The 71,045-nt window shown below is 44.5% G+C and overlaps 1 protein-coding gene across 4 annotated transcripts; it reads left to right on the top strand.

Annotated features, from left to right (window-relative positions):
• Positions 1-18,787: 18,787 nt before the first annotated feature.
• Adamts15 (ADAM metallopeptidase with thrombospondin type 1 motif 15) lies at positions 18,788-41,487 on the top strand. 4 transcript variants are annotated; one of them, XM_004665493.2, is made up of 8 exons: positions 18,788-20,152; positions 29,879-30,011; positions 30,446-30,613; positions 30,838-31,121; positions 34,626-34,803; positions 35,832-36,013; positions 36,114-36,289; positions 38,160-41,487. In XM_004665493.2, exons 1-8 carry the CDS (start codon positions 19,196-19,198, stop codon positions 38,917-38,919), a joined length of 2,838 nt encoding a protein of 945 aa, XP_004665550.2. In that variant the 5' UTR covers positions 18,788-19,195; the 3' UTR covers positions 38,920-41,487. The 4 variants fall into 4 exon arrangements, with proteins under 4 accessions (XP_004665550.2, XP_045001457.1, XP_045001458.1 ...); XM_045145522.1 differs by lacking the exon at positions 18,788-20,152 and adding an exon at positions 20,454-20,582; XM_045145523.1 differs by lacking the exon at positions 18,788-20,152 and adding an exon at positions 22,043-22,152.
• Positions 41,488-71,045: the final 29,558 nt, after the last annotated feature.

The raw sequence follows: 71,045 nt of genomic DNA, 5'->3' as shown, positions 1-71,045 counted from the left end.
TCTCTCTCTTTTGTTTTTTTGGTTTTCGAGGTGGCCTCCAACTTACAGTGATCCTCCTAACTCTCTCCAGTGCTGGCATTAAAGGTGTGTGCCACCAGACCTCGCTTAATTTTGGAGTTTTTATATTACCTCTCTCTTTCCCAAAGACTAATCATAGAAAGGGTTGGTATATGGAATGTCCTATAAATTGTCTGTTTTTGTACAGTCAACAAGCTACATTTAAGTGGCAAATTAAAAAATTAGAGTATTAGTATCTCATGGCACTTGAAAATGATATGAAGTTCAAACTTCCGTGTCCATAAAGAATATTAACTGGAAAGTGTGCTGGAGTTGTAAAGGGTAGGGTTGGGGAGCTCAAATATTTACTATCTGGCACTTGCCAAAAAAAAAAAAAAAAAGTTTGGTGACTGAATGTAAACAGTGTAAAGTTAGATTCCTCAAATTTGGCATGTGAAATTATTGAGACCTAGATGTGATTCTTTTTTAAAATATTTATTTATTTATTTTAGATGTGATGCTCATGAGATAACAAACTCAAAACAATTTCTTGTTCTGATTATAAATGGGAAATTATATGAAAGCATCTCATTGTTATGTCTTTCATTTGGTATTTAGTAGCTACTCATTATTTGATTAGTCTCTGAATAATTCATTTTATATTTATGGAGATTATACTGTCAGCCTATTATGACTTTAAAATTTTTATTAAGTTTATACCATTACTATTTCTTAGTTTCTCACTAGAGTTTTTATATAGGGTATATCACAACTTTTTAGAGTGTATTAAATTCTGGTAGTCTCTAGAATTCCCGATTTCTTAAAAACTGGAAGAAGCAGTCAGGGTCATCTAATCCACTTCCACTTTCATTTTTTAAAGAAGGAGAAGCAGGGCTTAGCGACTTTCCCAAAGTCACAGAACTAGTGGTGGCCTTTCACCCACAGATGCCATGGCACGTTGCACAGGAAGATGAAGACTGCTTTCTTCACTATGTCCTTTGCAGCTTTTCATTAACCCCGAGTGCTAGTTGTGGACCAGGCCCGGTCCTACTTACTCATCGAAAGGAATCTAATTTTCAGTTACTCCTCAGCAATAAGAGTTTCTATCCTTTGAGTGCTTGTTGTGGGTTGTAGGTAGCCTCGAGATACACATTTCCCCACCTGCCTGTATAGTCGTCTGAGAGGGCTGTCCCGAAGATGAAGAAGCAGGCTTGCCGTGGTTAGCGCAGCGTGCATAGGGTCTCCCAGGCAACAGGAGGGAGAGGTAGGACTCTTAACCCAAGCCAAATGCTCAAACTGCTAATTAACTAGAATCTTTTCTGTGGAAGAATATCTTACATAGAGTTAGTGCTTCTTTGCAGAGTACCAAGGATTAAACTGTGATATTACAGGGCTGGAGGGATGGTGGGTAAAATGCTTGCTTGCAAGACCTAATGGCCCAGGTTTGATTCCCCAGTACCCACATAAGCCAGACTCACAAAGTGGCACATGCATCATGTGTCTGGAGTTTGTTTGCAGTATCTGGAGGCCCTCATGCACCAGTTCTCTTGTCTCAATCTCTCTCTCTCTGCTTGCAAATAAATAAATAAAAAAATAAAATATTAAAAAAACTAGCCAGGTGTGGTGGCTCATGCCTTTAATCCCAGCACTCAGGAGGCAGAGGTAGGAGGATCGCCATGAGTTTGAGGCCACCCTGAGATTACATTGTGAATTCCAGGTTAGCCTGAGCTAGAGTGAGACCCTACCTCAGGATATATTTAAAAAATCCTGAACTTCCCAAAACAAAAACCAAAAACAACTCCCTACCCCAAAACAACAAGACAAAACAGAATGAAACCAAAAACTACTGTGGTATTTCAGGGCTAGAAAGGACCACTGGGGTGCAATGGGTTAGCATTCTTCTTTGGAAAGAAGTTAAGAAGACTCTTTTTATGGAGTCTAGCTCTTTTTATTGAAACAGCTTCTCCCAAAGTCATGTAATGGCATTTAAACAAAACAAAATTCTTTCCTTTTAAAGAAAGTAATACCTTTTGTGTCACAAGTCATATCCACTTTCTGTAATTTGGGTTGGCATGCAAAAATGGCCATGATTCTGTCTTAAATACAGTAGAGAAAGAATTTCCCATCTCTGTTCATCCCATTACTGAACACATAGCCCAGGCAGGCCACACTCAACTGCCAGCAACATACTTGTGTTGGCCTTCCTCTCTCCTTGGCACACAAGCTCTTGTGATAGCCATCTGTGTGGATGTAAGGTTTCTCGGGCATCTTTATTTGCTGAATTCTCTTTTACTGCTACATAGTCTATCTTTTGGAACCTCTGAAACATCACTCAGTAGTTGGAAAATTGTTCATTCATATTCTTGAGGCCACTCTAAGTTCAACTTCTGCAAAGGAGTAGCTGCTTTGATTCAAGTTTCTGCCTTCATCTGGCAACTGTGATGCTTCCAATCTTGTAATCTCTATCACTGAGCAGATTAAGGCGACTTTATTGTGATATCGACATTGATTTGCTTGTTAATAAGGTTTTCATTGATTTGAACACACTAAGTATCAAGTACCAGCAGTGACTGCCAGTATTGGGCACTCTAAGTTGCTTAATGAGTTTTTCCTGTTCCCCAGGTTAGTCTAATGGAGGAATGTATGAGCGAAACACACGCACACACACGCACACACACACATCAGCACAGGATTCTAGGTGGAATACACTCATGATTACAATCTGTGATTACAATGTAACTGACTTGTAAGAATTGAGGTTTTTAGGGGTGTGCTTGCATCACCACACATGACCAGAAGGTGGCATTGTTGGAACCTGGCATTTCTCTCTAGAAATACCTGTTATGTCTGGAGAGATGGTTTAGCAGTTAAGGTGCTTGCCTTTGAAGCCTAAAGACCCAGGTTCAATTCTCTAGGAACCATGTAAGCCAGATACACAAGGTGGCACATGTGTCTGGAGTTCGTTTACAGTAGCTGAAGGCCCTGGTGCGCCCATTCTCTCTATCTGCTTTCCCTCCCTCTCTTTCTCTCTCAAATAAATAAATGTTCTTTTTAAAAAAGAAGGATCAGCCAGGCATGGTGGCACATGCCTTTAATCCCAGCACTCAGGAGGCAGAGGTAGGGGGATCACCATGATTTCAAGCCCACCCTGAGACTACAGAGTTAATTCCAGGTCAACCTGGACCAGAGTGAGACCCTACCTTGAAAAACAAAACAAACAAACAAACAAAAAAAAAAAACAACAACAAAAAAGAAGGATCAATCCTTCCAAATCTATGGATCTAAAAGCTGAGTGTTCATCAGATTCCTTACAGCCAAACTTCGAAGGAGGACAGCTGTCATCTTGGTTAATGTCACTTGTCCTGTTTCCTTCACACATTTACACTTTGGTTTCTGGTCTTCCTTAAGACTAGTGCCTCTCAAACTGTCAGGGACTCTAGGAGGGCTGGCTAACATGAGTTGTTTTCAGCACCTGGGACCATATTAGTCACAAGAGGATGGTGGCTTGGCTTTAGTATACCGAATTAATAATTAATTTAAGCAGTACATTTTTCCGAATCCTCACTTTTGATTACAACCACCAGATGGCAGTCTTGTCACATTTACCTTTGGTAGCTGGTAGATGTTGAGAGCCTGAAACCACTTAACAATGACCTCATTACCACCTAACCATTTTGTAAGTACGCAGGTACCAGCACACACACGCCTTGCAAAATTTCACTCATTTAGGTTTGTTTCAGTAGGAAAGGAGAGAAATGAAAGAAAAGAGATAGGCCCTTCTTCAGAGTGATTCTCAGAATATGTAAGGTGCTTGGTCCAGATCATCGAGAGAATGGATGTCTTTATGAATGTACTCACAGTGGGTTAGAATGGCAAGTGCCAAGCAGTGCCTCGAACATAATATGTTCAAGGATACATAAATGTTTCTTCTTGTCTCTCACTACCTCCAATTCATCACCATTGTCATCAGCTATTCTCCTACCTGCCTTGGAAGACTAGTTGTAAAACATCCAGAGTTAACATTGTCACCTTTTCTTTATCTTCATTGTCTCTTTACAGCAGCCTGGAGCTCTTGTCTGACCATCTGCTCTGAGGACCAGCAGAGAATTGAATAAGTTACAAATACTTTGCTTGGTAACAAGTACTAATAGGAATATTCAAATTTTAAATATTTTATTTATATTTATATTTATTTATTTGAGAGACAGAAAGTGGGAGAGAGAGAATGATAATGGGCACACCAGGGCCTCCAGGCACTGCAAATGAACTCTAGATGCACGCACCACATTGTGCATCTGGCTTATGTGGGTCTTGGGGAATCGAACCTGGGTCCTTTGGCTTTTCAGGCAAGCACCTTAACCACTGAACAATCTCTCCAGCCAGGAACGTTCAAATTTTAAGAGACCCAAGAGAAATAAACAACTAATAGGACTTCAAGCACTGTGACCCTGGCATAAGAAAGGCCAGCAGCCAGGGCTGGAGAGATGGCTTAGCGGTTAACCGCTTGCCTGTGAAGCCTAAGGACCCCGCTTGAGGCTCGGTTCCCCAGGTCCCACGTTAGCCAGATGCACAAGGGGGGCGCACGCGTCTGGAGTTCGTTTGCAGAGGCTGGAAGCCCTGGCGCGCCCATTCTCTCTCTCTCTCTCCCTCTATCTGTCTTTCTCTCTGTGTCTGTTGCTCTCAAATAAATAAATAAATAATTAATTAATTAAAAAAAAGAAAGGCCAGCAGCCACATACCAGGTCCTATGTCTGTGCCACCTGTTGCTGCTTGCACCTCTGTAGAACTCTGTAGGTTGAGCAGGTCAATGGAAGTGTCCAAACAATGGCAAAGGACACCTATAGCTTGTTACAAAAGAGGATTCTTGCAATTGGTGGGAGATGCTATTCTAAGATTGTTGAGGCCTCATCTCTTCTAATTTTTCAATGTTCTTGAGTGGTGGATTATTTTGCTTCTGGATAAGAAAGTAGTTTTCTTTTTCATTTATTTATATGTTTATTTATTTATTTTTTTGAGGTAAGGTCTCACTCTAGTTCAGGCTGACTTGAAACTCATTCTGTAGTTGCAGGCTGGCCTGGAAATCACAGTGGTTCTCCTACCTTTGCCTCTCAAGTGCTGAGATTAAAGGTGTGTGCCACCATGCCTGGTTTTCCTTTTTTGTATGTGTATATCTATGTGTATGTGAGTGTTGGCATCTGCCACAGCACACATGTGGAGGTCAGAGGACAACTTTCTGGTCAGCTTTTTCTTTTCCACCTCATCATCTGAGGTGGGGCTTGTCTCCACATCTTGCTCTGCTGCTGCTGCTGTTTTTGCTGAACTCTCCTCAAGCTTTCAGCATGGAATTCTCCTGTCTACTTCCATCTCACTGCCAGAGTGCTGGGCTTTGGTGATCAAACTCAGAGACTATGGCTGAGCAGCAAATGCTTTATCCACTGAGCGGTCTCCCCGGCCTCTGAAAGCAGTTTTCTGCACTTAGTGAAAATTGTTTAACTGTCCACCAGTCTCGCTTCCTTACATTGCAGGGGTTCTTCCCCCACTTGTTCTGAACATGATTGTAAGCTGCCCATTCTGTTTGGCCCTCATCCTGCTTGTTGTCATTAGAGAATCTTAAATAGGGACATAGAAATTAGAAGGAGATAAAATTTAAGATTTTTTTTTTCTCCTCTGACTTCTGACTTGGAATTTGGATTCTCAAGGCAGCATTTTCTCCATTTCACATCTGACTCCACTGTTCCTGCACAGTAGGCTCTGAGCATGACAGAGCAGAGCTGATGTAGAACCCAGCTGTGTGAGTACAGGGGCTGCACTAAAGCTTCCACGTTCTCCCCAGTGCAGCACGTCATGACATCTTCATCCTGACTTCTTCCTGTCATGCTTGTTTTCAATCAACACTGCTTCCAACATGGAAGAACTTGAGGCCTTTAGCTTTTAGTCATATATGATGACTTACAAAGGTGTACCTTGTATGAACTCATCTAAGAATGTGAAGGGACCTTAAAGGTGATGAAGAAAGAATCTGGGCTTGACAGAAGAGAGTGGGGTTTAGAGCCATCCTGAGGCACAAAAGGAAGAAGGAGGTAGAGACAAATGTGGCCTGGTAGAAGAGCAGAAGTATTTATACTGAATCTTTAAATGTTGGAAGCTTTTCCTGCACACACACACACACACACACACACACACATACATATATATATATGTATATATTTTGGAGGCAGGGTCTCAGTCTAGCCCAGGCTGACCTGGAACTCACTCTGTAGCTCATGGTGATTTTCCTACCTCAGCTGGGATTTAAGGCATGAGCCACCATACTGGGCTATTTCTTGCTATCCTGTGTGTTGTGTGTGTATGGACACCCGACTCACACCCAACCTACCCATCCACCTACTTACCTATACACACATGCACGTGTATGTGCAGGAGCACTTGGTGTCCATAGAAGACAAAGTCCATCTGCCTGGTTCTCCTTTTTCTTCTCTTGCTCTCTTTCTCTCTCTTTCTCTTTGGTTTCCACCTCACTCTTCTCTCTTCTTATTGGGTTTTATTGTATTTTCTGTTTCTGAATTTTCTTCCTTCCTACTTTCCTTTCCCAGCTGCACATTTCATATATTTTCACTCCCCCCCTTTTTTTTTGAGGTAGGATCTCACTGTAGCCCAGGTTGACCTGGGATTCACTATGTAGTCTCAAGCTGGCCTCCAACTCACAGTGATCCTCCTACTTCAGCCTCCCAAATGCTGGAATTAAAGGCATGCTCCATCACACTTGGCTCTATTTTCACTTTTAGTCATCTCATAAATCTACTATGTGTCTGAACTGACCCTAGATATCAGGGGCAAAGAAATGCAAAAGACATTTCCTGTATTCTGAGTTTTTCATCACATCAGGTCCTAGTATGATGAGAGAGAAAGCAAAATAGTCAAATAACTACCATGTAATGTTACAAGTGCAAGAATAAAGCTGCATGAAAAAGCCTGGGGGAGTTCAATAAATGCTCTTCAGTGGACTTAATTAATAAGTTAAGCAAGCCCAGGGAAAGTAGTGACATCTGTGTTTTGATGGGCAGAGAGTAGGTTGTGAAAGCTCCATCTGAGTAGTATTTTTGTTGGACTTTAATGAATGAGTAGGAGTTCATCAGGTACTAGTGGGAGAAAAGGTGGAGAGACACACACATGCATGCATGTACATGCTGTCTTTCACACAGAGACATTAAAGGTATGCTTGATCTGAGTGTGGTACAACAGGCTTGCATTCCTAGCACCAGGAAAACTGAGGCAGAGGATAACAAATTTGAGGCTAGCCAGGGCTGAATAGAGAAACCCTGATTCAAAAACTAAGAAGTAACCAGACCGTGGTGGCACATGTTTTTAATCCCAGCACTTAGGAGGCGGAGGTAGGAGGATCACTGTGAATTCGAGGCCAGCGTGGAACTACAATTACTCCACACTAAACAAAAAGCAAAACAATAAAAACCAAGGAGTACAGATGTAGCTCAGTGGTAGAGTACTCACCTAGCGTGCTTGAGGCCCTGAGTGTAAGCCTTACCATCAGACTTTCTCCAAGCAAGCAAGAAAGCAAACAAACAAAAACCCAGGGAAATGACATTATTGTCTTTTCAAAATTTATTTGAGAGAGAGGCAAAGAGGCAGATAGAGAGAGAATGGGTGTGCCGGGCCTTTAGCCATTGCAAATGAACTCCAGATGTATGTGCCACCTTGTGTATCTGACTTACGTGGGTTATGGGGTAGTGAACCTGGGTCCTTAGGCTTCACAAGCAAGCACCTTAACCAGTAAGCCATCTCGTTAGCCCTAATTTTTTTTTAAAAAAACTTATTTTTTATTTGAGTGAGTGAGTGAGAGAGAGAGAGAAAGAGAAAAGAGGCAGATCTATCTATATTGATATATCCATATATATGTCTATATATCCATATATCTATATCTACACCTATATCTATATCTATATGTGGAGAGCTAGAGAAAGAGAGAGAGAGGGAGAGAGAGAGAGGGGGAGAGAGAGAGAGAGAGAGAGAGAGAGAGAGAGAGAGAGAGAGAGAGAGAATGTAGTATTGTCTTTTTTTTTCAAGGTAGGGTGTTGATATAGCCTAGGCTGACCTGGAATTCACTATGGAAAGTAGCTATGCTCATCTATACCATCAATGCCTGGAATTCACTATGTAGTTTTAAGATGGCATCAAACTCACAGAAATCCTCTTACCTCTGCCTCCTGAGTGCTGGGATTAAAGATGTGCACCTTCACATCTGGCTTGATTGCATTTTCTTTATTTTTTGTTTTTTCAAGGTGGGGTCTCACTCTAGTCCAGGCTAACTTGGAACTCATTCTCTAGCCCCAGGCTGTTCTCAGACTCATGGTGATCCTCCTACCTATACCTTCAAAATTTTGGGACTAAAGATGTGCTCTGCTTGATTGTCTTTTAAAAATACAATTTCGCCATTATGTAGAAGATTTGCATGGAGAGGAAGGATTAAGACATAATTTTAGAAGATGGGTTACAGTATTGCAGGAGTTGCCAGACTCTTCGGAGTTAGTAATGTTGGAACCCAGAGAGAGACACAGGGCCCCAGGAAGAGAGATGAGGCTGGCTAGTTGAGGTCTAGAGGTTAAGATGACATATTGGGTCAATGGGAAAAACAGAAAGAAGACGGCACATTTTACCTTTGTGTGTGTGTGTGTGTGTGTGTGTGTGATTCAGATACTTGATTTTGGCTTGTTTGGGGCTCTCTGGGAAATCTAGGTGAATATGGCTACAATCATAAAATTCAGAGAGTGATGAGGGCTAGAAGTAAGAGTTGGGGATGGGGTGTTGGGGAGATGGCTCAGTGTTAAATGCATTTGCTTGTAAAGTCTGCTGGCCTGGGTTCAGATACCCACATAAAGCCAGACGGGCATCCCATTGGGCATTTCTTTGTATCATCAAGAGACCCTAGCACATCCATATGTGTGTGCACACACACAAATACATAAATAAAATAAATAAATTAATTAAAAACCATTTTATAAATGGGAGTTGGGGGGGCAAGTGCAGCATAGGGTAGCCAGGTTAAAGACTAACTAGAGATTCTCTTTGCTTACTTTATTATTTTTGTATTTATTTATTGTTTGGGCTTTCCAAGGTAAGGTCTTGCTCTATTCCAGGCTGACCTGGAACTTACTATGAAGTCTCAGGGTGGCCTCAAACTCACAGCAATCTTCCTACCTCTGCCTATCAAGTGCTGGTATTACTCCCAGCTCTTTGCTTACTTTAAAGGTTCTCATATTTCAGCTTTTGCTTGCTTTTCCTTTTCTTTTTAAAAATATTCATTTATTTATGAGAGAAAGAGAGAGAGAGAGAGAGAGAGAGAGAGAGAGAGAGAGAGAGAGAGAGAGAGAAAGACAGGGAGAGGGAGAGGGAGAATGGGCATGCTAGAGCTTCTAGCCACTGTAAGCAAACTCAAGACACATGTGCCATCTTGTGCATCTGGTTTATGTGGGTCCTGGAGAATTGAACCTGGCTTTGCAAGCAAGCACCTTAAATGCTAAGCCATCTCTCCAGCCTATGCTTTATCATTCCTCTTATTTTCATGTTCCCAAGAGCACAGGTGAGACCAGCTCATTCAGTTACCCTTCTTGCTGTTCCCTCATGCCCTACTCCTGGGAGCTGTCCCTAAGCAGTGAACATACTTGGTTGTCCCTTAAGAACTGTAGTGACTATTTCTCAGCTGCACATATCATCCAGTTGGTCTTTTGGGGTGTTCTGAAGTGAAGATGATTCCTGGCTGGCTCAGGGAGGGAATGAAGACAGAGGAGTCTTTACTTGTACTGACTCAGCTGTTAGAATCTCGTTAGTCACAGCTTGAAAGTATTGAGCAAGTGTTTGAGTTATCTCTGCCAGGTTGACTAAGATGTGACATTACTGGTCCCATCACCTCTTGGCTGTACCCAAGAACAAGGTACCTGCACACAGGGGCAGGCAGGAGGAAGGGAGGGAAAGCACAGCATGTGAAGCCTGCAAAGCAGAAGACATGACTTCTTTGCAGAGCATTGGAGAATGCACTGTGGGAGAACAGTGGCATGGAAAGGCACCTTCAGCTCACTCACAAGCAGGAAGGGAGGTGAACTGGAACCCAGCACTGAGCAGTAGCTCTTCCTGCAGGACTGGTCTGGCCCACATGACAGGGTTGTAATTGTCTTTAGTTGGAGTCCAGAGTTGTCAGCCCTTTTGGCTTTCAATTTCCTTAAAGACGAGAGTACTCATACCCTAGGTCTCATCCATGAAGAGTTGTAGGTGCTCAGTAGTAAATTTTACTTGCTCTTATCTTGGCCATCCATGACTCTTGTTCCATGGCCCACTCACTTTCCCACTTCTCAAGAGCAATGGAGAGGCAATGTGGGACTAGGTTAAGCCTAAAAAGAGAGGGTCTGGAGATGGGGAGATTGCTCAGTAGATAAAGATGCTTGATTGCAAAGCTTGGCAGCTCTGGTTTGATTCCCCAGTACCTATGTAAATCCAGATGCACAAAGTGGCACGTGCATCTGGAGTTCATTTGCAGTGGCAAGAGGCCATGCATACCCATTCTCTATCTGTCTGTTTGTTTCTCTCTCTACTCAAAAATAAATAAATAAAAATATTTAAAAAAGAGGGGGTCTGGGAAATAAACTTCCTACCATATCATTTGAAATGGTTTGCCAGACAAAAACTTAAAGGCAGTAGCTCACCCCATGGGGGATTCTCCATCACAACCCTGTTGAGGTCAGGAAAGAGCCACGAGGATGGTCAGGGAGTAGATGGGCTTGGCTGTTGGTGTGTGGCTTTGTTTCTGGAGATCCTGGTTGAACGAGAACTGTGACTTCCTAGAGCGGTCCACTACCTGTGATACTGCCCTGGTCTTTTTGGCACTCTTCCTTCCCTGTTCTTGTTGGCTGCTGACTGAAATGCTACCATCAGAACTAGGTTTTGTAAAAAAAGATTTTGGGGCTTGAGACATAGCTTAGTAGTTAAGGCGCTTGCCTACCAAGCCCAATAACCTGAGTTCAACTCCCCAGTAAAAGCCAGATGTGCAAACCGTCACAAACATTTGGAATTCATTTGCAACTGGAGGCCCGGGTATGCACATTCTATCTGTCTCTCTTCTATTTCTTTCTGCTTGAAAATAAATAATTCTATTAATTTTTTTTGAGATAGGATCTAGCTCTAACCTGGGCTCACCTGGAATTCACTATGTAATTTCAGGGTGGCCTCAAACTCGGGGCAATCTCCTACTGCTGCCTCCCGAGCACTGGGATTAAAGGTGTGTGCCACCACCCTTGGATTTTTTTCAACTGTTTTATTTTATTTTATTTTGCAAATAAATAAAATTTAAAAGAAGACTTTGATCTCTTTAAGGTGTAAGTACACATGAATGGGAACCATTTTTGCACTGTTACCAATTTTACCTTAGTGTGAATGAAATGCTGGCAGCAAATTTTGAGAAAAGGGAGTGAAGAGGTATGGGAAGAAGAGAGGGCAATGGAAAGCATAGTGGTGATGGGCCCAGCCCCGAATGTGGAGTGTGGAAGGGGGGCATGCTCAAAAGAGACAGGAATGGAGGAAAAAGGTACAACAGGAAGGCTTATTGTTTTTGGATTTGCACTGGCTACATGCCTACTTCTTAAATTTTTATTATTATTTATTTAAGAGAGATAAAGAGAGAGGGACAGAGAAAGAGAGAAGAGAGAGGAAAGAGAGAGAGAGAAGAAGGAGGGAGAGAATGGGTGTGCCAGGGTCTCTAGTCATTGCAAATGAACTCCAGATGCATGTGTTACTGACTTACGTGGGTCCTGGGTCCTTTGGCTTCATAGGCTTTAACCACTAAGACATCTCTCCAGCCCTGATGCCTACTTCTTAATTTTACCTAAATGAAGAAAGGAAGAACCTGAAACTCATTCAGGTTTTCTTTTTCTTTTTTCTTTCTTTCTTTCTTTTTTTTTTTTTTTTTTTGGTTTTTTGAGGTAGGGTCTCACTCTGGCTCAGGCTGACCTGGAATTCACTATATAGTCTCAGGGTGGCCTCGAACTCTCGGTGATCCTCCTATCTCTGCCTCCCGTGGTGCGCCACCACGCCCGGCCCTTCATTCAGGTTTTCTTGACAGAACAAATCAAACCAATTGTAGTTCCTGAAGTGAGACCCACAGCATACTTTCAATCATTAGAGTCCCAAGTAGTGCTATTCATGCTGGGTTCTGGACGACTTTACCAAAAGCAGCTGGGACAACTCACAAGAGAAAGGCATGGGGAGGGTCATCAGGCCCCTCACCTGAAATATTAGGCATTCCCTGTGCCTGCTGTATACAATAAAGTATGAGGTCTTGTGCCTCAGGGAGTTATGAGAGTGTATAGAAGGTAAAAGACTAAGGGACAATGAGTCCATCAAAGTGACTTGTTTGGGGTCTCCATGCTGTGTCAGCCCTCACCCTGAGACTGAGGGCAGAGCATGTGCTAGGTTACCCAAACATAGTGAGCTCTGGTGAAGTGCTGCTCTGGGGTGTCTGTGACTTTTCAGTAAGCCCTCACACTTAGACTGGGGAGGAGCATCCACGGGGTAATCCCCACAGAGTGAGTCCTTTCTAGTGAAGTCCTGCTCTGTGTCCTGGACAAGGAGCTCCTTGAAGTAGCCACAGTGAAGCTGTCAACTTGTGGCATGAGACATCTCAGTGGTGGGGCTGCTCTGGGGTCCCCATGCTCTGTAAGGAAGCCCTCACCCTGTCGCTGAGGAAGGAGTATCTGTTATATAATCTTGACACAGGGAGCCCATCAAAGTGGCTCCTTTAGGGACAACACATTCCTGTAGACAACTCCTCTCTATGATCTGTAAGTAACCCCAATAAACTCATTGGTTTAACCAAACTGGTATTGGTGCAATTGTACTTTGGTCTGCCATTTGAGCCCTCTCTGGGTTGAAGAGGTGTGTTCACATCCCCCCAGGGAAAAGGTTCCTGTGACAAACTGACAGGTCCTGGCTTGCTGATCTGCAATTAGGCTGTGAGTTGGCCTGTCCCCTGCTCTATTCTCTCTCACAGAGGGGCTGGCTCATTGAGTTTGGGTTTGGCACAGCTCTTTTTGATTTTCAAGTATTTTAACAATTCACCCATTTTTTCTTTCTTTTTGAACAGAGACACCATATAGGCTGATAGACACATAGGCAAGCTAGCTAGCTTTCTAGCAGATAAAAAAAAATGATCTTCCCAAAGTAATGTGAAAGCTGTGTGTGTGTGCTTGCATGCACAGACACACAAGTGCACCCTGTGAGTTCCTTTAGGGGGAGACTCCTTAGTTAAGAATCACTGTAGTGAGGTTGGAGAGATGGCTTAGCAGTTAAGGCACTTGCCTGCAAAGCCAAAGGACTCAGGTTCAATTTCCTAGGAGCAATGTAAGCCAGATATATCAGGTGGTGCATGTATCTGGAGTTCATTTACAGCAGCTGGATGCCCTGGTATGCCCATTCTCTCCCTCCTTCTCTTGCTCCCTGCTTCTTTCCCCTCTCTCTCCATAAATAAATAAAAATAAAAATTTATATTTAAAAAATCATTGAAGTGGAGCCCTAGAAATCCATGCAGATCTCTGGCAAGTTGGGTCTCCTCAGTGCCACACTGATTACAGAGTGCAGTAAAAATGAGGACTATAGAAAACATGCTCTTTTAATACACGTTAAACAGTGCTACTCTGTCTTCAGAGCTCTCCGTAGGTTTTTGTAGACACTCCAAAGATGGTAGATACTTTAGGGTCCAGATAAAGCCCCACTTAAAAGCAGCTAACTGGAGTTTTAGAATTCTATTTAAACCAACTCATGAGCATGTGTTCAAGGAGTGTGAGGACTATACCCATGGAAGGACAATTCAGAGCCGTGTGGCTGGGAGTATGTAATAGGATGGATAGTAAAGATGAAAATGCAAATGGGATGGTCTTGCTCATGGGGTGAGTGGAGGAGATAAAAGCTAGTTTGTCAGGAAAAAGGAAATGTTTTGTAAGTCCCGATATAGAGCTGAGGGTTTAACATTTATCTATTTATCTCTATTATAGGCATTCATGCAACTGAAGGCCAAAGGTGTAGCTATATGAGTAATAGCCAAGAGATCCAAAGTAATTTACACTGGGAGGTGTGTACATAAAGCTATAAAATGAATGAATTTGGGATCCTGAGCTAAAAAGGTGGTGGCTCGTATTTAAGACTATGTAAATGGCATTCAGGGCTGAAGGAGATTCCTTGGAATTACTTGTTGAGTTTATCCAAGCCAAATCAAGACTCTGTTCCTATTTCTTAGTGTTCAAGAGCACAAGTACAGGAAACACCAGAGGGACTTCTACTTAAATACTTAACCCCACAGGGGGAAAAAAAAAAAGAGTGGGTGGTTCACAGGGGAAAACAAAGTTAAATATTTCCTTTGAGCAAGGAAGAATGGACCTAGGCCCAGAACTATAATTCACAAGGCCTTGGATGAACCTCCAGCTGCTTCAGAAGTCTCCACATCTGGAAGAACGGTGGTGGAGGGCTTCAACAGAGGTGGAAGCCAGTGGAAGATGATAGGTGTATGGGCTAACATTTCCTGAGTCTCTCAAGGGGCTCCCCAAAGCATGTGTGCATCTATGTCTTGTTTGCTTTGCTTGTTTCTGTGGCACAGATTCCACAAAGAGTAGACAAAACACACCTAAAATGGCTAGGGACTTCTTTGATAAAAAATGACAAGGACATAAAGCCAAAACAGAGGGTAAATTGATTAATTAAATTTATTGTAACTTGCTATGTAAAACATGAGTTAAATCCCAAGGTGGTAAACCAATGATTTATAATATTTGATCAGAGAACTCAGTGGCTTCTTCTAATCACATTTCTTCCTACAAAAATCTTGTCTTGATAAAACAGTCCTTGCCTTCTAACTCCCCAGTGTTTTGGGAAGATCCTCCAGGATGTTGCAAGTTCCAGGCTGGCAGTTATATTTCATCTTGACAGTAGAGAATCACAAGATCTGAAGGAGTAGAATCCTAGCCTCACACCTAACCCTAATGGCTGCCTCCTCTGGCTTTGTACCTTCCCTCTTGGCTTATGTTCTATCTGGAATCCTCCTGAACTAACCTGGCCCTCTTATATAGTTGACACCTGTACAGAGGACTGTCACAGAGAGTGACACTGATTCTGATGAGTTCATAAGGCTATGGTGGTTATAGCCCCAATTCAGGGGAAGAATTCAGTACAATTAGGAAAGGGCAAACAAGTTGAAACAGTTGGAGAAAGAATGCATGTGGACCACCAGGAGCTAAGAAGAAAGGAACAACTAGAGCAGTGTGAGTTCAATTAAGTGAGCAGCTTCTGTCATATATAGATAGCATAGATGAAGTTGAGTGGACATCCTGTGCAGGAGAAATGGCTTTTGTAGAGCTACACATGGGAAAAGAGCTACACAAAGCAGCTAAGCCTCTCTATCTTTCTCTCTCAAGCAAATAAAGAATATTCAAAAGGAAATTTTACGTTAAAAGTATTTATGAACCTAACCATGAAAAAAAAAGTATTTAAGAGAGAGAGATAGAGAGAGAGAGAGAGAGAGAGAGAGAGAGAGAGAGAGAGAGAGAGAGATTGGATGTCCTGCTACAAATGAACTCCTGATGTTTGCACCACTTTGTGCATTTGACTTCATGTGAGTATTGGGGAACCAAACCTGGCTGTTAGTCTTTGCAAACAAGTACCTTTTTATCCCCAAGTCATCAGTCCCCCTCCTCCCTCCCAGGTTTTCAATAGAGATAATGGTAGAAACTCAGCAAAGTAGGCCATCACAGCCATGCTGTGGCATTTCTGAGTCTGGCTTGGATATAGTGCTCTGAAGAGCCTCAGTTGGGCTGAGACCTCAAAGGTATTAAAGGCCAAGTTGAGATATTTAGAAATGACAACACAGACTAGGCCCTCCATTTCTCTTTGAGAGAGGTGTTGCCTTTTTTCTACCCAAGGATATTAATGTTATGGATGTACAAAGAGGCACATGTGTTTGGGGTTTGCAGTGGCAAGAAGCCTGGGCATGCCCATTCTCTTTATCTGTTCACAAATAAATAAATAATTCAAAAAATATGGAGTGCCAGGCATGATGATGCACACCTTTAATCCCAGCACTCAGGAGGCAGAGGTAGGAGGATCACTGTGAGGTTGAGGCCAGCCTGAGACTACATAGTGAATTCCAGGTCAGCTTGGACTAGACCACTATATTTGGCCTTTGGGCTCTCATTTTAAAATTTATGTTTTAAGTTAGCATAAAAAGTAATGGATTTCCTCATGGCATCTTAATACTTATGTGTCATTATACCGAGCAAGCCCTTTTTACTCTCATGCCGTCCTGCCTTCTGCAGACTTCAGTTAAGTAGTCATGTGATGATTGATCTGGAAGTGGCCTTCTTATGAAGGCTAGAGATTTCCAGTGTACATTTCTGATGGAAGACCTCTGACCTAGGCTGATCCCTTTCTTTTGACAGTGTGTGAGAATCAGATCAGTAATGGAAACCGAGGATCCTGAGTTCTTCCAACTTCTACTTAATGGCTTCCTGTGCTCTAAGTCAGTGTATCCCTTTGCCCTTACTTCCTCATTAGAAACCTCTGGCAAAAGTGACTGGATGGAATTGCAGCTTCCCAGGAAGGATGAGCCAAGCATTACCTGAGGCGATGTACATAAAATCCATAGTAGGTGTGCAATACTGTGAGTAAACCCATATGGCCAGTGTTTGTGATCAGGAGGAAGGTCTTTGGGTTGTAACGGGGCAGAGAAGTTGAAGCACTTCAGTAGGGAAGGGGCTTCTTCTCTCTGGGTCTGCCATGCTGATCAACAGGCCGCAGGCACTGTCCAAATCCATCACAGTGAAAGTAATATGTAGTTGGAAACCTTGCAACCCATCATCATAACTGCTGGGTGCAGGAAAACAATTGCTTGCCCCAAATAAGTGACTTTTCATTGCTGAATTGCTCTTTAATTATAGGCCTCTTTGAGCACTCAAACACACAGGGCTTTTGTAAACTATAACTCCCTCTCACACACAATCCTTCTATATATGTACTCTCCCTTTCATGTATAGTATAAACAGCCATCTCGTACTCATTCACATAATGGATTTTAGCTCCTTTGTCTCCATTAAGGAGGAGCTCCAGTAGAGTTATGGGCATCTGTCCATATTCTTATTCTAAGGGCTGTGGGACTGTTCTAAGAGACCCTCTCTGGGAGAAGATCAATCAGTGCTTTTCAGTAACCCACCACTCCCAACTTTCTCTTTCTTTTGACAATGGAACTGTTTACCAGAGCAGCGACTTCTCTAAGATAACTCCTAAACTCCTTGTCATCACTGCCTTTATAACCTAAAGCCATTGCACACTTTTCCTGTATTCTCTTTTTCCAAGTTCAATGCAGACCCCTTTGGTTCCTTGAAGGATTTTCTAGGTATCAGGAGAGACTAGGTGGAAAAGCTTCCTTCCTCTCCTTGGCGTTCTTCCTACAAAGAGAGAAGAACTTGAGGCCCAGAGCTATGCACAGGCTCCCAGGCTTCTCTCCCAGCTGACTGGGAGCTTCATGGCATGTTTGTGTTTTCTCCAGCTCACCTGTACTTGGTCTCTCACTCTGGTGGCCTTCCCCACATTTGCTCAAGGATCAAATGGAAGATGCAAGGGCCAATTTCTCTATGTCAACCAGTCCTTTGGCCTCTAGAAGAAGAAGGTAGTCAGGGGTTGGAGAGATGGCTTAGTGGTTAAGGCACTTGCCTGAGAAGTCTAAGAACCCAGGTTCAATTTCCCCAGGACCCACGTAAACCAGATGCACATGTGGAACATGCACCTGGAGTTTGTTTCCAGTGGCTAGAGGCCTTGGTATGCCCATTCTCTCTCTGTCTGCGCACCCCACCTCTGTCTCTCAAATAAATATAAAATATTAAGAAAGAAAAAAAGTCCTCTACACACCTTCCAGCCACTGGGATACTGATGTTAATCAAGTGCTCACCTCCCTTCCCCAAGCCCGGACAGCCTGCATTTGCTATATTCCACCAAGACCCATTTTAAGTGGGTATTATTGTGACCCTGAATGGGGAGATGCAAAGTGGCAGGCCATTTGGTGCCTCTGTCCTATTTCTGCCTTCCTCTTCCCCTTCTCTGGGAGTGCTGAGCTTTGGGGGAGGCTTGAGAGGCCTCAGTGGCTCAAAATCAGAGACAGTAATCAGATAGCTAGGAAGTTATGGGAGTTTGAGAATTTATCATCTTTGTTTAAAAATATAAGCTATTGAATTATAAGTTTATGTAATTTCATTTTAAATAATGGCTGCATTTAAGAGCTTCCTGGCAGAATTCCTGAAAATTTAACAGTCTGAAAAGACCATGCGGCACAACGCTGACCTCAGGGTAGGTCCTGGTTTCCAGAAGGGGTCACCATGTTTCTCCAATAGGGTATTTAGAAGGGTGAACTCCTGGTTTGGAGTCTTTTAGGGGACTGGTTGATTAAGAAGTCTGAAGGGTGACGAAACTGGAGAGATGTGATAGGCTTGGGAGAAAGCCAGGGCTGTCTTGGTTCCTGACTCCTGACCCCAGCTGCAAAGGCAAAGGCTAAGAATCAGGGAGCGCACAGATGCCCACTATAGCAGAAGTAACTGACGTGTTCTGGCAAAACGTGAACCAGGACTCCAGCACTGGCCGTTCCACGCCTCCCGCCTCAGAGCAACGCCACTCCCTCCCCGCCAAGTGGCTCTCGCTCTGGAGGCGGGACAGAGTTCTCGGGTGGCCCCTGGAGGCTGCGGGCTGCGAGCTCAGGGAGGCTGGGAGGTGATGAGGGGGAGGGGCGCGGGCTGGGCAGTCCAAAGAGGAGGGGGGCTTTAATAGGCTCGCGCAGATCCTGGTTTGCAGCGCAGGAGTGGCTGCAGTTCGGAGAAACCGCCCAGCACCTCCCGCCACTTCTCCCCGGCAATTTTTCGTCCTTGCACTTGACAGCGATCGTTCTTAAGCTCCGAGAGCGCGCTTTTCCTTGGGAAGAAACAGGTAGGAGGTACGGGCTGCAGGGTGCACATTCGTCGCTCTGGGATAAGTCTCCCTTTCTTGGTCGGCTGTCGCTACTGGCTGTCCCCAGCGTTGTTCGGGTGTGTGGGCTGCAAGGCGGACAGTGGCCGCCGCGAGAGCCGAGCAGAGTCCCTTCCCAGAGCGCGGCGGTGCGCTCCCCGGCGCCATGCTTCTGCTGGGCATCTTAACCCTGGTTCTTGCCTGGCGACCGGGTGGCAGCTCCGAGCCAGAGCAGGAGGTGGTCGTTCCCATCCGACTGGATCCGGACATCAACGGCCGCCACTACTACCGGAGGAGTCCCGAGGACTCCGGAGAACAGGGTCTCATTTTTCAGATCACAGCATTTCAGGAGGACTTTTACCTACACCTGACACCGGATGCTCAGTTCCTGGCTCCTGCCTTCGCCACTGAGTATCTGGGTGTCCCGCTCCGAAGGCTTACCGGCGGCTCTCCGGACCTGCGACGCTGCTTCTACTCGGGCGACGTCAACTCGGAGCCAGACTCCTTTGCCGCAGTGAGTGTGTGCGGGGGTCTCCGCGGAGCCTTCGGTTACCGAGGCGCGGAGTTTGTCATCAGCCCGCTGCTCAACGCCAGCGCGCAAGAGGCGCAGCGCAACAGCCAGGGCGCACACCTCCTCCAGCGCCGGGGTGTCCCTGGTGGACCTTCCGGAGACCCCACGTCTCGCTGCGGGGTAGCCTCGGGGTGGAATCCCGCCATCCTCAGGACCCTGGACCCTTACAAGCCGCGCCGAATGGGCTTAGGGGAGAGTCGCAGCTTGCGCAGATCGGGGCGCGCCAAGCGCTTCGTGTCCATCCCAAGATACGTGGAGACGCTAGTGGTGGCAGACGAGTCCATGGTCAAGTTCCACGGCGCAGACTTGGAGCATTATCTGCTAACGCTGCTGGCCACAGCAGCTCGACTCTACCGCCATCCCAGCATCCTCAACCCCATCAACATCGTTGTGGTGAAGGTGTTACTGCTTGGCAACCGTGACACCGGGCCCAAGGTCACAGGCAACGCAGCCCTGACTCTACGCAACTTCTGCGCCTGGCAAAAGAAGCTGAACAAAGTGAGCGACAAACACCCCGAGTACTGGGACACCGCCATCCTCTTCACCAGGCAGGTGAGTTCGGCCCATTGAGCTCCATTCTTCCAGAGTGACTGCCTTTAGCTCGCCAAAGCTTCTTTGTGTCACACAATGCCCCACATTTAAATTCCGTTCCAACTTTGGAAGTTCTAGTTAGAACCCTCTGCTAGGCTTGGTGGAGCTACAGTTCACGTGCATCTGGGCGGTTGGAGGAAAACCTACTCCTTCCGAAGGTGTTGGCCTGCCTCAGCCAATCAGCGTCTTCTGGATGAGCCGCCAAGGGCCGGAACCCAGGAAGTTGCAGCCCCTGAGCCGCAGTTCGTCCTCAATGCCGATAGGAGGCGCTATGAGGATGGTGTTGTCGAGGGCGGGAACCTCCACCACTCCTGTATAGATGGTTAAGTTCTCTGTGACAGCTCCTAGGAGGCTTCCTTTCGCTGGCTGTAGAACTGGAAGGTGATCCAAGGTCAGTGCCTGCTACATTTCTAGCAGGCAACATGTTATTCTTTCTTTGTCCTGGGAGTGGAACACCTGGATTGGGATGGATCACTGGAATCATTGGAATAGTTTGTGGGTTGCAGTGAAAGAGCAGACTCATGTATATACCGGGAACTGGTGTTCTTTCATGGTCCATTCTCGTACATCCTTTTCTGTCATACTTCCCATACCTTGTGGGTGCTTCCAGACCCTTCAGAGGAGGCAGTTTAGTAAAGGCACCTGTTTGGAGTTGGGGTTGTTTCACCTGGAACTGGGAAAAATCCCCACATACTTTTTAGTAGAGGGTGCCCGTTTGCCCAGCTGTATACTCAGCAGCAGAGCAGGCAAAATGGTTCATGTTCCAGACTTCCTAAAATTTGTGTGACCCCGGCTGAGGTGAGGGCTTGGGCTCTGTCCTTGCAGTGGTGAAAGTGCTGTGAGCTGAGACAAGAGCACTTGGAGGTACTAACTAGTTTTGAAACTCCATGATTCGAAAGACACCCGGTGTTGGGATTAGAGAGATGGGCCCAGGCCAGGAAAGCAGCTCCACCTTGTGCACATCTTGAGCTGACATGCTATCTCAAAGAAACCATGACCTGTGAACACTTAGAGCCATGAGTGTTGCTGGACACTGTGAAATTTCTGGATTCTTGAAATTTCTCATATTCAGGAGACTGGAAAGAAAAGAGTCATCCAAGTGACCTGCTTCTTCTGATTTGGGGCTGTGACTTGAATCTATGCCATACTCTTGTTTTGTCATTATCATCACCACGGCCTTCTGGCAATGGCACAGAGTCCTTGGTTACCTCTAAGGCTTTCACTCTTTGCTGTTTCTAAATGGACACTTAGAGCTGGTCCTGTGCCCATGGGCTGGAGCTGGACTGTTCCACAGTAACCCATTTGGCACAGCTAGTCTCTTCCTGCAGCTGAACTTCCTCCTTTCCCAGCCTCTTCTCCTCCCACCACCTGGTTTCTCTAGGGAGGTCTTTGGCCCAAGCTTTGTTTCCTTGTACTCATTCTTCCAGTTGAGGTCTGTTGAGCTGCAGCGGGCCGGCCCTACAAGTCTGCCGGAGTCATAGGGAAACTTCAGCTTCTGCACACAGGCTAGCTGTGCAGGCAGATTGCTGGGGCTGTGGGGAGGGGAGCAAAGGCCAAGAACAGGATATCTTGATGTGCAAAGCAGCTGTTGTCCAATCTACTACCCGGGATGTCCTTGTGGATGGTCATTCCATGGCTCTAGAGTAATAGACCTCAGTATCTTCTACCTCGTGGTGAAGGCTTTTGGAGGGAGCCCAGAGAATCAGAGCCCCACTGGGAATATAGGGCATGTCATCAGAAGGAGCCTGCCTTTTTGAAGAAGAAGCGATCAAACAGCGTGACAGCTTCTATTTCTCATGGGTGTGCTAGATACCCAGGAGGTCATATTGTCCATGCCAAATGGGTACAAGATGCATGACCACTTGGGTCAGAAGCAGTGATGTTAGAAGCTGTTCTTCTCTTAGACATTTAGAGGGCAAAGCCAGAGACCGGGAGGCTGTTCTGGCAGGTCCATCATCAAGGTATGTTTGTCATGCTTGGGTAAACAACTCTCTCTGACCTCCTTACCAGCACAGATTTTGGGGCCTGCTGCATTCTCTAAGTCTTAGAAACTTCTCATTCTTGAGCTCCCCTGGGGAAGGTACAGTATTGGATGAGAACACAGGCCAACAGCTGTTCTTTCTAGACCAAGACAGATGTGGCCTCCAGGAACCATAGCTGTCCGGAAGAGAAAATACATTGATCACAAAACAAGTGTTTTGACAATTGGAAGAGTTTCTGTAAAGATTCAGAATAAGTGCATGGAGAAAGAGAGAACATCTGATTTTGCACAGCAATCAGCCTCCAGGCTCATAACAGCAGGGTGAGGTCAGCACAGGATTGGAAAGAAGATCTGCCGAGAATCCCAGCCAGAGTAGTTCTCATTTATTTCTGTGAGGAGAGCAGTTTTCCTGGCTTCTTGTTGCACCAGGCTTCAAGAGCCAGGTATTTGCTGCTTAGACTCAATAGGTCCTCATTTGCTGAGACCTCCCTGTCTTTAGGTCCAGTGCTTCTGCTGTTTTGGTAACCTTTTGTGTTAGGATGACTTTTGTCCATTTATTCATATATTCTCTTGGTATTTCTTGGGCATTTATTACTTCCCAGTACTGCCCTTGGCCAGGGCTACACATACTAATAAGGAGTGGCCTGGAGTCCCCAGGAATGATCTAGGTGGCAAAGAGCAGCCAATCAATTGCAGCATGGTGTGGTAAGTTCCAGGATACAGCCATGGGGCCTACCTGTGGGAGGAGGGGAGTTGGCTGCAGAAAGGGCTCCTGGCTCAAGGGCACTAGAGGCGAAGTGTGTTATAGATACCTTCTATTCCTCCCACCATCTGCTTTGCTATTTGTGACATGTCCTCACTTGAGATGACTTCATTTTCATTTTTATGACGTGTTTATGTTTTTCTGCCTGCTTATTCTTTCATTGATTTTATTTATTTACTTATTTATTTTTGTTTGTTCAAGGTAGGCTTTCACTCTAGCCCAGGCTGTCTTAGAATTCACTATGCAGTCTCAGGGTGGCCTTGAACTAACAGTGATTCCCCTCCTTCCGCCTCCTGAGTGCTGGGATTAAAGGTGGGTGCCACCATGCCTGGCTGATTTTATTTTTAACTTGTGCTTGATGTCACTTTATGCCGTTTTCTTTAGCCTTTTTCTTTTGGGCTCATCTAAGTGGGCTTTTCTCTTTTTTTTTTTTTTTTTGGTTTTTCTTTTTTTCTCTTATGTTTTTCATTCATACTCTGATCTTTCATGTCTCAAAACCTCACACTTGGCACTGAACTTATGTTGGCCATGAGCAGTACCACATTTTTGTTTATTTTCAAGGAGAGGGAGGAGGAGGGAGGGAGAATGAATATGGGAGCACCAGGACCTCTTGCTCCTGCAAAAGAACTCCAGATTCATGTGCCACTTTGTGCATCTGGCTTTATATGGGTACTGGGGAATGGAACTGGGTCGTTAGGCTTTGTGCAGGCAAGCACCTTAATCACCGAGCCATTTCTCCAGCACCCCCACACTGCTCAACTGTGCCTTAATCTTTTGATTTGAACCTATGCTGCAATGGAAAGAATAGGTGCTGGGTTTGGAATCAGGCAACTCTGAGTTTGAGTGCTGGCAGAGTAACTTCCTACCAATGGACTATGGGCAAGTCAGCTCTTTGAGCTTCCCTTTCCTTGTCTTTAGAATGAGGCTAGTGATGATAACATGATACCCAGCTTATGGGGCTGTTTGAGGATGAACTCTAGAATCATCTAGCATAGGCACTCAGTGGTGCAGCTATTATTTTCATTACCATGGTAGTTGCTTTGACTAAGTTTCTTGTTCTTGAATCATTATGTACAGACCACTTCCTAGAATGGGGAAAACCCTGATTTAAAGCATCCTGTCTCACTGCCTTTGCAAGTATATCCCATACTTGTCTGATTAGTATTTCTGTGTTTGGGGAGGTGGGGGTTATGGGCACCAGCACTTGCCAGTCCCTTGTAAGTCCTTTCAAAGTAGGCAACCCCTTTTGTCTTTGCCCCTCTGCCCAGGCCTGTGAATCATGTGGCATAGCAAGTGTGCGTGGAAGGAGGGCAGAGGGAAAGGCGAGGGCTGCCTGAAGCTGAGGGTGCTCTGGTACTTTGCCTCTCTCCCAGGAACCATTAATCCAACTTTCCAGCTGTCAGGCTGCAGGGTTGGGTTCTTCTGGCATTTCTTCTTGGATCGCTGCCATCAGGCTTTGCCCTGGAGGAAGGCGAGGCCCCAGTGAGGAGCATGTTAATCCACCCTAGAGTCAGCAGACAGGGTGCACTGCAGGGACAGGGTCAGTGTGTCAATGCAGCTATGGGGCGAGAAGCCAGGAGCTTGCTCAACCAGCATGGTGGCAGCAGAGGCTGTTCTCAGGGCTTAAGCTCATCAATTTTCTCTTCTTGGGACTCTTCTTACTCAGGGTCACCAGCACTTCCTTGACCTGGCAATACAGGGTAGGTGATCATTCCCTCATGAGCTTCCTCAGCCCCCGTTATTCTTGGGGTAGATGTGTTCTAGAAGCAGAAAGGGTCCTGGTTAGGGCTAAGCCCTGAGGTTTCACTGTTTACATTTCAGCCCTCTCTCTGTCTCTCCCTCTGTCTGTCTACCCTGGGGCCTCAGTGTGACCTTATAATCATATATAGGGCTCTTCTGTAAAATGTGGGTTAATCATGGCATCTTCCTCAAAGAGAAATTAAATGTGGAAATTAAATCAACTAAGCCAGGTGACACTTTTGCTACAGTACTTGACACATTGTAGCAAAACCATTATCCTTGGTGGGTACCCTCTTTGGAAGTGATGATTTCTAAAGATGGTTCTGCCTTCCTACAAGCCTGGACTTCTGTTCTTCCTCATTGAGGTAATCCTTGTTTTGATTACTCTGGTCTCTTGCAACAATGAAACTGTGTACATCTGGGAGGATTTATGTATAAGTGATAACAAATCTGCTAATAGAGCAAGTAACTGTCCAGGCTACACTGTCTTCTGTTGATCCCATAGCCTAGCCTTTGAATTTCTAGATTTTATTTCTTCTGAAAAAGAAGGTGCTTTATCCTTGGGGAGTTGCAAACAAATGGATTTTGTGATAGATAAGGAAGCATGGTGATCTGTGGCATAGATCTAGGGGGAGACAAGTATGGGGCACTGTTAATGCTTTCCACCAATGACTCTGGTGTCCTTAGTGAGATACAATTGGAGCAAACAATACTGCTGGGTGTCAAAAACTAGGACTTTAGGATCCTGCACTTCACTTAAGAGCTACATGGCCTTGAGTGTGTAATCTTAGCTCATTTTCAAAGTAAGAGATTTTGAGTTCTGTGATGGTTCTGGATGCTGTGATGTGGACATGAAATTAAGCTTAGGCTCCTGTGCCTAGAACTTCCGTGTAAGAAGGATGTTGTTTACTCCATAATGCATATAGTTGTTGTCTCATTAAAAGATTAGTGTGATTTTATGGTTCTCTGTCCTTTTTGCTTAATGCTGCTGGGCATCATAAAGCATCTTAGTACCAAGTATGGGCAGCAGGTGGGAGGAGGTGGGAAGGGGTCTGCAAGGCAGGCAGCTGGTGGGGGTTCTGGCGGTGGTATGTAGGGAGTAGCAGTGAGGTGTTGCCTTATTGGTTTATTTCACTTGCACTCCAGTCTTAACTAGGGACATTAAGGAAAGAAGAGACTGGGAGGATTTTTGGCTGAGATTTGTTGATGAGTCTTTTGGAAAAGCAGCTGGGACTAAGACGAACTGCCAGAAATAATGAGACATATAGGAGCTGGGTTTGGTAATGCTTGAATTCTCCAGGCAGAAAGAACCAGAACAGTTTCAGTCTTGGAGACCAGTGCTTGAGCTGAAGAAGTTTAGGCAATTTGAATACCTCTGAGTTCATTCCAGAAGGATGGAGATGTTCAATGCCACAAATGAGGCACAACTGGGCCTTGTACAAGTGTCTGTGGGTGTTCAAAGCTCCAAGTCCCAAACCTTCATTTGTCTTCCTGACTGGGAAGGACAGGCAGGACTTTTAACCTATCAGTGCATCTTTCCACTCCAAGCATGTGTGCCTACCACTATACCCTTCCCCACAGGGCTTGCTGGCTTTCCTTGTTTCTCTCCTGATCTCCTTCCTCCACCTCTCCAACAATATCCTACTGGCATGTACCACTACAACTGGCTCCTTGTTTCTCTGATTTGATCCACAAAGCTGGAGTTTTTTTAAATTTTACTTTATTTTATTTATTTTAGAGAGAAGGAAAGGAGGAGGGAGGAGGGAGGAAGGAGAGACAGAGAGAGACAGAGAGAGGAGAAAGAGCGAATGGGAACACCAGAGCCTCTAGCCACTGCACAACAACTACAGGTGTAAGTACTATCTTGTGCATCTGGCGTTATATGTGTACTGGGGAATTGAACCTGGCTCCTTAGGCTTCACAGGCAAGTGCCTTAACCACTTAGCCATCTTTCCAGCCCTGGAGTTTCTTGATAGGAAGAATAGGCTGCTCCTGGACAGGAGGGCCCTGCAGCTCCTTGTTCTAAAGAGGACCTGCCCTTCTAAGAGAATGGTCACCCCACTGCTAGGACCTGGTAGTCACAGAGGTGGCTGGCTGCAAGGTAGCTGGGACCCCATGTGAGCTTGCATCCTGGTCTGGGTACTTCTGAGGAGCAGGGTGGGGTCTAGCAGGGGCAGGAGTGATGGTTACTTTTTTGTGAATTCTATTACCTGACATGGGTCAGTAACTAAGAGTTGCCTTAAGGTTCTTTCCATCCTGAAAGTAGGTCATTCTATGTGCTTCCATCATTATCTGCAGGGTCAGAAGGAGCTGAACACCCAGGACTTGGGGAAGAAGGAAAAGAGACTTAAAACCCTGGGCAGTTCCAGTTGAGAATTGACCCTTCCCCAAACCAGGAAATAGGGCCCAAGAAGAGATAGGAGTGATAGAGCTGGGACCAGAATCTAAGTCTCTTGGCTCTTATTTCTGTGCTGTCTCTCTCATACACAGCCAGCAAGAGAGTGCTGGTGGCCCGGAAACTGTGCAATATGCCTGCCATGGGGGCTTGGCTGTAGGCCTCAACTACAAGGCTAGGATTTCTAGACAGCTACTTTTGTCTGTTGGGATTCCATGTTTAGCTTTTAGGGACATGTGGTCCAATTCCCATCTTTCTTCTGTTGCCATGCCTTCCTTCTATATCTTCTCTTTCCCTTCCATCACAAGCTGGTCTATAACTTTCTTTTTAAAATTACTTTTATTGGGCTGGAGAGATGGCTTAGCAGTTAAGCGCTTGCCTGTGAAGCCTAAGAACTCTGGTTTGAGGCTCGATTCTCAAGGACCCACGTTAGCCAGATGCACAGGTGGGAGCATGCATCTGGAGCTTGTTTGCAGTGACTGGAAGCCCTGGCGCACCCATTCATTCTCTCTCTCTCTCTCTCTCTCTCTCTCTCTCCCCCTTTTTCTGTCTCTGTCATTCTCAACTAAAAAAATAAAAATGAACAAAAAAAAATCTTTAAAATTACTTTTATTGATGATGATGATTTTGTTTTTCCAAGGTAGTGTCTTGCTCTAGCCTAGGCTGACCTGGAATTCACTATGTAGTCTCAGGATGGCCTCGAACTCATGGTGATCCTCCTACCTCTGCCTCCCAAGTTCTGGGCTTAAAGGCATGCACTACCATGCCTGGCCTTGGCTTGTGATTTTTGACAGTGGTTGTTTCTTAGCTTTTCAGAGTTTTTTTTTTTTCTTTTCAAAATTTTTATTTATTTATTTGAGAGCGACAGACACAGAGAGAAAGACAGATAGAGGGAGAGAGAGAGAATGGGCGCGCCAGGGCTTCCAGCCTCTGCAAACGAACTCCAGACTCGTGCGCCCCCTTGTGCATCTGGCTAACGTGGGACCTGGGGAACCGAGCCTTGAACCAGGGTCCTTAGGCTTCACAGGCAAGCGCTTAACCGCTAAGCCATCTCTCCAGCCCAGCTTTTCAGAGTTTTGAGGAAGAACTTTGTGGGAGAAGAAGTCTTTGAAAAGGAAATGGTACTAGGAAGGGTGAGGAAAGGGACTTTTGAGGTCCCCTGTGGGATTTCTGGAAGTAGGAGAAGCACACTGTACATACAGGCAGCTGAACAAAGGTAGAGCATGTATGGTACCCGTCACTGACTCCTCGGTTCAGGCTGGTCACTCTCGTGCTCCTCTGGCCAGAAAATCTGTTAACTCATTAGGAGGTGTGACTATCACCTGACCCTGGGGAGCCAAGTGTGACCGCTCAGGTGGTAAACTTCTGAGTGCTTTGGATTAAATTTTGCTGATTTTCCTTACCGTGACCACTTTTCCTCACACTCCCTGGCTCTACTGCTACCCACACCCCCGTCCTCCCACTGCCTCCTCAGGTCATATGCATTCCTGTGCATGCACACACACTCACATAGACACACAGCCAGAAGGAGAACAAAGCTGAGTACAGCTCAGTGTGTGTGCTTATGTGGACCTTGGCTCCTGTTGGAGAATGCTGCAGCTCATGCTCAGGAGTTGTTGGGCCATGGTCAATGATACAGTGGAAAAGGCTCTGCGACTCCATTCAGGGTGTGAACCTACTCTGTGACATGAAATTCTTTGACCTTCAGTTTATTTGTCGGTGAAGGTGACAATTAGTTACTATTTCAGTGGAATACTGTGATGATTAGATGGATCATGCATGTGACATGCATGCCAGTTTTAGTGAATCAGGACTATAATTAGCTGTGATCACACATCTCAGTTTCTACCTTTGACAAATAAATAAGAAAATATATGCCTCATAAAATTTGTGGGAGCTTTAGGAGTGGAAGACAGTGATATAATGCAGAGAATGCCAGTGTCACCCACTCAACACACATCTTCTTAAGGAGAACAGAATGAGTGTTATCCTGTTTTTGCCTCTTGGGTTCTGAAAGTCTCAGCATGCATCCCTGGCCTATAGTGCTCAGTAAGTCTTTAAGATTTCCACCCCAGGAGCTTCTTTTGTCCTTTAGACTTCCTACCACAACGTGCTATTTCCTGATAGAAGAGGGACCTTCCTGCTTAGGGGATAGTCTCTGTCTTCTCTCCAGCAGCCCTTGAGTCAGAGTCCCTTTGAGCTGTAGCTTATTATGCTGTGTGTAGATGGTAGCTTGGATACTCCTCTCCCTGCTTCCTGTCAACCCAGGGAAGCCAAGTCTTTGGCAGGCACAGGTTCTTGGCTGGTGACTCTGTGGCTGGGAATCTGAACTTAATTCATGGTTGTTCAAAAGGCAGTCACTCAGCAAAGATGGAGGCTGCCCAAGGCTGACTCTGGATGGGAAATGCTGTTGCCTTTTACTACCACCTGCCTCAGGAAGCCATGACCAGAACTTCACCTCACTGTGGGACTCACTATTTTTCTGGCCTGGAAGGCATTTTCTATATAAAGCTGTGGCCCTTAGAATTTAAATTTGTACCTTCTAATTTCCTTCTATGGGACCTCCCTAGATGGAATTGGGTGCAATCTTTTCCATGAGCCACAGAGCATCCTTCCTGAGGCCACCCCTGGTTTGAGTCTACAAATAGCTGTACCACTCCTTAGCAATGAGGGCCTGGCTGTAAGGCACTGGGGCTGGATAAGCCTGAAGGCACAGGAATTGGAATGTCCACAGAATGCCTGTTCTTTGCTTCAAGGCCTGTCTACTCCTGTTTCTAACGTCCGCCTCTGCATCTCCCCACCTTGCAGGACCTGTGTGGGGCCACCACCTGTGACACCCTAGGTATGGCTGATGTGGGCACCATGTGCGATCCTAAGAGAAGTTGCTCTGTCATTGAAGATGATGGGCTTCCGTCAGCCTTCACCACTGCCCATGAGCTGGGTAAGGCTAAAGGAAAGGGAGTCGCCCGGTGGGGGATCTCAGATTCGGTGTCTTGGTGGGGGAGGAGGCACTTGGTTTTGTTCTCTCATATTTTAAAACTTCAGGGATCCTTTCTTAGGGCCAGAATCTGCCTTGACATTGGCTTTTATTTTTTCCTCACTGTTTCAGTCCAATTTCTTCTGCAGAGTGTCTGTCACTTGGGTACTTTGAGAAGAATATGTTAAAGGCCAGGAGAAACACTTGTTTCCCTATTGATCTCACAGCTTGACGGAGGGTATGGGAAATGTGATCACAAGGTGTTGGAGACATTTGTGAAGCAATCCATGGATCTGTGCAAATAGGTAGCCTGAAAACAATCCTAGGGCTTTCTTGCTTCCTTTCCTCCTGCAACCCCACATGCTTGTAGTGGGTCATCTTTTTCTCTTGTCCCACAGGCCATGTGTTCAATATGCCCCATGACAATGTGAAAGTGTGTGAGGAGGTGTTTGGCAAGCTCCGAGCCAATCATATGATGTCTCCGACCCTCATTCAGATTGACCGAGCCAATCCCTGGTCAGCCTGCAGTGCTGCCATCATCACGGACTTCCTGGACAGTGGGCATGGTAAGCCAGGTGGCAGAGAGAAGGGGGATGACTTGGAGGGACTTTATGGGAGTCACTGAGAGCCGTGCTTATAACGTCTCAGAATTGTGCTCAATGCCTGAGATATGCAAAAGAGTTGGGCTCTGATGTGGGTCCATTCCAGTGCCTCTTGCTTGATTTTCTTCCTACCATTTAGATGCTAGGCTTCCCAGTTTGTCCTAATGAATGTCCTTGGATCTCTGTAGGCGACTGCCTCCTGGACCAGCCCAGCAAGCCCATCTCTCTTCCTGAGGATCTGCCAGGCACCAGCTATAGTCTGAGCCAGCAGTGTGAGCTGGCCTTTGGTGTGGGCTCTAAGCCCTGCCCATACATGCAGTACTGCACCAAGCTGTGGTGCACTGGCAAAGCCAAGGGGCAAATGGTGTGCCAGACTCGACACTTCCCGTGGGCAGATGGTACCAGTTGTGGTGAGGGCAAGTTCTGCTTCAAAGGGGCCTGTGTGGAGAGACACAACCTCAGCAAGTACCGAGTAAGTGTGGGAGCTCTTGCATCAGGGAATGTTGGGAGCAGGGATGGGCCAGAGCCTTCATTGAAACCGCCTCCCCTCAAGCTGTTGGCCACATCATGGCTGTGTAGTTACAGCTGTGTCACATTACTGCACAGTGCCGCTGTTTTTTTCTATGGTCCTCTCTTCTTTTTGACTCTAAGAGTGGAGAAACACTAGTGGGTTAGAGAATGTTGTGAGGCCTTGAATGTGTGAGGAAAAGCTTTCAGCAGGAGCCCCGTGACTCCTGTGAGGGAGGAGCTCTAAACACAGAGCTGAACCCTTGGCATTAGGAGTGGCTCATTTGCTGGCATTATCCTTTCTTGCTTTATCAACTACCTATTTTTTAAATTTTTTATTGACAACTTCTATACTTATAGACAATAAACTGTGATATTTCCCTCCCCTCCCCCACTTTCCCTTCACAACTCTACTCTCCATCATATCCCTTCTCTCTCTCCATTATTTTCTCTTTTTACTTTGATGTCATCATCTTTTTCTCCTATTATTAGGTTCTTGTGAAAGTATTGCTAGGCACTGCAAGGTCATGGATATTGAGGCCAATTTATGTCTGAGCAGTTGTACTGTAAGGAGTGGTGCCCTTCTATTGGCTCTTACATTCATTCCGCCACCTCTTCCACAATGGACCCTGAGCCTTGGAGGTTGTGGTAGAGATGTTTCAGTGCTGGACACTCCTCCATCACTTCTTCTCAGCACTATGTTGCCTTTTGGGTCATCCCAGTGGTCACTGCCATCTGAAAAGAAAAGCTTCTCTAACCAGAAGTGAGAATAGCATTAATATATAAATATGAACACTAAGTGTGGTGCTTTCAGTGTAATTTGGTGAGAATAATATATGCATTTAGCCAGATAAAAGCAGACTTTATAACCCTAAGGCACATGACCTCCCCTGCCATAGCTTTTGATTAGGTTTTCAGAACCAGTCATGTATTCCCTCCCATAGAATGGGCCTTCAGTCCAATTAGAGAGCAGTTGGTTTCCCCCAGAGCAGACATGCCACCATTGCACTTATTCAGTCATTTGGCCTGTCTGGCCAAACTTAAGGCTTCCAGTGTCCACTTTTCACCACTGATGACTTCCGTCTCCCATAAGCTTTCAGTTGGTTGGTCTATAGGGAGGAGGTTTTCAGCTAGGCACCAGTTTGTTTTTTCAGTGATCTTGCTGCCTCTGACAGCATGTGACACATGTGAAGTCTTCAGCAATTGGGTCTTACCATCTCTTACTCCTGGGTCTTAATCAAGGGTCTTGGCAAAAGTCTGTAATGTTTTAGAGGTTAGGTTTGATTGATGGGTTCAGACTAGAAGGTTCTTAGGACAGCTTCTTCTCTTGCAGAGAAGAATCTAAGGGATATTGGACATAGAAATGATCAGTTTTTCTTTTTTTTTTTTTGAGGTAGAGTTTCGCTTTAGCCCAGGCTGACCTGGATTTCACCATGTAGTCTCACGGTGGGCTCGAACTCACAGCAATCCTCCTACTTCTGCCTCCCAAGTGCTGGAACTAAAGGTGTGCTTCACCATGCCTGGCTCTTTTTTTTTATCTTTTTTTTTTGGTGGACATAGAAATTATGGTTTGGGATGTATAATCTTTCCACATACTTTCTGGAATTCTGTATTATAGCAAAATCCATCGCAACCTCAACCTCTCTTGTGATCAGTTACTTTGCCACCCTGTGAACTGAAGCCTGTCCCAACACAGTGGACAGTATCCTGATCAGGCAAAGCCCAGGTTGACTTATCTAACAGGTCGCTGCCGCCTTCAGTGACTCCACGGTGGACCCTCTTCCCAATTTCTCTTTCTAGCTTGTTTTCCCTCTAGTTTTTGAAATGCAGTCATTTTCAGTTGGCTACAACTGTCCTACCATTAGTCCTACCACTTCTTTATTTTATTTTATTTTGATTTTTCGAGGTATGGTCTCACTCTAGCCCAGGCTGACCTGGAATTCACTATGGAGTCTCAGGGTGGCCTTGAACTCATGGCAATCCTCCTACCTCTGCCTCCCGAGTGCTGGGATTAAAGGCGTTGCCACCATGCCCGGCTCTACCACTTCTTAATACTGATACGGTGGTACCACATGTAGCATGTAAATTCTTGGGAGACAAACCACAACTAAGCCATAGTGTTAGTAACCTTTTATTCTTTTTCACCAAGAAATGCGAAGCAATTGGGGGATTCAGCAAGAATATGTCCACCAGCTGCCACCTCCTCACCCACCATCTGACCCACTTCATGCAGCCACATGCTTTGCTTTTCCTCCTTCTCAGTGCACGGGCTCTCTGTGCTCTGACCTGAGGCCACACTTGTATTTGCTTATTCTACTTGCCCAGTCAAGAATGCCACTTATCAATTCTCCCTTGCCTATGCAGAATTATCTCCCCTCTCTTGAGTTGAATCATTCAATTATGAAACAAACCTGCTGTAATTTTTCTCTCTTAAATGAAACATCTCACAATCTTGCATCCTTTTCAAATATTACAGTCTATTTCTCTGACTCTCCTTAAAGTTCATTGAAAAAGTGGTAAGACACACTCACTCTAACCTTTGTCTTCTTGGTTCTCCCTGGAACACATTCCACTGGGCTTTCACCCCCACCATCCATCCAGAATAACTTTTTTTGAGATCATTGTTATAGTTTGGATGTACAATGTCTCCCACAGGCTTATGTATTTCAACACCTGGTCCTCAGCTAGCAGCACTGGTTTAGAAAGTTGTGGAACCTCTAGGAAGTGGGCCCTAGTTGGAGGAAGTGGGTCAGTAGGGGTCAGAACTAGAATTTTTTTCTCTAGCCCACCTTTCTTAAACTATCACCCCAGTGGTCATTGCCATCTGAAAAAAGAAGCTTATCTAACCAGAAGTGAGAGTAGTATTGATATATGAATACTTTCCATTTGCTTATGCCTACCTCTTGCTTTCTTGTACATTTAACATCTGCTATCTCAGCAATTCGTCTGTACCCTATATATGAAATAGGTCCAGAACTTTGTTTCTTACTACTTCCTTGAGCAGGCCTCAGATCCAGTCAGAGAGCAGTTGGTTACCCTTGTAACAGACATGTTTCTATCACACTAGAGAACACATCTTGTCTAGCTGGTCAGTTTTTTAGCTTGCAGGATCCCCTATGGGTTAAGACTGTTGATTTTTCTCCCTCACCAGTCTTCAAGCCCTCTTTTGTGGAGAGGGCAGAGGTAGTAATAAAACGTGACTGCCTCACCTTGAAGCCCAGTGATTCCTTTCTTCTGAACACTTCCACTTGTAACAAGGAGCAGTTGGTGTTTGCTAGTGAATCAGTTGAAGTGTAGGCGGGTCTCACACATACAGATTGTTTATCATTTTTTTTCCTCATGATACAAAGTGTACTTCATTCCAGTGGGGTGGGATGGGAACTTGGAGGCTGTAGGAGTCATTCTGTGGGCTGAAGACCTGGGTGTGGCACTTGGGCTCACAGGAGTATAACATGGCTGTTCCTCACAGGTGGATGGCTCCTGGGCCAAGTGGGAGCCTTATGGTCCCTGCTCACGTACCTGTGGTGGGGGCGTGCAGCTGGCCCGGAGGCAGTGCAGCAACCCTACCCCTGCCAACGGCGGCAAGTACTGTGAGGGAGTGCGGGTGAAATACAGATCTTGCAACTTGGAGCCCTGCCCCAGCTCAGGTGAGTCAGGAAGGCAGCAGTGGCCTGGGCCCCTTTTATCACTGCTTCTCGGGCCCCCTACAGGTTAGTGGTGGACACAAAGCAATTGTGATCAAGAAGAGTCCAATTCCCAGGACAGAGCCTGGAAGTGGGGAAGTGCAGGACCCCCTCCCAACCTGGGGGTCATTTCTCTGGCCACTCAGCTTTGGCAGAGGATTTTTTTCCTTCTGGGTATTTACTGGAAGATATGGGGCTCTCAAAATCTTCATAGTTAAGTGCTGACAAGGTCATCTTCTAAGCAAGAATCCAGGGCCCATGAGCTTGATGTGGGAAAAAACAAAAACAACCCCCCCCTACATTTGTATGTTCACCAATGTTTCTATCTAAAACTTAGTATCTCCTCTAATGAGAAGTTTTGCAATTTTAAATTAACCTTTCTATCTAAAATTCAGTATTTCCTTTGTTTAAGCAACAAGTGACAATAGCAGTAGAAACACCTGACTTTATCAACAATAGAAATCATGGATATTTTCATATGGCATTTCAGTTAAAAATTTCTCAAAATGTCATTAGGTTTATCCTTACCACAAAATAACATCAGCTATTAGATTCATCACTGAGTATTACTATTTAATACATAAATACATTATTACATATATCTGAAATATGATTCAAAGTATATAGATAGTTACATGTCAATATAATTGGTATTCTTTGTAAATGGTGTAATTTGTTTAATGCATTTAAATATACTATTGTGAAAAAAGGTTTGATAGGTTGCTGAAGGGTTTCATCACTCAATAATTGTTTGAGACACTAGTTATAGAATGAAATCAAGGTTATGTTTTGGAGAAGGTGGCACATAGCTTATCTGCGTCCTTTATCTTTTGGTCCGAGGCTGCTTTACTACCTTTGAGGCCATGAGCATGACATTATTGGGAAGGGCTCTTTAGAGTCATGGGGGTGGTGCTGGGAAACACTGGGAAGGGGGCTGTTTTGCCCCTTCCGTTGTTCTGCTCTTTAGCTTCTTGCACTTGCTTCTCCTCCAGCCTCAGGCAAGAGCTTCCGGGAGGAGCAGTGTGAGGCTTTCAATGGCTACAACCACAGCACTAACCGGCTCACCCTTGCTGTGGCATGGGTGCCTAAGTACTCAGGCGTGTCACCGCGGGACAAGTGTAAGCTCATCTGCAGAGCCAATGGCACAGGCTACTTCTATGTGTTGGCACCCAAGGTGAGCGAATAGGGGGCCGGAGGCCAGAGCACGGACCGTGTTTTCAGAGGAGCATCTGGCTGAGTTTTCCTTCTTCTTCTGTTTCTCTGGGGTGTTGTAGGTGGTGGATGGTACGCTGTGCACTCCTGACTCCACCTCGGTCTGTGTCCAAGGCAAGTGCATCAAGGCTGGCTGCGATGGGAACCTTGGCTCTAAGAAGAAGTTTGACAAATGTGGAGTATGTGGGGGAGATAATAAGAGCTGCAAGAGGGTAACAGGACTCTTCACCAAGTCTATGTAAGTTCTGAGCCCTGGAGGTGCATCCAGGGGGAGTGGAATTCCCCTGAGGCATTGAAAGCTTAGGTTAGAATGGGGTGGATGTCCAGTACTGATCATACCCTTGCTGTGGTGGCCACTCATTTTCTTTTAGTTACAATATCCATCCACCCATCCATCCATCCACCAAACAAAGATGAATACATGAGGAGGCACATTTCAACAGGAGATGAGATTCATTGGATAGCAGTGTGGCTCGGATCTGTCTAGCATTCTAGAATAGGACTGACCTACATTCACATATGAGTTCCCTGCTTTCTGCTTGAGCTTGGGCAAGTGATTATTTAATCACCAGACTTGTAGACATCCTCACTTGTGGAGTGGCTGTAATACTGATAAACTTCATGTGTGCTTTTGTGAGGAGTAAGAAAAATTTTTTTTGAGGTAGGGTCTCGCCCTAGCACAGATTGACCTAGAATTCATTATGTAGTTTCAGGGTGGCCTTGAACTCATGGTGATCCTCCTACCTCTGCCTTCCAAGTGCTGGGATTAAAGGCATGTGCCACCACGCCTGACTAGGAGTAAGGAAATTTAAAAGAAAATGTAATGTTTGGTGCATAATAAGTGCTCAGCACATCCAGTTCACGATAAGGAGGTAGCACATGGCAGCCACTACTCTCTTGTAGGTCCTCATTGTGGTCCTGAGGATCATTCTGAGGAAAGAATGAAAATCAGTTGCCCAGAGCTGGGGCTGAAGCAGTTTCCACTTCTTGGGGAAAATGCTCGCTGGTCAGTCTCTTCTAGTCCCAATTCCACTGTCTGCAGCTCACCAGCTAGAGCTTCTGAGGTTGACCACATCTCCTGTTGGAAGTCCTAACCTATGTTCTGGAAGAAGCAGGGTTAAGCAGAGCACCAGTGGTCTCAGTTGGGGCTGGCCTGTGCTGCCAATGGAAAGGCCAGATGGCCATCCTGACTGTCCCCTCTGAATCTGCTGCCCTCTGTGAACCGCTAGGAGTGATGCATAGGGAGGACCCCTAGCTCCTTTTCTCGAAGCTTGGCTACTGCTAGTAGAGGTACTTGAACAAAGTGGCCATGTGGGAGTTAAAGGTACATACCCTGCTCTTGCCTAGGTGAAATGGCACGTGCTGCTTTCACAGATTGGGGGGAGAAGGAGGAGCCTGAGAAAACTTTTTAGCTTAACCCACTTATTGTGCAGGACAAGGATGTCAGAACCCAGACCAACTGACCTGCATAAAGAGATTTGGTATCTGAGTGAGGGCTGGTCTTTGTCCCTGACTACAAGGCTACTAGTCTCATTGCTGAAGCAACCAGCCTTGGACCTGGATATTGTCCACTTATTTCCTCTCCCTACCGCTCCTGAAGGCTGATACCGACTGAGTCCTCTCTGAGCCAAGTGCTGTGCTCTATGATGCGTGTGCTTATGCGCTGTGGCTTCCCTAATCCTGACAGATCTAGGAGGTGTGTGTGGTTACCAGTGAGCATGGCTTTAATGGGCGAGGATGCAGAGGCTCAGTGAAGCTGAGGCTTACTTATCCAAGACTAACCACAGCAAGGCAAGGGGTGTGGATCACTTGGACTTCCAAACTCATGTTTTTACTCATATACTGCAATTCGCTGAAAAGAGTTTACTGAGGAAAAACAATTATAAGGCTCTACATGCCAAACCTTCAGTTTGAGCTTGCAGACCAGTTTTCCGTTTTGTGCCTCCAGTGTGACCCGGATGGTGGTTGAACAGTCGTACTCTGCTGTCATCTTCTTGACCTGCCCCAAGGCTTGCAAATGGGAATTAGTTATGACTTTCAATGGCACAGAGGTCCTTAGCCCAGGCTTCTGTGTAATACACACTTCCTTACTTCCTTTCCCATGACAGGCACGGCTACAATTTTGTGGTGACCATCCCTGCAGGCGCCTCCAGCATTGACATCCGCCAGCGTGGCTACAAGGGACTTATTGGGGATGACAACTACCTTGCCCTGAAGAACAGCCATGGCAAGTACCTGCTCAACGGGCACTTCGTGGTGTCAGCTGTGGAGCGGGACTTGGTGGTCAAGGGCAGTCTGCTACGGTACAGTGGCACGGGCACGGCAGTGGAGAGCCTGCAGGCTTCTCGGCCCATCCAGGAGCCGCTGACGGTGGAGGTCCTCTCTGTGGGGAAGATGACTCCGCCCCGCGTGCGCTACTCCTTCTACCTGCCCAAAGAGCCTCGGGAGGACAAGGACCCTCGGGGTCCCTCTGTGCTGCACAACAGTGTCCTCAGCCTTTCTAACCAAGTAGAACAGCCAGACAACAGGCTCCCTGCCCGCTGGGTGGCTGGCAGCTGGGGGCCTTGCTCTGTGAGCTGTGGCAGTGGCCTACAGAAGCGAGCAGTGGACTGCCGGGGTTCCCCAGGGCAGATCGGGGCCTCTGCCTGTGATGCCACCCATCGGCCAGTGGAGATAAGAGACTGTGGGGAGCCCTGCCCCACCTGGGAGATTGGGACCTGGTCACCCTGCTCCAAGAGCTGTGGCCGGGGATTTAAGAGGCGACCCCTCAAATGTGTAGACCATAGAGGTCGAGTGTTGGCCCGGAATCAATGTGATCTGCGACGAAAGCCCCAGGAGCTGGACTTCTGCGTTTTGAGGCCCTGCTGAGGAGAACGGTCCCTTTCACCTCATTCACCACCCCACTGTTGTGCTAGTACTCTGGCCAGCCTGAGCAGAGGACAGCAGCCAGTGGCCTGCAACGTGCTGCCACTCACATCCAGGACAAGGATCATGGGTCTGGGAAAGGGGTTCCCTCCTCCCAGGACTAGGCAGAGGGAGGCTAAGTAATGCACAGTCTACCTCACGCTCTGTTCCTCAGTGGGCCTAGTTGTGGGGAGAGGTTTGGAGGGGCAGGTGCTGGACAGAAGGTGCTGAGGCCCAGTTTCTGAGGGACCTGGAAGTTAGAACTTCAGGGACCTTGGCCCCCATTGTGGGGTTCACAGGCTGCTGGAAGAGCCATGACCCAGCAGCTTGGCACCCTCAGGTGGCCCCAGGAGCTTTGAGCCATCTCTGAACAGGGTGGGTTTTCATGGTGCTTTCAGTCTTTCCTTTTCTGACTGATGTGGTCGGAACAGTAAAATCTGTCTAGGGATTGGTGGAAGCTAAAGGGAGAGTGTACTGAGCCAAGTTCTCCACTTGAGAAGAGGTGGACATGTACAGAGAGTCCCAAGGTTGCTTGTCTTCCATGTTGGCTCTTCTTAAGAGAGCCAGCCTCTTGTAACCCTGATGGCCAAGGCATCGCTGTGGATAGCCACTAGGGTTTTCTCTGATAACTTTGTAGGCAGCAAGAGAAAGCCCACAAGAAACCCTTCTTTGTTGAAGGGAGTCAGACATTTCAAACAGAAGCTGATGCTTAAAAGAGGTGATGGTCTGGTGGGTGAAGCAGGAAATGAGAGGAATGAGAGGAGTATGTAAGTGAAGTAGATGCTGAGGACTGCATTGTCCCAAAGGACCTCCAAAATGACCACAGCCCTGCACCCACTAAGAAGGATGTGGGTATACCTGTGAGGCTGAGGTGCTGAACACCTATGTGCCTGCAGTCAGTTTTCCTTCCTGGCAACTCTTGCTGTCTCCTGCGGGTACCCACATTACATCTCTAAGCCTTCACCTCTTCAGTTGGTAAATGGGGCTCACCATTTGCTACCTCAGATTACTCTCTCTAGCACAGAAGTAACCTGGTGCTCTTTCCACACTCAGCTATCATCTTCGTAGGTGGATCTGCCCAGCCACAGAGATGAGCATGTGGTGTATGGCTTCTTGTTCCTTAAAGCCTACTCACCTGTCGGGATTCTGAATATGAAGGTGGGGTCTTTCTCTTCAGGTTCCTTTAGAACAATTTTTGGGAAGCACCAAGAATCAATAACCTGACCTAGGTGGCCTTGGCAGCCATAAGTAGAAACTACTGGAGATTCATCTCTCTTATAGACATGCTAGGTGTTTCCTATAGTTTCCACTAGAGAGGTGTTTTGGGGTTTGAGCCCTTTGGCCAGGCAGGGTATTTCTTGAAGGTACAGATAGATAGCCCCAGTATAGGTAGGAGATATTTTACTTCAAAGGGTAAGGGGTGAGTCCAGGGCATCAGTGGACAACTTTATAGAGAGAAGACCATGTACCTGTCTTTCCTGAGAAAAGGAGGACAGTCCTTCTATGTGGCTTCTCCTCATAGTCAAAATCTATGCAATGACCAGTGACCAGATGAGCTTCGGTGATATTCCAACTCTGGTCTAACTCTGGGCAGGAGACACTGGACAGAGCTCCTATGGGGGTAAAGGGTACACAGCTCTCTGAGGCTGGGCTGTAGTCACACCTGAAGGACATCATGAGGAGGCAGTGAGCTCTGTGAGGCTTTAGAGACAAAAGGACCCCAGGGCCTCAGGCAGAAGGGGAGACTTGCCAGCTGGCAGACAGTGTGGTGGCCTGTGCTTGATGTATTCTTTCCCTTTGAGGAGAAGATGATGTGGGACTGTGCAAAATGGGCATGGGAAAGGGTGGGGAGGTAGGAACCCTTCCTAAGATGACTGGCCCTCAGCAGAGCAGTGTTTGCTGTCAGATGTTATACAAATCACTTCAAGGAGGGATGACTACCATTATTCCCGACACATGCCAGGCAGGTCACCATGCTCCTTTCTGTCACAGTGTTTTTTTTTTGTTTTTTGTTCTTTTAAAATTTCTTCGTTTTAAAAGAAGTATGACCAAGACAACTTGGGAAGTTTGTCTTGCCTTTGAACATTTTCTCAGTCTACCTGTGTTTTCCAAGCTGAACAGGCATAGGTTTCTATTGATAGAATAAAGTCCAAGTGGTATCTCATGCCTGTGGAAGGTAAAAATTCTGGAGTTTGAACCAATAAAGCTTTGGGCTCAGGCTCCATAGACTGCTTTGTCCATCATGTGCACTGATTGGAGAAGTCAGACACAACCACCCTTGTGGGCTTTATCATGTGGGAGAGGGGTAGGAATGAGCTGAGTGCCCCAGTCTGGAAGTGAGCTCCCAGAAACACCAGATGATGTCCTTCATAGAGCCCCCTCCCCTTGGGCCTGGTTCTTTTGCACTTCATGTATGGTGGGAGGATGGGAGGGCCTGGGGACTGCTGGGCATGTATACTGTGTATACATGGGGGCTGGCTGCTGAGGTGGTAGCGCCTACTCCTAATAAAGCCTGAAGTATTTAAAACTGTCTTCTTTCTGTCACTACATCTCATTCATGTGGCTGCTTCCCTTGCTACAGTGGAATGACAGAGACAACAGTGACCGTGACAGTACAGGCCCCTTCTGTGCAGCCACAGAGGAGTAGGGGGTAGAGTCCAGGTTAAAGCAAAGAGACAGTGTCACAAAAGGCTGCACTAAATGTGAAGAAGAAACCAACAGCTGGCAATCAAGAGATCCTGGAGGGCTGCAGTAACTCAGCGACAGAGCTCCTGCCTGGATGCACAAGACCCTAGGTTCAATTCCTGGTACTACAAAACCTCAACCACAGTGACTAGAAAGAGAACCTGGGTCTTAGCTCTCCTGAGCTATGGATGAAATGACCAGGAAAAGCCTCTCGGGGAGGATTAAACATGAATTCTGCTAAAATGGGGCAGGAGTCTTTCGGCAGAGGAGAGCAGGCCTAGGCTGGGGCTTGTAGAAGAACTCTAGGCGGTACATGGTGAGGGGAGGAGCCACGAGGAGGCCAGCAGTGCCCATCATGCAGCACTTCTAGCCATCCTAAAGGAAATTTCATTCTGTTGGGAGAATATCTCTTTCTAATTCCTTGTTGGTTTAACAACTTTAGCAAATATGAGCATGGGATACATCTGACACTGTTTTGCAGGTACATATGTGTGTGTATGTAGGGTATGTGCAGTGTGTGATGTGATGTGTGTGACATATTACATGCATGTATGAAGATGAACGCATACCATGTGCATGCAAGGCCAGAGGAGAATGTCGGTGTCCTCCTTTATCACTCGTCTGTGCACCTCCTTGAGAAGGGCTCTCTCCCTCTACCTGCAGTTGCTTGTTTTCAGTCAAGGAGTCCCAGTGATTCTCTGTTCTCTGTGCCACCCACCCCCAGTGGCCCTCAGACTGGTGGTACATGTGTGGTCATGCCCAGCTTTTTCTGTCGGTTCTGGGATGTTGAATGTGGGCAGTCTCAGGCCCACAGGCTTAAGCAGCAAGTGATTTTTGTTTTTAACCTCTGAGCCATCACTCCAGCCCTACAGCTGACACATTTTAAAGAACAGCCAGAAACTTGTGTTGGCCTCAGACCCAAGATCCCTTGGATCTCATTTCCTAGCCACAGGAGGAGATGGGTAGATTGAATGCTCCTTTTAGGGACCTCTTGCTCCAGTCATCTGGCTTCTAGATGTTGCTGGCTATTTTGTTTCAGTTAGGTTCAGAGATGAATGGGTTTCTCTTTTTGACATTCCAGCAGAGAAAGGCTGTGGGGAATGACTTCTTCACAAGCTTGAGACTCCCTTGAGGCTTGCCTGTTTGGACAGAGCTTCATCACTTGAAAGAAGGCGCCAGAAGAAGGAGGAACCAGCTAATAGAGACTGCAGTGGCCTTATGAGCAGCAGGGGGTCTGGAAGGGACAATTAAAAAAAATCAAGTTGATGTCTAAGCTTAATCAGTGGTTGTGACCATCTTTGTAAAATTGTAGAACGGCTACATTCTTGGGGTGGTTATTTTTGTTTTTCCTTCTGGTTTCCATTGTAGCTGTTGCCAGTAAAATCTTTCAAGGGAAAGGTTCTGTAGATTGGTGTGGGTGACAGCAAATCAAAAGATGAGCCATCCCTCCCCCACCCCCCTGCTGCTGGGGGCTGGGTTCTACCTGGCAGCCTGGCCTGGAGGCTCAGAGCTCCTGCGCAGGTACCACAGATGACACCTCTTGTGGAAGCTTCCTTCTGCAGCAGACAAACCTGCCTGTACATATTTTTAAGGTTTCTGGAGAAGGAAGGTGCACTGTTCTAACTCCTCTGGTCTTTCAAGAGAGGTATGAAACAGTTGTTTTATAGTGAATCAGCAGGAGGGAAAAATGCATTCTTGCCGCAGTAGAGAGAAAGCCTGGATTATTGCAAAATGGTCTCCATTCCCTGGCGGGCCCCCAGCAGGCTGAGCTGGCACAGATGAGGGCAGCATGTGTGACCCTAGAGTCTTTCCATTGCTCCTTGGCTTGCACCCAGCCGTCCTTGGGTGAGTCAGCCTTCAAGCCTGCAATCCTGGCAACAGAGCAAGTCTTCCTTTGGGCTCTTCAGATGCCACCGTGTCACCCTTAGCCCATAGCTGTGAGAATGTTGCAATAAAATGTCTACTGCTCCCAAGCATGAGACTCCACTAGCAGAGAGCAGCACACAGAAACCTAGCTGTCACCCTTTCCTACCCAGAGGCCAGAGAGGATCTTCCATTCTGCCCTTGGTGCTCAGCCGGGAGCCCTTCCATTGTTTTGTTCTTCTTGTTAGTCATGTAAATCACATTCCAAGAACTGACAGGAATGTGGTAAAGGGGGAGATAGGAGGCATTCCAAGAGAAGAACCAGAACTGTTTGTCTGCAATGGAGAGCAGTTTGGGCAGGATGGACAAGATAGAGGGAGGTCTGGAGATAAGGGAATTTTCTAAAAAACTGGATTTGGTCAAATGGTGAGAAGTACTTCTGGGTAAATGTTTGGAGGCTGCTGAGATTTGAGCTGCAAGTCTAAGTTGTCATAAACTTCCTGTTTTCCTGCCCCCTTCCCACCCTGCCACAGTTCCAGGAAATATACCAGGGTTGGACTCTGTCTTTGACTTCAGACCACCTGTTCCAATGACCCATCACTAGGGATCCAGGCTCTGCAGGGCCCTCACTTGTGCCATGGTGAAGGGTCATATGCTGTTGGGGAGACTTTCAGAGCAGTCTTTTGGGTGTCTGGGAAGTGTGTTCAGGATGATACTTCTGGGTTTTTCTTTTTTTCTTTTCTGAGGTAGGGTCTCACTGTAGCCCAGGCTGACCTGGAATTCACTATGTAGTCTCAGGGTGGCTTCGAACTCTTGGTGATCTTCCTACCTTTGCCTCCGAGTACTGAGATTAAAGGCGTGTGCTACCACGCCTGCCTCAGGGTGATACTTCTAGAGTGCTCTCCTTGGGCTAGGTCAGCCATTCCTCTTCCCAGCTAAAATCCATTCATTGCTCTTTAGGAGCCCTTGTCAGTCTCTTGTACAGGCAGGAGACAACTGCCTATCCCTTTCTTTTGTCCTGAAGGATGTCTTGTATTTAGGAGCATGCTCCTGTTGCAAAGTTGTGTAGCTCCCAAAGGGCCTGTTAACACAACCTGAACTTGCCCGAGATCCTGTAATGTCTTCTAAGAACCTATTCTCTTAATTGCTTTCTTGGCATGGTTCCCAGTGGAGCTTCTGACATTTTCAGGGTTGGGATTTGGCATGTGTCACCACTTTACCACCAAATGAACCTTGACTTCAGAAAAGACAAGAAACCTGGGGTACTCTGAGCTTCTTTGTGTGTAAAAGGGTTATACAAGTAGGAGAAGCTAGTCAAAATGTGGCCACTAAGCTCTTTATTTTCCCTGGAAACATTTAGAAGTGTCACCCTTCTTGTCTTTCATTATAAAATATTTAAGGCATATAAAAGGCACAGAGAACAATAAAATAAAACCTAGGTACTAAGTACACAGTGCAAGAAATAAAACATTGCTGGGCGTGAGTGCATGCTTATAATTCAAACACTCAGGAGGCTTAGAGAGGATGATTGTGAATTTGAAGCTAGTTTGGACTTCACTGTGAGGTTGAGTCCAGCCTGGGCTACATAGTAAGATGCTCTCATGAAACCAAAACCATATGTAAAAAGCAGGTTCTCTTACTAACTGAAAACAGCACATATATTTAGAAGGCTTCTACTTCTTTTTTTTTTTTTTTTTAGTAATCTATTTGTTTATGCATTTATTTGAGACAGCAAGAAGTAAAGAGAAAGAGAATGGGTATGCAGGGCCTCTTGCCAATGCAAACAAACTTCTGATGCATACTCCACTTTGTACATCTGGCTTTATATGGCTAATGAGGATTTGAGCCTGGGCTATCAGGCTTTGCTTTGCAAGAAAGCACCTTTAACCACTTAGCCATCTTTCTAGCCCTTTAGAAGTTTTCGTGATGGGCATAATGTCTCCATTGAGTCAAGGAACAGTGGAAGCTTCCCGTTAGGATCTATGATCTTCCAAGCCTGACTTTCAAGTTGAATATCAGAGAGATCCAAGACATATCAAAATGTCAAGAAGAGAAAGCTGAGTGAGGGTGAGGGGAACACAACTTCAGTTGTTTCATTTAGACAAGAGGGAAAGTTCTTAGGTCAGATGGCTATTGTGTGAAGAAGTCCATGGGTTTTGTGCTTAACCCAGTGCCTGGCACATAGTAGGCAGGGGCTCTAAAGCAAAAAGTTACATAGAATGAAGACTTTTAATTATTATTTCCAATCTGGGTTTTCTGTTGAAGTGAAAATGGACTAAGGTTATTCTTCTTGCAGCTGTTTCCCTTACATTAAAAAAAAGTGTTTTTTAAAAAATTTTTATTTGGGGTGGGGAATGGGTGAACCAGGGCCTCTGGCCACTGCAAATGAACTCCAGACACATATTTCACCTTATGCATATGGTTTACATGGGACCTGGAGAATTGGACCTGGGTCCTTAGATTTCTCTGGCAAGTGCTTTAACCGCCAAGCCATCTGTCTAGCTCTTTAAAAATTGGAAATGTGGGGCTGGAGAGATGGCTTAGCAGTTAAGCGCTTGTCTGTGAAGCCTAAGGACCCCGGTTTGAGGCTCGGTTCCCCAGGTCCCACGTTAGCCAGATGCACAAGGGGGCACACGCGTCTGGAGTTCGTTTGCAGAGGCTGGAAGCCCTGGCGTGCCCATTCTCTCTCTCCCTCTATCTGTCTTTCTCTCTGTGTCTGTCGCTCTCAAATAAATAAATAAATAAAATTAAAAAAATTTGGAAATGTGGTGTCCTTATTGTTTTAACCTGTTCTGGGGTTCTGCTCACTCTCTTCCTTGGCCTCCTAGAAGTCAGTAAAGCTCCTAGATAATGCTGAACTGCTTTAGGGAAATGACTAAGATTCTAGAGACTAAATATTTTATTCTTTCTCCTTACGTTTAGTATGAAAACTAATAGACATCTAAACTTGAAAGAATAATTTTGAAAGCATAAAGGAAAACCATATATCTTTATAATTATTATTTGATCATATTCACTTGGAGAAGATTCCATGAACCACTGAGAAGAATGCTCACTCCCTGTCTGCTGGGTGGAACACTGTACAAATCTGTTAGGTCTAGTTTATTCATGGTGTGGTTTAGATATGAAGTTTCTTTTGCTAATTTTTAGTCTGGATGACCTATTCAAGTAAGAAAATGGGGTATTGAAGTTTCTCACCATTATTTTGTCTGGACTTATCTGTTCTTTTATGTCTTCTAGTGTTTATTTTATGAAATTAGATGCTCCAATATTTAGTGCATAAATGTTTAATACTATAGTATCTTCTTGATGAATTGTTTCCTTTATTAAGATGAAATGTCCCTTTTTGTCTTATCTGATTAGGTTTGAAGTTCACCTTATCCAACATTAGGATGGTCACTTCTGCTTGTTTACAGCTTCCATTTGCTTGGTAGTTTGATTTCCAGCCTTTGATGTTCAGTTTATGGATACCTTTCCTGGATAGATGGGTTTCTTGGAGGTGCAAAATAGTTGGGTCTTGCTTTTTTAATCTGCTCATTCGGTCTGTGTCTCTTTGTTGGAGAGCTGAGGCAATTTACAGTCAGGGTTATTATAGGAAGGTGCTTGTCATTTCCTAGTATTTTGTTTGGTGATGTTCTGGTTGGCTGGGTTACTGGCTTTCCTCATCTTTTTTTCCACTGAGAGTTGGCTGAAGTTTTATGTTGGGCATTGATTCTTCCCCGTTCTTCTTTGTCCATCTGTTTCTTTCATGAAGTGTATCCTATCTCGTGTTCTCACATGTGATCCTGTATTTCTTCTTCCCTGTGAAGTGTTCCTTGCAGAATTTTCTGTAGAGTTGGCTTAGTTGTCATAAACTGCCTTAATTTGTATTTATTTTTAAATATCCTTAGTTTTCTCAATTTTGAAAGACAGTTTTGCTGGGTATAGTATTCTTGGCTGGAAGTGATTTACCTTCTGAGATTGGAATATATTGTTCCAGTCTTTTCTGGCTTTTAGGGTTGCTAATGAAAGGTCTAAGGTTATTCTGATATTACTACCTTTGTAAGGGAGTTGACTTTTCCCCCCACATAGTTTAGTACTATTCCTTGCTTCAGATTTTTGACATTATTACTATGATGTACCTTGCAGAGGTACTTCTTTGGTTGAGTCTATTTCAAGTTCTATATGCCTCTTATATTTGGATATCCATTTATTTCCCTAGATTTTGGAAATTTTCTCTTATAATGAGCATTTGGTCAATTCCTTTTGTATTTATCTTAGCTTATTCTACCACATGTATTCTGAGGTTTGGTCTCTTGATTTTATCCCACAGTTCTTGGTCATGTTCCTTAATTTTTTTTTTTTTTTCATATGAGTCTGTGTTTCTTTCCTTTTCCTCTTCCTTCTTTTTCTTCTTCTTCTTTTTTTTTTTTTTGGTTTTTCTAGGTAGGGTTTTGCTTTAGCCCTAGGCTGACCTGTAATTAAATATGCAGTCTCATGGTGGCCTTGAACTCACAGTGATCCTCCTACCTCTGCCTTCCAAGTGCTGGGATTAAAGGCATGTGCCACTGTGCCTGACTATGGAGTTTCTTATTCTGTTGATTTTTGTCTTCCATCCTTGAGGTTTGTTCTTCTACATAATTATGTCTGTTAGTATTACATTCTGATATAGTTTTTATTTGATTTATCATTGCTTTTATTTCTATGATTTCTATTGATTGTTTTTCAGCATTCCAATTTCTTTGCTAAATTTTCCTCCATGTTTATAACTTTTTCCTTCAATTGATTCACTGTTTTGTTCACTTTGAAGATTGTCCTGTTGGAACATGGATGTGTGTTCTTTTGGTCATTCATTTACCTGTTTGAAGGATCTACATGCTTGTTAATTGTTTTAAGAAGTAGAAACTCTAAATTGTTTCTCTGGTACATTCACCATCTTTTTTTCTCTTCCCACTGTGGGGAGTTGAGAGTTTGGGAGTGTGCTGTGGTAGCTTGTCCCTTACTCTTTGAGTTTCTTTGTTGTGACCTGGGCATTTGTAGAGGGGGATATTTTTCTATCCTCTTTCTTTTATCTTCCCCCCTTTCCTCTATTTGGTTGTTCTTTTATCTTGTGTTGGTCTGTTAGTTCCACTCAGAAGTATGTTTCTTGAGGTTTTTAGGAGGTAGGCCCAATGTTAGTCCCATGGATTTGATGGTAGGTTTGATTTTACACAGCCAAATGACAATCTTTAGTGTTACCATTCTGTGTCCTTCGGATAACTTAAAAATTAATATGTAATAACCTGACTATTAATACCAACATACTCCAGAGTGATTGCCTACTGGGGCTTTAACATCTATATTCATCATCATCAACAGCATGAATATTAATATATGGTAAGAGAATCATAAAAGCCAAATCAATAAGGATAAAAAGAAAATGAGAGAGTGAAGAGAGGAAAAGGAAGGAGAAAAGAGAAGCAACAAGCATGATGAAACAAACAGGAGTAATCAAAAAACAGATATGAAGAGAAAAAAAAAGAAAGAATAATAGAGTCCAATACATCATCCACAAAATCAACAACCAGGGCCAGAGTGATTGCTTAGTTATTAAGGTGCTTGCCTACAAAGCCAAAGGACCCAGGTTTGTTTCCTCAGGACCCACATAAGCCAGATGCACAAGGTAGCACATGCATCTGGAGTTTGCTTGCAGTGGCTGAAAGGTCTGGCAATACCCATTCTCTTTCTCTCTCTCTCTCAAATAAATAAAAATAAAATATTGAAAAATTAAACCATGCAGAACAACACTAAGAAAAAAATGAGGAAAAAAATAACATATAATAGTAAAAAAATGAATAAAAAATAAATAAAAGAAAAACTGCTAGGGTACTAGCCATATGTATATATGGGTGAACACCCTTTTGTCTTCTCTTCCTATTAGAGTTTGACAACCAGGTTGATTTTGTGTATATGTCTTTCTATGAAGAAGCTAGCTGGGCATGGTGGCACATACCCACTAACCCTGAACTCTGAAGGGTGAAGTAGAGGGGTTGCTGTTGACCTCAAGGAATCATGGGCTACAGAGTGAGTCCTAAGACATCCTTCACTATAGTGAGACCATGCTTCAGAAAAGAAGAGAGAGAGAAAAAAAGAAAAAAATACCTACAGCAATAACATACAAAATCCATTTTTTTTTTTGCCTTCCCTGATTGGACTTTCCTGCTCCCAAGGTCAAATTAATTGTGGCTGGAGGCTTGCCCAGCCTCCAACAAAGGATAAAAGGCTCAAAAGATTGTTCTGTGGAAGTTCCTAAGGATCTGCTGGGGCAGGACTAGGAGGCCATTGGCTATTTTTAGCAGTTCTTGGCATTTAGCTTTCTATGTGAGTGCTCCTGGGTACAGAGATGAGGCCTCCTCCCCTACCACCTTCAATGCTTCCATGGTGAGATTCCTGTTCTGCCATCTCAACTGGAAATCCAGGGTTTTTAAACTCACTCCTTTTCATTGCTACTGTAGTGTAGGCCAGCATTATCTCCTAGAATGTCACAGCATTTGCCTGTCCTTCCTGGTTCCAGATCTAAGCCCCTTCAGTACTTTCTGTAGGAATGACTTTTAGGCTTGGTGGTAGGTATGCCTTATCTGGGCTTCTGTTGCCACCCTCCCTTGCCTCTGACATTGCATGCTATGTGTTTTTTTTTGTTTTTTGCTAATACTCTAAGAAACGAAGAATGAGCCTTATTTATCCATGTACTTAATAAGTGCTTATTACACTGATAATATAAAAAATGATATTAGCCAACACCTAATATTAGCACTAATTATATTCTATTATTGTCCCCTTCTACAGATGAAGAGATAAATAAAGTTGTTACGGACCTTGTATGTGTTGGGTTCCCCAAACTTGTATCTGGTAGAGTCAGGACTCTGAGCTCCATATTTATGGAATGAGTATAGAATGAAACAACTTCTTCTTTTCCTCAGAAGACACTTGGATGGGGAGACAGGCCAAGTAAGGACCATGAGACAGTGTGAGGAGGGCTGGAGTAGAGTTTGTGTGTCGACCAGTGGTATGGTAGAAGAAAACCTTTGATCCACTTTGAGTGGACCTTGGAAGACCTCATGGAAGAAATGTCTTAAACTGTCTTAAAGAATGAATAAAATTTGTTGTAAAGATAAGGAGGTTCCTCAAAGTGTTTAACATGTCCTGGGAAGTCAGGCATTTAAAGAACTCTATATGGATGGACTAATTTAATGCATGAGAGATAGATGGGCTTGAAAGCTGGGCTGGGGTCTGATCAGGAAGGCCTTCTATGCTATATTAAGGAGTTTTTGCTTGGGAGGCAATAAAGAACCATGAAAGGGTCCTAAAATAGATTTTCAAATCAGATTAGGTTTTAACCAGCTCACTGTTTTGGTAGATGGGCAATAAACACAGATTGAGATAAGAAAAGACTATGAGCAAGAAGTCCAAACAATAATCACCTTCAAAAATCCCAGTTTAAGATCATGAGCTAATGCTTTCCATCTCAGCAACTTCCTTGCTTTACAAAAGAGGTACATAATTGGACTATTTCTTGACAAGTGGACATGACCATGCAGTGATGGGAGGAGAATAGCCAACATATCTGATTTCCTCTTGGGATAAACTTTGTAAACCACATTATTGTCAGGATTCCGGTGGAGAGCATGACTGATGCTCTTCTCCTGGCCTGTACTTCCCATCATACCTTCTTATTCACTGCCTTATTTCCTGGCACCACACCTCCCCTATCTCTAGTCTTAGTGTACTGTGATTAGCTTGGCACCAAGAAAATGTACAAGAAGTCACAGGGGATTGAAAGCAAGGAGAATACAGAGAGCAGAGGAAATGACAGAGATAGTCTACATAGATTAGTGTAAAGGTAACTGGATGGTATTTCAAATGTGATTCAGCATAGGTCATATAAACATATTTACTTTTTAATATACCCCCTGTATCTTTCATTAACCATATATTGTGCGACATATATCTCAATACTCATATCTCAGGATGAAATAGCAAAAACATATGTTAGCTGAGATCTATTAACTCTAGGGACAATACCACTGAGTTATGAGATATTATGGCTCCACATGTTTCAGCAACATATGTTACCCATAAGGAATCCTGGGCTTTATTGGCAAGTAGATTAGAGTCAGGCTGAGAAAAATAAAGATTTGAATGAGAAGTGTTACATATTATATTCGGGCCAGAAAACCTTCCTTATACAACCTGCTTATCTTTCTGCCCAGTCTCTCTCTGAAATGGGGTTTTCTACCACAGTACTTTTGTGCCAACCATTCTAAGCAAGTTTGACGTATATATTTCCTTTAATGTCATTAGATAAATGGCTAATTGTAGAATTGAATTCTTCTACTTCCCAAGAGTTGAGGACATTATATTTGGTTTTTTATTTCTTCAAAAGCCACCTATTTTGACATGACTCCTGTGGCTTGAGCAATCACTGCGATCATTAGTCTTGATTGACATCTTGGTTGAATTGAATAATGCCTATGAGGTTAGTGGAACACAGTTAAGGTGTACCTGTGGGGAGGACCCTGAATGTGGGGAATACCACCCAGGATGCTGGGGCATGGATGGAATAAAAACAGTTTTGCTCTTATCTCTCATTGTTAGGACAAAATACTTGACCAGAAGAAATGGATGGAAGGAACATTTTTATTTTGGTTTACAGTCTCCAGGGAAAGTTTCAGAGAAATCATGGCATGAGCAGAGGCTGGACATCACTTCTGCTATGGCAGGTAGAAAATAGCAGCAGGAGAGTGAGCCAAACTCTGGCAATGGGGAGCTGGCTATAACACCCTAAGCCTGTCCCCAACAACACATCTCCTCCAGCAAGTCTCCACCTCCCAAGTTGCCACCAGATTGGGACCAAGCACTCAGAACAAATGAGTTTATTGGGGACATCTAATACAAACCACCACATTCCTCCCTAGCCCCCATAGAGTCATGACTATCTCACAATGCAAAAAGCACTCAGTCTGACTTCAAAAAGTCCCTAGTTTTTTAAATCAATCACAACACTATTCAAGATCCTCATAGTACAAGGTTTCTTAATTGTGAGCCTGAAAAACCAAAATCATAATGGCACAGAGTAAACCTTCCCACTGCAAAAGATGGCATAGCAAGGAAGATTGAACCAATGAAAGATCTGAAACAAAAAGGGCAAACTATAGGTCTCAGTGTTCACCTGAGACCTACAACCTCGATAGTTCCAATTCCATCTTGCAGCTGGCCTGCTTACACCCTTGGAAACAATCTATCTTGGGCCACTGGTTCTCCTTAACAATATACCATAGTCCTGGCCACACCATAATCTAAAATCTTTGGGTCTCCATTGCAACTCATAGTTCATCCTTATAGCTCCTTCAGACCTCTATGCAGGAACTCTAACAATCCTGCCTTACATTGCCCAGTAGCCATTTCAAAAAAAATACTGTGTTGCAAACCTAATGATTCTTACATTCCTGTTTTTGTTATACTTTCATACTACCAGGTGGCTATCAAATTTGCTAGTGCAGAGGGGCATTAAGACCACTTTAAAGAACATGAAAACTTCTTCAGCATTCTGGCTCCCTACTTTTAAATTTCTTTTGTTTATTTTTATTTATTTATTTGAGAGTGACAGAGAGAGAGAGAGAGAGAGAGAGAGAGAATGGGTGCTCCAGGGCTTCCAGTCACTGCAAATGAACTTCAGACGCATGTGCCCCCTTGTGCATCTGGCTAACATGGGTCCTGGGGAATCGAGCCTCGAACTGGGGTCCTTAGGCTTCACAGGCAAGCGCTTAACCACTAAGCCATCTTTCCAGCCCTGGCTCCCTACTTTTAATGAGTTATCATTCTTCCTGTTGTCCCAATACAAAACAGATTGCTCAATCTCAATGGTAGTAATCTCTCAAACAGTTGCAGCTGAATCTGGCTGTAGTCTCTAGCCTGAACTTTCATTTCTTTCTGTGTTGCATACTTCTGATCACACCAGTTCATTTCTCCTAAGTTCTTCTTCTCAAGTTCTCAGGAAATGGATAGGACACAGCTAGCCTCTCATACAAACCATCTCTAGCCTAGTCAAAGCATTTTCTTCTCATAAGCCAAGCCTCACAGTCCATAGTTCTTTATGCATTTAGGTTTTACAACTATGCCCATAGTATGTCACATGCTTCTTAGAGTACTGCAAAGCTTCTCTTATGCTGAGGTTTAAAATCCACATTATTCCCCTAAATCAATTCCAAAAGGCCAAAAGCCACACAATAGAGTTTCTAGTATCAATGACCCTATTCTATTGGTACCAATTTTCTGTTGTGGTTACCTTCTCATTGTTGGGACAAAGCATGTGACCAAAGGCAGCTGATTTGAGTAAGATTTTTATTTTGGCTTAGTCTTGAGGGGAAGCTTCATGGTGGCAAGTGAAAACATGGTATGAGCAGAGGCTAGACATGACCTCTGCCACAACAAGTAGAAAACAGTAGCAGGAAAATGAGCCAAATTCTGGCAATTGGGAGCTGGCTATAACTAGGACTGCCCCCAACAACACACCTCCTCTGGAAAGGCTCCACCTCCCAAATTGTCTCCAGCTGGGAACAAAACATTCAGAACACATGAGTTTACAGGGGACATCTGATTCAAACCACCACAACCAGGAAGCCAACTGTCTGCCTTTAGTTGCCACAAAGTGGGAAGTTTCCTCTAAATATTCTTGTCATTACCATTGAGTCAGCTGACCATGGACTGAAACTTTTGTGTACCAAATAATTTTTTCTCTTTTAAAATTATTCACCTCAGGCATATTATCTCAGCAATGAAAACAATAGCCCTGGCAATCAGGATACTCTGAGCCCAGTGGCTGTATAAAAGGTTTGTCTTTCTGGGAGTTCATCTTCTCTCCTGTTAGATGAGGCATCACACTTGCTCATTAGTTGCGGTCTGTCCATTTCAAGTATAACTCATTGACACCATCTATTTGTTTTTTTCAAAAGCTTTTGTTTCCACTTCTGATACAAAAGAAGACATGTCATTTTGATTTTATACTTTTGAAATTTCCATGATTCTCCACTCTTGTTTGGAAGTTCCTTGCCCAAGGCATGTCTACCTGTTTTTCCATCTGTAGGCAGTCCTCTGTGGGAGAAGAAATCATTTGGGAAATCTCAATGGACAGATTTGCTACTGTTTGTGATGTTTTCTTAATTGCTCTTAACCTTAAAAGTAGTTTTAGATCAGGATCAGGAAAATGATACTTGTTGCAGTCAGGTTCGCATTGCTAGTAGAAATCACACAACCAAGAGAAGTTTGTAGGAAGAAAAGAGGTTTATTTTGGCTTACAGGCTCAAGGGGGAACTTCCATGATGGCAGGGAAAATGATGGCATGAACAGAGGGTGGACATCACCACCTGGCCAACATCAGGTGGACAATAGCAACAAGAGAGTGTTCTAAACAGTTGCAAGGGGGAGCTGGCTATAACACCCACAAGCCTGCCCCCCCAAAGTACAGCACCTCTTGGAGGTGTTTATTCTTAAATCTTCATCAGCTGGGAACCTAGTATTCAGAATACCTAAATTTATGGGGGACACCTGAATCAAACCACCACATTCTGCCCCAGCCCCCATAAACTTATAACTATACATGATGTAAAATGCAATGCATTCATCCAATTTTAAAAGTCCCCATAGTTTTATCAACTCCAATGATGTTCATATATCCCCATAGTCCAAGATCTTTTAACAGAGCCATAATACCAAAAAATAACCTCAAAAAACACATAATGACACAGAATAAACATTCACACTGCAAAAGATGGCATTGGGCAACGCAAAGAAATACTCAAGCAATACATGATTTAAATAGGGCAAACACTAAGCTCCAAGTCCAACAACTCTAACCAGTGACAAGTCTCCAAGTCCAATAATTCTAACCAGGAACAAGTCTCTGGAGTTCTAATTCGGCCCCTCTGGCTAGGCTACTCATAGTCCTGGAAAACTTCATTGGGGCCAGCAGCTTTCCTTAGTAATCTCATGGTCCTGGCATCTCCTCTGGGTCTCCACTGTAAGCCATGGTTTATCCGCATGGCTCCATGTGGTCTCCATGCAGGCATCCAGCACACCTGCTTCACACAGCCCGTGGCCATTTCCAAAACACAAGACCACATTGCAAACTCAATGACCTCTCTTTTCTGCATTTATTATACTCCATAATAACAAGTAGGGTGCCAATTTGTTAATCCAGAGGGAATAATGCAGACTTTGAAGAATAGGACACTCCTTGAGCACTCAGGCCCAGTCAAAAGAGTATACATTCTTTTTGTTGCCCCAATGCAGGTCAGCTGGCCCAATCTCAAAGGTTATAATCTCTCAATTGCAGCAGAATGGGCAGCAGTTCACCCAAAGATTTCATTGTTTCTGTGCCATATCCCTTTGCTAACACCACTCTATTTTTACATAGTGCAACCCTGTACAATTTCTCAGGACACAGCCATAATAGCAAGCTTCTTAAATTGCTTATAGCCCAGTCCACACAAAGCTCTTTCTCATCTTTTTAAGCCAACCCTCACAGTCCATAGTTCTTTCTGCATCCAGGCCTTTCAACTCTGTCCAGAATAGTCCATCAAGCTGTATTTACAGTACTGCAAGGCACCTCTTAGGCCACAATTTCACATCCTTCCACATTCCTCTTGAAAATCAGCTCCAAAAGGCCAAGCCACACAGTCAGGTTTCTAGCAGCAACCCCATTCCTTAGCGCCACTTTACTGTTGTAGTCAGGTTCACATTGCTGGTAGAAATCACCCAACCAAGAAAATCCTGTGGAAAAAAAATGGTTTATTTTGGCTTACAGGCTTGAGGGGAAACTCCACAATGGTTGGGGAAAACAATGGCATGAACAGAGGGTGGACATCATCCCCTGGCCAACATCAGGTGGACAATAGCAACAGAAGAGTGTGACAAACATTAGCAAGGGGGAGCTGGCTATAACACCCACAAGCCCACCCTCAACAATACACCGCCTCTTAGAGGTGTTAATTCCCAAATCTCCATCAGCTGGGAACCTACATTCAGAATACCTAAGTTTAAGGGGGACACCTGAATCAAGCCCCCACAATATTTAAGTATTTTTTTTCTTCCTTGTTCTTATTATGCTCCTATCTAACAAACAAATCACTTTTGAACTGTGTGCTGCTGCTCAGTGGGTAGCTCTGATCACTGCATTTTCTTTGTACTAGGCCTTGGGGAGAAACATTTAGATTCCTGTAGGAAGGCGGGACCATAATAAGGCATCTGCCACTGCTAACAGAGGGTTTTCTACATCCATGTGTTGTATGTGTTTATAGGTTGTAAGCTTTTATATGTTACATGTGGCTTGGCATCATAGCAACTGGAGAAAGTATATTTTATTATCACTCCATTTAGTAGATAAGGACACTAAGTGATCATGGGTGTAGCAGTTACATTGTCATTGTTGAGACAAAATACCCAACTGGAAGCAGTTTATGGAAGGAACTAGTTTATTTTGATTTACAGCTTTGAGGGAGAAATTTCGTCATGTCAGGGAAAGCTTGGAAAGAGCAGGAAGCCAGCTCACATCATCACTTATCAGCAGAGAAGAAGTCAAGACACTGAACTTGCATTTGGACACTCAGTGTGCTGAACTCAAACTGCAAGGTGACACACCTCCTCCAGCAAGGCTCTGCCTCCCAAAGGCTTTCCCATCTTGGGATTAAGTATGAGGCTCAATTACAAACACGTGAGGCTATGGGACATTCTTTACACTTAAATTACTACAGAAAGCAAGCATGCTAGGTTTAGGGCTAGACATATTGAGAAAAATTTCTCTGAAGTTTCTGATCTCAAAAAACATTTTAATAGCTGTGTTTCTGTCTCAATTGCTGTAAGTGAGCTTAGTGGCAGATAGTATTTTCAGTTCAGCTCAGTGTGTGCTTGGAGCCCAACACATAATTCTCATCCTTAAGGGGTGTATAGTGTGGGTCAAGGGATTAAGTTTTTTCTTAGAAAGTAGATAAATAGTAGATTTTCACAACAAGTTTTATTGAGGAGGAAGACTAAATCATACATCAAATTTGGATGCTGGAGTGAAGGGAGATGTCCAGTGGGTGGATGGACTTGGAAAGGAAATCGCCTTGAGGTAGGGGCAGTGTCTTTCCCTGCTTTTTTTTTTTCTTCCAATTCCCTACTTTTCAATATTCATTATTTTCTTACTATTTTCCTAGAGTATGGAATCAAGAGAGTCTAATGATGACACCATTTGCATAAATGGCTGAGCAAAAGCATGAGGCAGATGATACTTGAGAACTCTGTGGGTGATCAAGCTGATGTTTGGATGCAGAGGCTCTGTGCCTTACTGGTGTGGGGTGAAGGGCATATAGCCAGGCTGTGGTGTGCTTCCTTCTGCCCAGGAAGCTGAGGCTTGCTGCTGAGGCGATGATTCATGGAGAATATAGCTTGTTTGTTTCTTTCCTTCTTCCTTTTTTCCTTTCTTCCCTCCTTTCCTTCCTTCCTTCCTCTTCTTTCTTTCTTTTTTCATTTTTTTTTTTAGGTTGGATCTCACTGTAGACCAGGCTGACCTGGAACTCACTTGGTAATTAAGGTTGCCCTTGATCATACAAAAATCCTTTTACCTCTGCTTTCCAAGTGCTGGGATTAAAGGCATGTGCCACCATGCCCAGCTGAGAACCTGGTTTCTAAATAAGGGAATAGCATTCTGAAACCCTGTGACAGTGACTTTTTTAGGCAAGAGAAGTAAGGACAGGAGAGAGAAATATATTTTGTGCTAGAGACAAGCCTATGGTAATGTGTTAAACTCTTTTTAACTATCTCTGGAGAACAACCCCACTGCCTGTCTCCACCCAGAACTATTTCAGGATGGATTAGCAATGACAACAATGACATGTTTAGCACTGATAGCTGTACTGACTGGTAGGGTTGCATCACTTCCTAAGTCATTCAGTGTGGTCTCTACACATTAAAGGGACTGCTTAGGGAACTTAAGAGATGATGAGCCCTACACTGAAACTAGAGACAGAACAAGTTCCTTCCAAAGGAGCTGAAGGTTCATCATTTTTTGGAACTAAGTATGATAATAACATTTTCTTCCTTTGTTTAAAATTATAGCTTGGGCTGGAGAGATGGCTTAGTGGTTAAGGTGCTTTCTTGCAAAGCCTAAGGACCCAAGTTTGATTTCCCAGAACCCATTACACATAGTGGCACATGCATCTGGAGTTCATTTGCAGTGGCTTAGGTCCTGGTGTGCCCATTCTTTCTCCTTCTAGTAAATAAATAAAAATAAGCTATATCTCTATGAACAAGGTCAATTCAATCCAAGAAACAAAACAGGCAACCTAGCAAGCAAAATAAGGAGAACAGGGATGAATTATTTACTAGACAATATATGCAAAAGTCAAAGCTCCCAGGCTGCATGTACTGATTTACATGTAAAATATACTTCTCACTTAGCATGGAAATTCTTCTCTGATGCTGCATTCAACTTCACATTGCTGGCAGAAAGTACCTGACCAAAAGCAATTTATGGAAGGAAAGGGTTTATATTGGCTTACAGACTCTAGGGGAAGCTCCATGATGGCAGGGGAAACTTGGCATGAACAAAGGCTGGATATCACCCCCTTTGCCAACATCAGGTGGACAAATACAGGCAGGGGAAGCTATAACACTCATAAACCTGCCCCCACAAAATATACTGCCTCCAGGAGGCTCCAAGTTCCAAATTGCCACCAGCTGGGGACCTAACATTTAGAACACATGAGTTTATGGGGTACATTTAAATCAAACCACCACACTTGATAAATCAAAATTGTTAAAATACAGGCCAGGTGTGGTGGTACACACCTTTAATCCCAGCACTCAGGAGGCAGAAATAAGAGGATTGCTGTGAGTTTGAGGCCACAGTGATACTACATAGTAAATTCCAGGTCAATCTGGGCAATAGCAACACCCTACCTTGAAAAACCATATATATATATATTAGAAGCACTGACTCAGACATATGTGAGAATGTACTATCAAGAATGTTCATTCTTGGGCTGGAGAGATGGCTTAGCGGTTAAGTGCTTGCCTGTGAAGCCTAAGGACCCTGGTTCAAGGCTCGGCTCCCCAGGTCCCACGTTAGCCAGATGCACAAGGGGGTGCATGCGTCTGGAGTTCATTTGCAGAGGCTGGAAACCCTGGTGCGCCCATTCTCTCTCTCTCCCTCTATCTGTCTTTCTCTCTATGTCTGTCGCTCTCAAATAAATAAATAAATAAATATATTTTTTTTTTTTAAAAAAAGAATGTTCATTCTTGGGCTGGAGAGATGGCTTAGCAGTTAAGTGCTTGCCTGTGAATCCTAAAGACCCTGGTTCAAGGCTCGATTCCCCAGGACCCATGTTAGCCAGATGCACATATGTCTAGAGTTCGTTTGCAGTGGCTGGAAGCCCTGGTGTGCTCATTCTCTCTCTCTCTCTCTGCCTCTTTCTTTCTCTCTCTCTCTTACTCTCAAATAAATAAATAAAAATGAACAACAAAAAACGAATGATCATTTTAGCAATGTATGTAATTGAAAAGGAGGAGAGAGAAAGAGACAGTGAGATTAGGTATCTATCGAAAAGGGGATTATTTAAATCTATTATGCTTCATTATAAGATGTAATTCTATGTGGAAGTTAAAAGGAAATATGCTAGAGGTATGTATTAGTTTGATGTGGTGATAATACCTACTACAGGCTGGGTAGCTTAAACAATAGAAATTAGCAGGGCTGATTTCTTCTGAGCTCAAATCCTGGGCTTGAAGATGGCCATCTTACTGTGTCTTCATATTGCTTTCATTCTGTGATTGTCCCTCTGTGTCTTATTTCCTTCTCCCATTTCATCTGTTGCATTTTTGTTCTTCAGGAGACACAGAAAGCACCTAGTCACCCCAGACAGAGTAATGGCAAACCAAAGAAATGATTCTATCCAAGTCTAGCTTGGTAAACTAGTGAGCTCACTGGGGTTCCTTTTTTTTTTTTTTAATTTATTTATGAGAGAGAGAGAGAGAGAGAGAGAGAGAGAGAGGGAGATCAGGCACGCCAGGGCCTCCAGCCACTGTAAATGAACTCCAGATGTGTGCGCCCCCTTGTGCATCTGGCTAACGTGGGTTCTGGGGAACCGAGCCTCGAACCGGGGTCCTTAGGCTTCACAGGCAAGCGCTTAACCACTAAGCCATCTCTCCAGCCCTCATTGGGGTTCTTTCGGGAGTATGGAATGATTTAGGCAGCTGTGTCACTACAGAGCTTACCTCTGCAGGGATGATGACTCATGAAAGCTTCATCTGTCCCTGCAACTTGCAGGGTGCTATACCACAGAAGAGGTTCCTCTCCTCCAGCAATTATTTGCTATTTGTCTGGAGGGATGGCTCAGTGGTCAAAGGCACTTGCTTGAAAAACCTGATGGCCTGGATTCAATTCCCCAGTACCCATGTACTGCCAGATACAAAAAGTGACACATGTGCCTGGAGTTTGTTTACAGAGGCTAGAGGCCCTGGTGTGCCCATATTCTTTCTCTGTCTTTGACTCTTCCTCTCTGTCTCTCTTTCTCAAATAAATAAAAATATAAAGAAACTACCTCTGGTTCTCATGAGTTTAATGACTTTCATGAGTTTTTATGAGCCTTCTACCCACCTCAATCAAGAAATCTTTCAATCAAGGAAATAGTTACACAATACTTTCTGGGATCTCATTCTCTTTTGGAGACAGGACATTACTATGTAACCAGTGCTGGCCTTAAACTCTGGATCCTTCCCCTTCAGCCTCCCCAGTGCTGGACTTACATATGTGTGCCACCACACATGGCACACTGATGTCAGAGTAGTCCTACCCTAATGACCATGTGTTAACTTAATTATTCATGTAAAGACTGTAATCTCTAAATAAAGTCATATTATGAGGTTATTCTTTTGGTGGGGGAGAGTTCGAAGTAGGGTCTCACTCTAGCTCAGGCTGTCCTGGAATTCACTATATAGTCTTAGGGTAGGCTTGAACTCATAGTGATCCTCCTACCCCTGCCTCCTGAGTGGTGGGATTAAAGGCATGTGCCACCATGCCTGGCTACAGAGAAAATGGGTGTGCTAGGGTCTTCAGCTGCTACAAATGGATTCTAGATGTATGTACCACTTTATGCATCTGGCTTTATGTGGATACTGGGGCATTGAACTTGGGTCATTAGGCTTTGCAGGCAAGTACCTTAACCATGGAGCCATCTCTCCAGCCCTAATTTTTTTTTTTTTTTCTGAGACAAGATTTTGCTATATATTCCAGGCTAACCTTGAACTCACTATGTATCTCAGGCTGGTCTTGAGCTTGCAGCTATCCTCTTAATTCAGTCTTTTGAATGTTGTGATTGCAGGTTTGTATCATCATGTCCAACAGTATTGGAGTTTATGACTTCAAAATATGAATGTTAGGGGATGGAAACATGGGTCAGTGGCTAAGGGTGCTGCTTACAAAGCCTGAATTTGGTTCCTATACCACCTCTGTAAAAAAAAAGTGGTGCAAGCACACACACACACACACGCACACACACACCATTGCCCTTGGTAATGGCTTCTCTGCATTTGATTCACATTTGTGGGGAAATAATGAGAGTTTTGGGACATATTAGACAATGAAGATAATACATTAGGCACAGTGCTTGGCACCTACTAAGATTGATGAATATTGACTATTTTTATTACTATGATAATAAAGGAGAAATGCTCTTATTTGCAATGTTGGGTCAAGATGTATGGCGTTCTTTGGTCAGCAACAGCATGAATAAGCAGGAAACTCTACCCATGATAAAATCAATTAGCTGAACAAGAAGTACACACTTGTTCAATAGCGCCATTCAGCCTCTGAAGGTAACCAACTGTTCTCTTATTGGACTTTAGGCATGCTCAGCGGGAGAGAACTCATATCTGATACTGGAAACCAAATCAGAATGCCATGATCAGGAAACTCAGACTTCAGAGAGAAGCCTCCAGTGGTCTTTAGAGAAGAAGAGTGGGCTTGTACACTGAAAAGTACCTCAAATAACTTTGCATATCCCCTTTAGCCCAAGCTGCTCTCACTCTTGGTTGGAGAATCTGTTTTATTTTACAGAAGGTAGAGAAAATGGAGGAGAACCAAGATCCATCAATAAGACAAAAAGATAGTGGACTGCTTACTATGAGTTGTGCCACCATTACTATATATGCTGGGGCCCAGGAGAAATTACAGAGGAAGTGGTGATGTGAATTCTGCTCTTACTGCTTAGCCTGACAACCAGCTCTAGGGTGGTGGTGACAGACACAGTGATCAATCAAAACCCATCAATGCAGAAATTTAGAGGCTAAAGAGAAATCTAAACTAAATCACACTGCAAATGTGTCTTCCATAGCTCAGGGAACATTGCAGAAGAGGGGGCAGAAAGATGTAACAGCCACAGAGTGGGTAGGAATATCCTGAGGCAATGGTTCCCCCACTACCCCTCAGGGACTGACTGAGGCCTTCATGACCCCACATGAATACCATAACCACACTGAGGAGGGCCCTAGGAAAATGCGAGCAGGGGCAAGGGGATAAAAGAGTATAACCTGTTATATATAAAATAAAATAAACTTAAAAATATTTTTGAGGATTAGAAAGATGGCTCAGTGGTTAAAGACACTTGTTTGCAAAGCCTGATGGTCCACGTTCAATTCCCCGGTGCCCATGTAAAGTCAGATGCACAAAGTGGCATATGTAGCTGGGCATGGTGGCACGCACCTTTAATCCCAGCACTTGGGAGGCAGAGGTAGGAGATTGCTGTGAGTCTGAGGCCAGCATGAGATTGTAGAGTGAGTTTCAGGTCAACCTGGGCAACAGGGAGACCTTATCCTGTAAAAGAAAAGAAAACATAACAAAGCAAAAGGGCTGGAGACATGGCTCAGTGGTTAAAGGCACTTGCTTGCAAAGCCTAATGGTTGGGGTACAATTCCCCAGTATCCACATAAAGCTAGATTCACAAACTGTCACATGTGTGTGGAATTCATTTGCAGTGGCAGGAAGTTCTGACATGCCCATACTCACTCTGTCTGCCTGTTTGTCTCATAAATTAATAAATAAAGGAAATATTTTATAAAGTGAAAAAAAAGAGGTATGGTATTCTTAATTCCTAGGTGTTGACATTCAAATACTATTCAAATTAATTGAACAAATATTTAAGAGTCTACAATCTATGCAAGTCACCCTGCTAAAATATACAGAGGAACAAAAGTAGATCAAAGTCTGCTTCTTTGCAACTTGACAACAGCTAGCTACGGCTTCATATCTAAAATCACTCCAACACAAGGGTATTGTGATCATTTATTGAGGAAATACCCCTAAAGCACTTATAATTCAATACATGGCGACAATTTTTATTGTTATTGGACTCTCTTCTTTAAAATTATTTTTATTTATTTATGAGAGAGAGGAGAGGTAGAGAGAGAGGGAGGGAGAGGGAGAGAATGGGAGCACCAGGGTCTCTGGCTATTGCAAACAAACTCCAGATGCATGAGCCACCTTGTGCACCTATCTGTCTTATATGGGTCCTGGGAATTGAAACTGGGTCCTTAGTCTTTGCTGGCAAGTGCCTTAACTACTAAGCCATTTCTCCAGGCCCTGGACTTTCTTTTAAGGTAAAATACATACCTGGGAAAGTATTTTAGAAGGCAGCTCAGTAAATATAGGTTCAAGAAAAAATATATCAGAAAAAGTTCACCAATTAAGCAGATGGAAATATATAGTCACCTCCCAATACCTAAGGGAGGATTGGTTCTATGATTGGAACCTGATAGCTTTATAAGAGAGAGACCAGATGAGACCCCTATGCTGACCCAAATCACAGATACTCAATTTGTTTATATAAAATGGCATAGTGTTTATATGTAACCTACATATACCCTCCTCTATACTTTAAATGATCTATAAATTGTTTATAATATCTAATATGAGGCAAATAATATGTGAATAGTGGCTATAATATATTGTTTCGGGAATAAATTAAAAAGAACTTTGTTCATGTTCAATATGGGTGCAATTTTTTACTTTACTAAAAAAAAATCTGGTTGCTTGGACCTGTAGATACAGAACCCACAGGTGGTTAGGGACCACTGAAATTGTGAGGTGATGGTCAGGACTTGTTGCCAGGGCTGAAATCTGGCAATGCTCCTCTTTACTGCTCCTTTTTGATGACCAAGTGCTTCTTCAGGCACAGTTTGACTAGAGACAAGTTACAGCTTCTGAAGCACTTTGTGTCACTCAGACATTGATTTCTTTTTGGCACTTGTTTCCCTGTCCAAAGGATCCTTTCTGAAAGGTTTCTGCAGATTCCTATTCCTTGTCCCTCCCATCTTGGAATGGTCCTTGGTCACCTACATGGTGGCCCTAATCTGTTGGATCTTATAGTGGGATTCTGCCCCAAAGGCTTTATCCAAGTTCTCCTTCGTCGCGTCTAGCGTGTATGTCTGTGCACATCTGTGCACCGCGCACGCCTTTCTGAGTGTGCACTACAGCATGTGTGTTGCTGCTGGCATGAGACTCCACTGTGTATCCCAAGAGACTGCTTTAACAAGCCCAGTTGGACAAAAATAAAAAGAGTACTTGGGCCAGACATCAGGGAATACTTCATTTTTCTTTCATTCTTTCCTTTGGGGGAAGTCATGTGGAACTGATGTTTTTCATGAGTGAGGTGAGGACAGAGGAATGTGCATGTGTGTCATTGTTGATGGCATATGCTCTGAGAAGTGTGAAAGTGTCAAGCAATTCTGTGGTTGTTCAAACATCTTAGCATGTATTTACATAAACCTAAATAGTTTAACCTACTACACACCTTGGGGTATCTATAGGGTTATATACACATGGTGTAGCTGTTAGTTCTGAAGCTACAATGAACAAAAGAGGTGGAACACTGCTTGGGAGAAGATGAGGCAATTAAGAGATGCAGTAAACAGGGCTGGAGAGATGGCTCAGCAGTTAAGGTACAAAGCCTAAGGACCTGAATTTGATTCTCTAGTGCCCATGTAAAACCAGATCCAGACGAACAAGGTGGCATATGCATCTGCAGTTGGTTTGCAGTAAAGGCCCTGGTGTGCCCATTCTTTCTCTTTCAAAAAGAGAGTGTGAGAGAGAGCCGGGTGTGGTGGCACACGCCTTTAATCCCAGCACTTAGGAGGCGGAGGTAGGAGGATTGCCGCGAGTTTGAGGCCACCCTGAGACTCCATAGTGAATTCCAGGTCAGCCTGGGCTAGAGTGAGACCATACCTCGAAAAACCAAGCAGGAAAAAAAAAAAAAAGATGCGGTAAACAGAAGATGCTGGGGCTGGAGAGATGGCTTAGCGGTTAAGCGCTTGCCTGTGAAGCCTAAGGACCCCGGTTCGAGGCTCGGTTCCCCAGGTCCCACGTTAGCCAGATGCACAAGGGGGCGCACGCGTCTGGAGTTCGTTTGCAGAGGCTGGAAGCCCTGGTGCGCCCATTCTCTCTCTCTCCCTCTATCTGTCCTTCTCTCTGTGTCTGTCGCTCTCAAATAAATAAATAAAAATTAAAAAAAAAAACAGAAGATGCTGTGGTAGCACTGCATGCCATTTCACAGTAAACTTAAAGAAATGGAAGAAATACTCTAAGATAGTGGTAAAAACCATGGATTAGTGAGAAATAAATGCATGAGCTGGCAACCTTAGCCCTTTGTTACCAGTCAAGTCTTAGGTTATACCCCACCCTAGGCGCTACACCTCTGTCCCAGGCGTGTGACTGATGCGTGCTGCTATGGCTCTAGGATAGCTATGACTTCACTAGGTCATTAAGAGATTTTCAGCACATTATAATCTTGTAAGACCACTGTGTTGGCTCAACAGTCCCTGCATGGTAGATGGCTGTACTTAGGAGGTGGGAAAAGTGTGGTGTAAAGATGGTAAGAAGAGGATGAGCGGAGGGCACTCATGCGCACTGACCACTCATGGAATACCAGCTCCCCATGGAAGCAAGCAAGGCAGAGTTCAGGAGAAGGCCTGGGGGGCAGGAAGCGCACCTGGACGGCTTGTTGGCTGGGGGAGCCCTGGGAAGCTAGGCAGCTGTGGCGAAAGGGTGGAGGCCCAGGAACTCAGCTCAGGCTGGCTCCCAGGGAACTGTGGGTGACCTTGGGCCATTCTTGCTCCTCCCTGTGTTTGGCTTCCTTATCTGTAAACAGAGCTAATGGCTGTACCTGCCTCATAGGTTTACTAAGGGGGATTAAGTGAGATAACCTAGGAAAGGCACTCAGGGTGCCTGGCTGTTCTAATATGACCCAAAGTACTGACCACAGCGGAAAGGCAGGCAGCCCCAGACCTGGAGGCCACGGGAAGGGCTGCTCCTGCGGCCTCTCTGCTCCTGCCTCCCAGGGCTCGGTTTCATTGAGCGCCTCCTTCCCAGGAAATGTCTTTTTCCCAAGGACTCAGCACTGGGGGAAGATGGCACCTCCTTCACAATGACCCGCCGTGGCCCCTTTTGTGGGGATCCAGCCGTTTCCATTTTGATCTTGTCTACTGTGCACACGGCCCCCTGGGCAGAGAAATGTAGACAGCTACAGCTGTCCCTGAATGGCAGAGAACTCGTGCCGAAAGCAGGCTGCTTCCCCGAGCAGAAAACTAGGGCCAGCACCCACCCCTTCAGCTTTCTGCCATGAACATGGCCCAGCCCTTCTTGGACATTCATGTTGGAAATATGAAGTGTGACTTCCCTCACCCAAGAAGCCTGAACCAGCCCCATGCTGGCCTTATCTCTTTACTCAGCTCAGTGTTTGCTTTAGGAAAATCAAAGCATGTTCTTTTTCTGATTTCTTCAAAGGGAAGGAAAGAGCAATGCTGGCTGCCGCTTGGGGAGAGAAGGGGCTGCGAGTTTGGGTGGGGTGTTGCATCAGTTTTCTTCTCAGACTCTTTGCTTGTCCTGTCCTCAGTGTCTTTTCCTTAGGCCCATCCTTACAAAAATCTCTGCATGGCGCTGCTTCTGATATTGGCTGCCCTGTGTTCACCGGCTTCCAAGCCTCCTCATACTGCCAGGTCACAATTCTTTACCTTCACTGCTGAAGCCCCCCAGGTTCCTCCTGGGTGCTGCTTTGCAGCCCTAGCTGCCCAGCTCCTGAAATGTTAGTCCCCATCTGCACCCATCCCTGCTCCTTTCTGTGCCCCTTCTTATCCCAGAGCCTGTTCTTGGGGCCACCACCACTTTCTTCCTCCCCTCTCTCCAGGGATGTGTCTGAGCCACGTCTTTCTTCAAACTCTACTGAAGGTCAAACCTTTTTCCTCTTCTTTTCCTTTTTTTTTTTTTTTTAAAGACAGAGTCTTCTGTAACTCAAGTTGGCCTCACTTTGTAGCTGAGGATGACCTTGAACTTCTCATCCTCTTGTCTTGCTGAGATTATAGGTGATTGACACCATGCCTGGTTGTATGTGGTGCTGGGGATTGAACTCAGGACCTTGTAGTCCTAAAGTTTTATCAGGTAGGCACAGAAAAGTCTGAGCCCAGCCACAGGATGGGAACACTCTATTTATTGTTTGAGATACTTCTAGGAGCATTCAGAGTCTACTGGATCCCTAGGAGCCCTCAGCCATGACTTGAGCAGGACAAGGCCTACCTGTGAACTCTGGAAAGCCACCCTGGGCAACAGTGAGCAGTCACTATCGACTGGATAGTGCTTTATGGGTTTCATGTTGTTTTTCATTTAAAATCTTGCATGGAAAATACTTAAAATATTTAAATTCATTTTTATTTATTTCAATATTTTAGTATTATTTGCAAGCTGAGAGAGGAAATTGAGAGAGAGAGAGAGAGAGAGAGAGAGAGAGAGAGAGAGAGAGAGAATGGGCATGCCAGAGTCTCTAGCCACTACAAATGAACTCCAGATGCTTGTGCCACCTTGTGCATCTGGCTTACATGGGTCATGGGGAATCAAACCTGTGTACTTAAGCTTCATAGGCAAGCACCTTAACAGGTGAACCATCTCTCTAGCCCACATTAATTCATTTTTATTCACTGCATTTGTACATATTAATGGGGTTTAATGTGATATTTCTATCCATACACAACCATGTCCTGATCACTCATCACTCTCTTCCTCCCTACCCTTTCTAATTGTGATTACTACTCACTATTCTACTTTCAAGTTGACTTGTTTTGCTTTCATGTATGCAAGAGAACACATGATACTTCTCTTTGGTGCCAGGCATATTTCACTTAATGTGGGGTCCTTCAGTTTCACCCATTTTGCTGCAAATATCAGAATTTTGTTGTTATTTATAACTGAATTATACTTGTGTCCCTGTAGCACATTTTCTTTATGCGCTCATCTGTTCGGTGGGCATCTCGGCAGATTCTGTATCTTCGCTGTCGTGAGTGGTGCTGCAGCAAACATGGGGGCACAGATGTCTCTTTGCTAATTCATTTCCTGCAGGCACATACCCAGGGGGGGATAGCAGGATCGTATGACAGATCTGTTCTCAGCTTTTTGAGAAACTTCCACACTTTTCTCCATAGAGTCTGTGCTAATTTACATCTCACCAACAGAACATAAGAATTCTCCTTTCTCCACATCCTACCAGCTTTTGTTATTTTTTCACTTTTTAAATTTAATTTATTATTATTATTATTATTTTTTTGTTTTGAGGTAGGGTTTCATTCTAGCCAAGGCTGACCTGGAATTCACTATGTAGTCTCAGGGTGGCCTAAAACTCATGGTGATCGTCCTACCTCTGCCTCCCGAGGGCTGGGATTAGTGTCTGCCACCATGCCCGGCTAAAAATTTTTATTTATTTATTTGGGGGAGGGGAGGGATGCAGATATATAGAGAAAATGGGTGCACCAGGGCCTTCAGCTATTGCAAACGAATTCCAGATGCTTGTGCCACCTTGTGCATCTGGCTTACATGGGTCCTGGGGAGTTGAACGAAGGTCCTTAGGCTTCACAGGCAAGTGCTTAACCTCTAAGCCATCTCTCCAGCCCTCATTGTAGTTTTTTAAAAGTTAATTAAAAAAATTAATTATGAGGGGGGGATAGGTTGAGAGAAAATGGGTGTGCCAGGGTCTCCAGCCACTGCAAACAAACTCTAGACGCAAGTTCCTTCTTGTGCATTTGACTTACATGTGTCCTGGGGAGTTGAACCTGAGTCCTTAGGCTTCGCAGGCAAGTGCCTTAACCACTAAGCCATCTCTTCAGCCCTCATTGTGGTTTTGACTTGCATGAAAATATTTTTACTATTGACTATGGTGGTATATCCCTGTAATCTAAGCCCTTGAGGGGTTGAGGTAAGAAGGATCATGAGTTTGAGGTCAGCCTTGGCTTCATAATGAAACTGTCTAAAATTTTTTTAATTTGTTGTTATTATTATTATTTTGGTTTTTCAAGGTAGGGTTTCACTCTGGTCCAGGCTGACCTGGAATTCACTCTGTAGTCTCAGGGTCTGCTTTGATATTTTTAAATAATCATACTAAAAAAATCAAGCCAGGCGTGGTGGTGCACGCCTTTAATTCCAGCACTTGGGAGGCAGAGGTAGGAGGATCACATGAGTTCGAGGCCACCCTGAGACTACAGAGTGAATTCCAGGTCAGCCTGGACAAGAGTGAAACCCTACCTCAAAAAAAAAAAAAAAAAAAAAAAAAAAAAAAATAAAAGCAGGGATAAAGGAACAACAAAGGCTGAAGTACTAATTACCTACATTCAAAGAGCCTCAGTAGACCCTTTTCTTAACTCTGGGCAATACTGTGCTATTCAGCTTGTGAACAATTGATGACTTTTGGATGAATTTGGCACATGCTTTTTTGCTATAGTGAGCAGAAAAGCATTGTTAGTATTATGGTTTATTATGATGGCTTACTTTTTATACTTGGGACTAAGAATATGTTTTACTAAAGAGCTTAATCCAATGGTTAGTTATTGTCATAACAGCCCCACCTAATGCCAGATTGAAAAGGGCTACTTTAACCAGAGCTTTTCCTACATCCAATCAGAGAGCATCACATAAGGAAGGGATGGGCCAACTTCTGCAGCTGCGTGGTTTTGGGTGTCAGCTAAGGACTAGCTCTTTACTGCCAGCCCTTTCTGATCCTCCACCAAAGCATAACGAGTCTGTCCACAGCCCTGCTGGGTTAGTGATGGGTTTAGTCAAGGATGTGGCCCACAGTGTTACTCACCGGCCTTTTTAAAGGAGTGACTCTATAATTCCTTCCAGAAAGCAGCTCTGGGAAAGGGTTTGTCTTTCCTGATAACTGGTACATTTTTTTTTTTTAATAACATCATTGTGTTTTGCTTTTTGTCTTGGCTACCAGGAAGCTTTCTACTAAATTTAGGGCTCAATTAGAGTGACTATTTCCCCAATGATTTCAGTTAACTTATCTACTACATTTCCTCTATTTAATTTCCAATTTCTGTCTTATCTTTATGTGCCTAGGGCACAAAGGTTTTATTGTACCCATGCTTCATTTTCATTTCTTTAAAATCAGGAGTGGTAGAACTTAAAAATAAAAAGCAAACAGAATACAACTGCACCTTCCTTGCAAACCCTGTCTATA

The sequence above is a fragment of the Jaculus jaculus genome, chromosome 3 (genome assembly GCF_020740685.1).
Source record: "Jaculus jaculus isolate mJacJac1 chromosome 3, mJacJac1.mat.Y.cur, whole genome shotgun sequence".
In the NCBI taxonomy this organism is placed as follows: Eukaryota; Metazoa; Chordata; class Mammalia; order Rodentia; family Dipodidae; genus Jaculus; species Jaculus jaculus.
The sequence above is the reverse complement of the archived record's forward strand: the minus strand, read 5'-3'. Positions and strand labels throughout refer to the sequence as shown.

What these genes read in the sequence shown, in the direction of transcription:
- Adamts15 (XM_004665493.2), top strand. Translation starts at nt 19,196, where the DNA reads ATGCTTCTGCTGGGCATCTTAACCCTGGTTCTTGCCTGGCGACCGGGT. An exon ending in CACCACTGCCCATGAGCTGG is followed by an intron (nt 30,012 to 30,445) that starts GTAAGGCTAAAG and finishes CTTGTCCCACAG; the next exon opens with GCCATGTGTTCAATATGCCC. An exon ending in CTTCCTGGACAGTGGGCATG is followed by an intron (nt 30,614 to 30,837) that starts GTAAGCCAGGTG and finishes GGATCTCTGTAG; the next exon opens with GCGACTGCCTCCTGGACCAG.